The sequence below is a fragment of the Nesoenas mayeri genome (genome assembly GCF_963082525.1).
Source record: "Nesoenas mayeri genome assembly, chromosome: 1".
Taxonomy (NCBI): domain Eukaryota; kingdom Metazoa; phylum Chordata; class Aves; order Columbiformes; family Columbidae; genus Nesoenas; species Nesoenas mayeri.
In genome coordinates, this window is record NC_137541.1 from 130,629,690 (window position 1) to 130,701,778 (window position 72,089).

The window sequence follows — 72,089 nt, forward strand, 5'->3', positions numbered from 1 at the left end:
AGTCTAATCTTAAATCAGGAAGACTAAAAATCAGATAATAGTTCTAAACTTGCCTTGCATTTACACTGATTTAGTCACTTCACTAACATGGAGTTGATTTCCTTGCTTTGGCAGCCATTCAAAATGTCAATTGCAAATGAGTACAAAGCTCATATTTCCTAATGGAAGTGTGCTATGGAAATATTAAAAACATTTATTTAAAAAATTATTTAATACAGTGAATGCATTTGTGTTTTGTTTTTTTTTTTTTATATATTATTTATTTTATATTAGATAATGGTGAATCACAGAATCACTCAAAAGAGCATTTATTAGTGAAAGAGTATTCACTTTACTTGATATAAAAAAACAACTAAAATATACAAAAACATTAGAAATTAATATCAAGTCAATAAAACTTTAAAAAGTGTTTTGAAATTGCAACTCTTTTGCTATTCTTCTACACCAAAGGAAACATTACATGTGATTGGTAAACAAACATATCTGTCTATTTTTTGGAGTTACAAGACCTTACTGCAATATTTAGAGTAAAAAAGAAAAATTAAGTTCTGCGGAAATAATTTACCAATTAGTTCATAATGCTGTATGAACTGAGCATTGAAACAACTTCATTGAACAAATATTCTTTACACCTACAATTGGAGCTACTGCTGCCAAAATCTGAAATACCTCTTCAATAAACTTTCAGTTTGCTTAATGACTTCTCTCTGTTGGTCTTGTAGCTTGGCCTACTTATAACTTCAGCACAAACATGAACTACCTAAGACATTAAATGTTAAGTCTTGAGAAATTTAATAAGTTGTAGCAAATTTAGAGCTTAATGTACATTTTCTTGCTTTAAATTTGATTTTAAATAGTCTTGGTTAATGAGACATATAAAAGATCATACGATTTTTTAAAATGAACTTATACACCTTTTGGAATGCTGATCTATCTGGTTTTGCACTTCATTATATCCACAGATTTCCAATAGTACTGAACTGGGCCATGTGTATTCTCCAAAACAGACTTTTCAGTGAATATTGTATTAATTATATCTATTTAAATACGAATAAAGTAATTGTTAATTGGGGGAAATTATTTCAAGTTTTCAGTTGGACTAATAAAACCACACGATTGCTTTCCAAGTTACATGGAAGAGCTTTTCAGCCAAGGACACAACTCAAAACTAAAGACTTGTGACAAAATTACGTGATTATACTTGGAGTTTGCTTAACTGTTTTGTATATTGCTAAAGGCCATTTACTCTGACAATAAATGTAAAATAAACCAGTAATAAACCGAAACAGGAGGTAGGCTACAGTTCTCTTTCCTTTTTTAACACTTTGGCAAGGTAAGGGGTGGTTTGTAGACTACTGAAATTCAAAGGGCTGGTCACACATGGAAAAGCATTTTTTAGTTAAGAAAATTCTTCACATTTAAGTGTCTCAGTGTGTAATGAAAGTTCTTCTTAATTATGTATTTTATTGTAACTAACTAGTAATATGTGCAGTCTGTGTCATATATTCAGCATTAACTCTTCCTTTTCAAATGAACCTTTTTTTTCCCCCTTTTCTAGTTCTATAATACAGTAAAACATTTGCTGTGAGGATACATATGTCTGTTACATATACCTTTTATAATACAGTCCACTTCGTTGCTAGAGACAGACCTTAACGATTAAATACTGACCAGATAATATGCTTGCTTTTATAATCCCTGAAGTTTATTGCTGTCTGCACTGGACTATGACCACTTTGATCAAGGAGAAATAAATTTTTACTTACTAATTCGGATTTTTTTAAATTTACTGATTACCTTTTTTTTTTTTTTTTTTTTTTTTTGTACTGCTTTCCTTTAGAAAAATAAATTTGTTTATTAAATGACTGGAAAAATTATTTCTAAGTTGACTTCGTTTCAGATGCAATGGACAGAGCTGGGTCAATGTTGGATCATACCTTCCAAACCTCTTCTGAAATAACAAGGTGTCATGGTTTACTCCGAGCTATCAGTATAACCATGATAGCTGCTCACTCACCCCCCTCCCCACCCTCCAAATAGGGGAGGGAATCAAAAGGGAAGGGAGAAACTTGGATTGAGATAAACACAGTTTAATAAAATAACAAAATACTAAGACATTACTAGTAAATATATATATATACATATGTATGCATTTATATATATATATATAATAGAAATAGAAATAGAAATAGAAATGGAAATAGAATATAAAATAAAATATAATACAATTCCTCATGAACTCTGTCCACACCAAGCAGCCAGTCCCAGGAAACAGCATCTAGTCTCAACAATGAGTCCGAGAGAGACAAAAAGGAATAAGGCAGAAAAGGCCAGAGGCCTCTGCAAAATGGCAAGATGGCAAAAAGGCCGACCTAAACATCCCAAACAGGACTCCTCCAGCTCCAACAAAAAGAGCAAAGAAAAGAGAATGTGCGAGAGACCAGAAGATCCGGACTCTCCTTAAATAAGCAGCATGATGCCAATGGGATGGAATGCTCTTATTGATCAGTCTGGATGTCAGTCAAGCTCTGTCCAACCCATGCTCCCCTTCCTTGATGCCTCACACCTGTGGGCCGAGAGCTCAGAATGCCCTTGCCTTTCAGACCAGAGCAATTAAAAATACTAATTCTGTCCTGGGATGTTATCTTCTTATTCTCAAACTGAGTCCAAATTATGACCATGCTAGCTATGAAAAAAGAAAGGTTTTTAACTGCATGAAGAAAATTAACCCATTTTCAGTGAAATGAGCACACAAGGGTTTTGTTACCAATTGACCGTTTGGTGACCACTTCATAGAAGACAAAACAGGGAAGTCCTCTGCTGCTTTGCACTTGATCACACTCTGAGTTTAAAACAGAATATAGTCCATCAGTTGACAAAAAATTGACAGGCTGTGACAATAGTAAATGTTTTTCGGTAGAGCTGAAAACACAGAAGCTTCAGTGAGGTCTTATGCTTTAGATCAGCAGGGAATTTAGCCTATAACTTACAGAAATTCTAATTTTTAAAAGTGTCAGTAATCCCATTCATAAATTTAGTTGTAAAAATAATTTGGTAGTGTGAAATAATGTGAAAAATATTTGTCACTTGCTTTTTTTCTTCCTCAGAATTTTATAAGTAATCTCTCTTTGCCAAGATGGCCATGTGATTGAGTACAGGATAATTTATTGATTTCACAGCATTTTTTTTTTTTCAAAAAGAACAACTTCTATGTCAAATTTTAAAAGAGGGAGGAAAATTTATGCCATAGTTTTCACAACTGCTTAAAAATCATCAGAATTTTTAATCTGCTAATGAGATACTGAAATAGATTAATACTATTAGAAGAGCTCAAACAGACGTAAGTAGTTTTGTAATGTGAAAAGTCATCCTAATCTCTAAGCAGAGCAAAACAGCAACTTTATTTAAAATGCAAGACTAAAGAGAATTATTTAAAATATATTGATGGAGTAAATCTCAATGAGAGATTCGACTCATTTGTGTGTGCATTTTAATGGGGTTTGGTTTTATTTGTGCCAAAAAAAGGACAATAAAAGGAGTAAAATGGTGTCTGAATGTTGGAAGAAATAGAAAAATGAAGTAGTATTTAGCAGAATATAGAATAATAGACTCTACACGTGTTAATTGACAATATCTTGTCAATTTTTATATTGTGGCTTGTTCCATTCTTTTGTCACTTACTCTTCTCTAAGCAGTTCCTGTGTTTTTACCTCAGCTATGTTATCTTTTTTTGTTTGCATTAATTCACTTAGTCATCTAACTAATTTTAAAATTAAATTGGTTTGGTTTAAAATTGCTAATAAATAGTGGAAACAAACAAACACTTTCCCTCCCCAACCCCCAAACCAGTTGACCAAACAACTAACAACAATAACAAAACAAACAAACAAGCAAACCCACCACCACCACCAAACAAGAAAACAAAACAAAAAAACCCCACCGCCCAAAAAAACCCCAAGCCAACAGGAAAACATTTTATTTCTTAACAACCAGTTCTGTTAATACATTGTTTTCACCATATCTTTCCATTTGTTTTTAATTACTAAGTACATTTCCCTGAAAAACACAATCTTATGTGGGTTAAGGGTTCTTCTGCTCCCAATGCTTCTTTCTTTCAAGCAGACATACTTCACTGTTTCTGGCAACCAGATTATCTTTCAAACAGCACATGGTAATGTTGCAAACAGTGAACACTGACTTGAAGTGAGAAACAAGAAAGCTTTTGAGAAACACAAAACCTGGATCAGATCTTAAGGTCATGTAAACTGGGATAGTTCTGTCTTGAGCTAGACTTCCAGTTTTCCACTATTTGAGGATCTCCTTATGTAAATGTCTTCGATAACCATTAAGATAGGTGAAAACTGAAATTACATAGTGGTAAAATCTCTGTAAATAATAAAATTTCAAGCCTGCCATACAGCATTCCTTTGGTTTTTGTGGTTGACTTTGTGCATATAATATAAATATAACGAGTGTATGAGATGGGTTTCAATGAGAGGAATATCTGTATTGCATGAATTAACAGTAGTTGTATCAGGGCTGGATGAAGTCTTGATCTAAATGGGAATGCTGCTCAGCTGCACAGTTGTGACCACATCATATGTGAGGGGAAGGTACATTTTACTCAATGGTGCTAATAAGGCTGGAAGGGAGAATTAAAACATCTTCATTCATCTATGAGTAATATTTTCCACATAACTTTATTCATGGCTTATGTTCTATTTCAGACTTTCAGATGGTAATGTTGCAGACTAAGCTTCCTCCTAAATCTGACCAAAAAAAAAAAAAAAAAGCCAGTAAAATATATACTTCCAAAAATCTTTCTTTTGAATGTGTTCCTTCCTTAGGAATTGTGTTAATTATGTGCTAACATAGCCATAATTTTTCAGTACAAAATGTTAAGCGGCATTAGGCAATGTTAGGCAGCTGGCTTCCCTGGCTTGTTTCCACTTCTGTGGTGCAGACCTTGTCCCTGTCTTCCAAGCTGTGCTGGCACAACTGTTTGTGGGACAATCCTGTGAATGAGATCAGGGGCTGTCTGCATTAAAAAAAAATGCAAAAGATATTATCTGAAATTGTCACCTCACCAAATACTACCAGTGCCATAGCTGGGCCATGCTTCAACAGGTACAGGAACCTCACTTAACAAAATAGTCCTACTAAGGACAATTCAGGACAGACCAGCCACATCAAGCTTTTATTCTTTATTGGCATCTAGTTCATTTATATTAAAAGCTGTCTAGATATCTGGGAATGCTGAGAATCCTGTATGCTAATTGCCTTTAAAAATAAATGCATCAGAGCCACTGGGGCATTTCTGTTATGTTTTTAGATTATTCCTATAAATTATGAGATTATCAAATGTGAATGTGAAATTGTCAGGCATATGCTCAGATATCATCTTCCTAAGCTATGCAATTACTCAGAGTGTCATCTCAGTCTTCAAGCAACCAGAAACTTCTGTTCTACATAAAACATCATCAAGGTGTTAGAAAGCCTTTGGCAATAGAACACAATTAAAATACCTCAAGCAGTGAAATCCATTAATATAAAACAGGCTAAGTTTGAAAGAAATAGTTAGGATGTGTCTGCTTGACAGTGAGAGCAGCACCAAGCCCTCGAGGTTTAAATCACCCTGCTGAGAAGATGGGCTCTCTGCATTGTAATGGCTACAGTACAGTGCCTGAGCTGCTACACTTAAAATTATTTGGACATCTCTGTGCTACACTTCAGTGACTACAGGCAGCAATGGTCCTCCTTTTGGGAGGGCAAATCACATAAAGGGATGAATAGCACAACACAATTCAGACATTTACATCACCAGCTTCAAACTCAGTTGTGCTAGATTCAGTGTCCTTTTCTACTACTGACTCCCTCTGATACCATGGCTGAGACCTTATAACCCACCTGTACAGATGCATACAGTTTGAGCAGCTTGGATGCAAGCCACCTCTGATTGGGAAGTCAGTGAGGCTGCTCTAATGTGTTCTGCAGGACCAATAAACCCAAGGAAACATTCCCACAACCCACAATTAACCTTATCCTTTGAGATCAAGAATTCCCTGTCAACATGCTGTATTACAAAAAAAAAAATTATACAGGCTGCTTCTCAGCATTTATACATTACTTTTACTGTAAACCTTTAGAAACAATGAAGTTTTCATCTTTTCAGCATGAAAAAGATGAGATACACTGCATTGTAGTGAAGCAGTTTTACTCCTAGACACTTTGCTAAGCCATCTTCATAGATGATTTTTAAAGCAATAGTTAAAGGTTCAGAATGGTATCCAGACATTTAAAATTCACATACAAAAATTATGTGATGGAAACTTTCACTTCACTGTTACTGCATTAACACTGCATCAAGTTTACATTATGCACATAAAGAAAACATCTGAATTTTCTAATTATGGTAGCTTTAACAAACACCAGCTTCGAATCATGACTTTCTCTGTATCCTTAGAAGTACAGAATACATAACTGCAAGATGTTTCCACATGCCACTTTTCTGATCTGTATGGGACCTGACCCCAAATAAGTATCTCTATGCGGATAAAGGTAGGGTCTGTATACACTTAATTCTTGAACTCTACTGAAATTGCCAACTGTGAGGATTTCTGAAATGGCAACATCCCATAATTGGGAAGAGAACAATTTATTTCTTGTAAACGTGTAAAGAGCTTACAGATGAAAATCACTTTGTCATTACTTGAATGGTGTGGCCTTGAAAGGATTATCAATTTGGTTTCTTTCTGCATCATAACTGAATTACTCATCTCTCAATTAATGTATTGTGACCTGAGGAAAATGGTGGACCACGCTTCAATGTTGTCCCACCTTATGTATCTGTGCTTTTCAAGAGGGCACCATCTCTTTCTATCACAACAGTTATGAAAGAGTAGAGCTATCAGTGGTGCTGTCCAGATGCACATTTCACAGTCTTGTCCAAGCAAACTAGAGCTATATATCCCTGTCTAGTGAAACTGTATCTTCTAACTTAGCATTTTGCCTTTCATTTTTCTGCCAGAGGGTCTGTCTGCTGAGGGCAATCACTTTAGTGTTGAAAATTATCAATCTAGCAATCATAATTGTACCCATAAAGCTTCCCCATGTCAGCCTCTGTCCTTAACTGAAAAATATGTCTTCATATATAAAAGGTATGAATTTGTGTACCAGGTCCTTTAATGAAATCTACTTATAACATGTGCTGTACTTCCATTTCAGAAGTTTTTATGATTTGATCAAGTACCTCGTCAGAGTCTCTGGCATGATTTATTAGGTGGTTAATATTCATAAGGGTAGTTTCCTTTGAGTACTCACAGGCTTTCTCATTAATACCAGTACAACTATCACAATAGATGTTACACACCAGATGACACTTGCCAAAATCATCTTGCACTCCATAATGTAGCCTGGCATCCTGCAGGTCTGCACACTCTCACAGAGCTCTGAGCGCTGCCTCTTCCATCACAGTTCCTTGTGTCCCCAACTGAGTGCTCATATCACCAGTCATACTCTGTAAACTGCTTTGTACTGGTCACCACACAGGTTTTAGCTCTCTTAGAATTCTCAAGTAATTCTTACCCACCTATTCTCATTTGAAGTAAATAAAAGCCTTTTATTTGTAAAGTATGAAGACTGACTTGCTAAATAAACAGTATTATAAATGAATGCTTGAAATAATGTGACAAAAAATTATCTGAATGGCTCAAAACTTCTTTTGCAATCTGTATGTAATGTGTGTGTGATATAGCATCTTCAGCTTCAGTGAAGAAGGTTTCTGTTTGCTTAGAGGGTCTCACTGTTTGTCTTAAAATAAACTTGGGGAAAAAGTCTCGATTTCCTGCATGTTTCTGGAAATCTGCATTTGTTTCACTCCTGCATCTTCTTTATCCTGTACCACTTTCTCACAGAGCCCTTTCTTGCAGGTTGCCCTTTGAAATATGGAGACCAGGCCACCTGCAGCAATGGAGTTCCCCTCTTCTCAACCTGATTAGGGGCAGGAATAAGGAGGAGGAAAAAATATCCTGCCAGGTAATCTCTGTGAATTATAACTTTATTAATGTACATTACGTCTTTAGATTGACTGAAACCTGTTGCTTTAGTTTTAACTGTATAAACAACAACTTGTATATTCTTGGATTTGTGAAAGTGAATAGGAAACTGATACACATGGTTGAAAATGTGTCATCTCAATTTTATGCTTGGATAATTTCACTTTGGAAATAACTGGTGGGTGCTAAGCAAATGCAGCAGAAGAGAGGATGGTTGGCAGAGTATGAATATTTTGTCATTACATCCTGGAATCTATGGCTGTGAACCCTGAATCACAGTTAACTGGACGGTAACTGGAAACGTGCTGTTGACCAAACAGCTGATGCATGGTGGGGCAGCATTAAAAATGTTATTACTGGAGAGCATTAGACACACAAGTGTACACAGGATCTAGCCTCCAGCAGACCTCAGGCTGGAGGAAAGTTTGGTGGATGTAGCCCCTTCCCAGCTTCTTTTTGGGTGGTCTCCACGCAGGCAGGGAGCAAGCTAGCAGCAGAACTGCTGTGTCTATGAAGCAAATCATTGCTTCAGTCACAAGCCAGACATATCTGAGCAGACCTATGGAAGTATTACAGGTACTGAGTGTATCCACAGTAGATCATGATTTTCCAGGTCCACGTGGCAGACACAAACTTTTTCATGAAAGAAGCCACTTCACACCCTAAGTGGCCCTGTGTTTGCAAAAGCCAGTCCGTAGATGGCTGTATGTGAGGGGTATTGGTTACTGTATACTTCTTCCCAATTAAAAGGCAGCTGTGTTCTGTTCCCAAAGGACGGCTGAGTTCTTATGGATTGGAAAAATCAACTGTGAAATGACTAAGAAAAATTTAGTGTCATTTCCAAAGCGAAAAATACAAGCATGCTTACATAGTAATGAGAGACTGAATTAAGCACTTCTTTCTGCTGTAAACAACTATCAGCAGAGCTGCATTTTGATGGGGAAGTCTGTTGTCTGACTTCAACAACTCATTGTGGGGAACCCTTTCTCTTCTTAAATAATGTTTTCTTACAATTAGGCTAAAATTGATTAGGTTATGATTAGCTGTATCCAAATACAGCTTGCCATTTAGCATGAGTGAGCAAGGTACAGACTCTTGCACTCTCTCACAAACAGATGCAATGTGTCATTGTCATCAGGTAAATAAGGCACACGGACACCACGGTAAGGCAAGATTCCTGAGTTAATTTTGAGTCTGCAATTGGTGTTCTGGTTGACTTTTTGGGAAGCTTCTTCACATTTCTTGGATTCAGTAAATCTGAGAGTGGTAACATGTCATAGACTTTAATCTCAAAGATTTAAATGCTATTTGTTCCCGCAAATCTTTTGACATCTTTGTTTTCATGCAGTAAATGTATTAGCTAATTTCTTTAAAACCACAGCCAGCTGACTGGTTATATTCCTGTCAATGTTAGTTACTTGCTTGACTTTTAACATGACTTGTTACTCTTATAACTGATGTCTTATTATGTGCACTTTGCCTGAATACTTTTCCTGAAATTGCCATTAGTACTTAGGTAATAAAAGCATAGCAACCTGTACATCACATCACTCAAGAATCTAGCTGTCAGGGGTTTTATCCTTAGTAGCTTTTGTACAGGTAAAACCAGCAACATCTTAGAGGCTTTTATCAAAGATTAGCCTATTGTAGAATGTATTTTATATACCAGAAATTGTACTGTATAACATTTGGAATGGTATTGTGGTTTCATAACATTCTATCAGCATGCAGATACTGAAGTAAAAAGCAACTGATTCTGACTTTGCTCTTTGTACTGGTATAACTCCATTGTCTCAAACAGACAAGTGAAATCCAGAGTTGAGTCCAGTGGAGTTGCACAGATGAGCTGGTGGTCTAAGCAGAAGCTTTTGCACTTTGTTGGAAAGTATAAACATTCTTAATTCTGCAGGTAAATTTTAATTTATCTTCCTGGCCCTGTCAATAAATGTGTTGCAGTTTTGATGCTTGTAGCCCCCAAGTCTTTTATCTGGCAGTGTTATTTGCTTCCATGTATGTTTCCAAGTGTCCTACTCTCCAGCACCAGGAGAGTAATGAGCAGAACAGTGTCAAGCATTACTTGCAGTGCGACTCTGCTGCTTTCATGATATTACTGCTGCTCACATACCTTTTCCCAAATTAGCTTTAAACTAGCTGCTTGGATCCCTCTAAGAAAATAGCTGCGGCTTCACAGAATACGGTAGAGCTGCCAGAGAGGTTTGGTACCTATCCAGACCATCAGTTTGTGCTGAGATCCATGTTGCTGTAGCTACACAACTGTCAGCAACTGACCTGCTTAAATTAAAGCCACTTTGAGACGAGTTATTCAAGCTGCAGTCAATACTTTTTGTTAAGGGCAGAGGAACTCTCAGGTCCAAGAGATTTTTGTTGCCATGCAAAGCACATTATCAATCTGTTCATACATTTCTGTGTAATTATTTGCATCATTTCCTGTCTATATTACCACTGGTGTAAGTCTGAGTTAATGAAATGATTATATATTGGCAACTGTTCAAAGTTATTAATTTTTTAGAAATATAAAAGTTTGCTTACCTAAACAAATTTTTATTGTGCAAAGATTTGTGAAGTCTGATGTAATCCATTTTTAGATACTGTTATTCCTCTGTGGTAGCTAAGACCAAATGGATGCCTGTTTAATGCTTTTTGAAATCTTACAGCCAACTGAAATTACAATATACAAGTAATTCTCAGAAAGTTAAATCAAAGAAGATGAATCTGAAAGTATTTCCCTGTAACTACTCTGTACACCCAGCTTTCAATCTTTTTTGTTGTTGTTGTTACAGTTACGAATCTTTGCAGGCCCATATCATGGGACTGTGGTACTGTATTAGTGCTGTGCTGTATTTCAACTGCACTTTCTGCACTGGATGTCCTGATAATGACTTCCTTGATTATCCTTAATTGAAAGCACTGCCAGTTTAATGAGTTTCCTGCTGGCTATTTTGGCCAACAAACCTAGCCTCCTCCTTGCATCTCCAGTGCTCATGGCTCTGTTCTCTACTGAACGAACAAATAATGCAGCTGTAAGGGTTGTGAAGCATTGGAGAATCTCCCTTCTCCTCTGCCCCTGCGAGCACTAACAGCCCTTGTCTGAACCAGCACAGTGGTTCCTGCAGCACAAGGTGTGCGACTGAGATTATTCTGTGTTCCCATGTTCATTTCTTGGTTCAAGTTCGCTTTACTCAGCATTCAAGGCATATTAGCGGAATCAAGAATAGCTTAGTTAGCCAGGTCTCCATCTTGTAATTGATGTGGTGATAAGAATTTAAGAGATTGCCTGCTAGCTCAGACTAGTTGTGCCTTGTATGGGACAATCAGCGTGGCTGTTTGGGGAGAACAAGAGACTGTCCACATCCTGCTGTCCATTCCCTTCCTACTACCCTAGAGTCAAAATTTTTGGATTAGTGATATCAAGAGAACATTCATGTCTATTCCTCTTGGTATCCATTTATAGATATGACATCCACAGCTGTGTGTGGCTGCTTTTTGAACCTATTGATACTCTTTTCTTCCAAAAACCGCCATGGTGAGTCTGGCAGGGAAAAATTCACTTTAAAATACCAGAGTCACACAAAGATAAGCGAGCTTTTGAGTGTTTTAGCAATGGTAATTTCTACCATAGATATAATCTGTCAATATTTTCACATTTTACTGTAGCAGATAGGTGCACAAACCACGAAATCAGCAAAGCAGAGTAATACTTTCACCTGTCATAAGACACTGAAAAACAAGAAAGGCAGTTGTGGGTCAGATCAAAGGTACAACTAATCCTGGGTTTGATCAAGTCTCTCCTTTCCCACACTGGCCTTGGTGGCAAGCTTCCAATGATTTGCAACTCAGAGACATCCTGATCCAAAAGTGGTGGTGTTTGGGTTTAGTAGCAGCTTCTGGATTTTTCTTTAATGAAATTATCCAATTGCTTTCTGAATCCTTACAGTCTGGGCATCTATGACACCTTGTAACAGCATGTTCTCTCCATAGGAATTCTGAAGCTCGAATATTTCCATTGAGTTGTTATGAACTCCTTCCATTTTTTGGGGAATTGTATAGACAAACTCATCATTATTTTGAATAGCAAATTCAAAGCATGTTTATGAGCTGTGAACAGAAAGAGGAAATTTTTCTTTTAATTTATTAATTTGATTTTTTTAGTAATACTGTTGACATGACATGCATGAGCTCAGTGTCTGAATTCTGACTATAATAGTAATAATGAACCACAATCAGAAGAAAGTATGGTGTATGGTTCCAAGCTTATATGCAAGTTATATCAGTCATACAGCTATAGGCATACGTAGCTTTACCTTTACATTTATGTCTAATTAAAGGTCATTTTTATAGGCACAGCAGCTTGTTTGGCTGGATACAAAGGTAGACTAGTGCATTAAACCTCTAAAAACAACAGTCCTAATTCTGACAGACCCTTGAGAATATGCTGCTCTTTAAACGAGGCTTCTTTTCTGCTGCAGCCCGTAGTAGTGTTTATCCCAGAAATCCAGCCTTGAGCCTTTGGCCTCAGTGCTGAACTGGGGCCTGTCAATGAAACCAGGATGGTGGAGGAGTGTGGAGAAGGTTTGTAAACAGCTGAAGTGGAACCTTCTGGGTCTTATGTGTTCCATAACCAGTTCAAACAGGGCAATGACTGAAGACCTCAGATGTCAGAATTACACAACGGCTCCTTCAGAAAACCAGATTTAAGTTTTCAGTGAGCTTTATAATAAATAGCATGGACAGAATGTTCACCCACAGATAGTTAAGTGTTTGCTTTGCTAGCACTACTCACCCACCATCAGCTCTCAGCTCATCCTTTCATAGCGGGAGAGATGGATCTAGAATTCTTCTTCATGCCTAATGCATGTTTTTACATTACCCTTATGTTATTGTGCGTGGGTTGTGCATAGCAGACTTAATGCAGCAATTTTTAGTCCTGCATCAATTTAGTGCCTTTTTTTGCTCTTAAAGAAATTTTATACTGAGTGCAAAGTTTGAGGCTTTTTTCCACCTGGATGAAGGTTGAGGACTTTGAATGAAAAGAGGGTTTATTTTGAACCTAATTGGAGTTTAGTATTTTCTATTAGTAACTGTAGCTTCATATCCAGCAGTGTTCAATTGCATCTGATCTGTTTCAGCCACCTACCATGGTATGTGGAAAGATGCACCCACTTCTCCTCTCCTCAGAAGGGAGTCAAGACTCTGAGTTCAAACATCAGCTCTTTTACTGGAGCTGTTTAAAGAAGCTCATGCCAGGTAATCTGGTTTTACATTTTCAACATTTCTAAAGTTTTCCTATGAAGTTCTGCAAATTTAGTGTTTCTAGTGGACTGTGAGGTCAGGATTCTTCTGCATGGTACTTATACTTGGCAGGGTATTCTTTTCTACCATGTTATGAGGTTATAACAGTACTGCTACTTGGTTTACTGTCTTGCAATGAATGAATTTAAAATCCCCTGTCTTTTTAAAAAGAAAGTTGGTTTGATCTGGAGGAATATTTTAAAAGGAGCAACACTGATCTATTTGTTCTTATTTTGGTTAAGACTACTGCTTTGGTTTGTTTAAAAATCGAAACCACAGTGAACTATTGTTAACATGGATTCACATAGTCTCTGTCACCAGTTTAGTTGACTAGCTTTACTTTTCATACAAGGCAGAAAGAAGGCTGCAGCTCTGCCATCCCTTTAAATTCAAGCTGCCATGTCCTCAGATCTCACAGTGCTGGGCCTACTTAAAAGTAGAGTACTTCTGGTTCTGAATACTGTAGGACAAAAATCTTCACCTGATATTCCTTGCAAGGCTCAATTTGCCTCTGATGCATCATGAATTCTCTCATTATCATGCACAAGACCCTTCAGTTTTGATGCTTCCTGTACGCTTAGACCACCTTCAGACTGCCTGAAAGGTTTTGGCAGTCAGGACTTAGCCAAGTACTGTCTGACCTCTTTTGTTTTGTATTTCTCACTGGCCTTTCCCTCCACCTCTTTGACTCTTTCTGTCATTTATCATCAGTATGCTGATCTGTGCCCATGTGTGCTAATAGCTTAACCCAGTGTTTTCATTTAACTGTAGTGAAAAGATGAAAGTTAGTCAGGGTGTGAAAGCTCTCCTCACACCTCAGTTTTTTCCTTTCCTTACCGCTGCCACCCTAAGATAGATAATAATGCCAACCTTCAAAAAGCTATCTACCAGTAAAAAAACTTCTGCTGACAAGGTCTGTAACTGTCAATTGGTCTCCACTGGAGTATTCTAAGAGGATTTAAATGTGGTTGTTTTTTTTTTCCTCTCGAGGCTTGGTTAGTAAGGCTTGACACAATACTTTTGTTAATGAAGCATCTGATTGTTCCATGGACTGTTTGTTTTTCAGATTGTACTCACTGAATAGTGTAAAATCCTAAAAAATGAGAGGACACATCAGATGCTGATTTGAATTTATTATAAATTGCAATTAGTAGTCATATTGTCTTACCTTATTTTAACAGAGAACATGAGAATATAGCAGGAATACAAGTTTTGTTTCTGCAAGTGTGAGGAAACAATTAAATGACAATTTTCTGGGTGACTTTTTCACCTTCTGTGTTTGTTCAGCTGTACAACACACTGCTGTCCCTTTAACATGCTGGGCTTGGAAAAGTAAGAGCAGAAGAATCATACAGCTGTCTTTAGCTAGCAACAAACGTTGACGTGACAGAACACGAGAAAACCAGCTAGCTAGGGTCAGATTCTGCAGTATTCAAGCAAAAAAGATGCTTGTAGTAATTCCTTCAGAGACTTTCTGCATTCAGGGTCTTTAACCACTTTGCTGATGTGTGTCGGTGTGAGACAACATTTGTGGTTCTTCAGGGATTACCGAGTCCTACTCCATGCCCATGCATCAGAAGAATCAATGTGCCAGGGTGAAATCTGCTCCATAGATTTCACAGGGCAAAGTCAGAAATGAGCCTCTGTGGCCCATTGAAGTTCACATTTTTAGTACATGGAAGAGCTTCCATGTATTACAACATCAACATCTTCTACTGCATCTTTAAAGTAGCATCTACACAGTCATATCAATTGAATTGAATTTTTCACTCATTTGGGGACTGAGTTTGGGATTGAATTGAATCTGTCAGTCATTTAGGGATGATGCAGAAGATGGGAACAGTGAATTGCAGGGCCGGTGATGCACTTCCATGTCTCTATTGTCTCAATATGTTTTGTGCTTCAAACAAAATCAATGTTTGTATTAATGGAGGTGAAAATTGTTAATCAGTATTTAGCACGGCTCAATATTTGAGCCTGTGTGAGAGGTACCTAAGCTATCCTGGCTGCTAACAGGCAAACCACAAACTCTGTTTTCAACAAACTTTTAGGCATTCTATCATCTCTGTTTCCTACTTCAAATTGGAGCTAATAATTTTAAAGCAAAATATATATATATATTATATTATAATATATATATTATTTATATTATTTTATATATATATATATTTATTTTTTTTTTCCCTGCTTCCCCCCCTTCCCCATTCCTCTGTATGGAGTTCTCTTCAGCGTCCCTGATGCAGGAGCATGAAATGTTTATTTATAAACAGATGGGTTCACCTTAGCACTATTGTGTACTGATGGCCGCTGCTTTAGTCAGGTAGCCAGGACCTTCTTCTCTGGAGGAGACTGATGACAGCAGATGATGCTGATGAAAGCCTGAAAGGATTGAGAAATATGATTAATTGCCCATTCTGCTCTCTCCCATATTATACCTTTTTTTCTCAGACTCTTTTGGTAGGGGCAAGGCTGTAGTATAGAAGGAATAAGCTAATTTATCACACTTTTTTCAACAGCATCTGTTGGCAAGGTCCAGAGGGTCCCTACACAAAAACTAAAGAGATATTCTTGCTCTAACTGAAGTGGCAGAATTTCTTTGCTGGAGTAGATATGCCTGTAGGGTCTAGTTCACTTTTATTTTGGACAGAAATTGCCTCTTCATGCTGGGTTAATTCAAATGTTCCCAATTGTTGTCCTTATACTGAGTGTATCCCCTTCCATCTTCCTTTCAAATGGGAGGACCCTACACTGGGACAGGTAAACTCAGTTTGTCACTATTACTTAGCTTTCTGGTGATCAAGTAATTTATCATGACCTTTGTCTCATAGTTTTTCTCTTGTGGAGAAAGCAGCTTAATATAACTGCAAGAATGACTGAATTGTGGTAAGGAGAATGTAGAGTTTGCACCAAAGAGTATTTTGAAAGTGTTGACTTTTCCAAGAGCTCCTAAAGGTAGTGGGGACTTACTTGATGATTTAAAAGTTGGGCTGGGAGTCTGGTCTAAGTTATCACAGAAACTGGTCTTACATATATCTGCCTACTCTCTAGCTGATAAGGTTGTCTTCAGTTGTACCTGAACATACAGCTTAAAACCATCTGGTAGTGTGACAGCACAGAAGTCCACATAATCTACTGTCTGAATATTTACACAGGGTGAAGGTGTTGGGAGAGAAATGGGGATGGAAAAGCAAGTTTAGTGGCTCCCAATGAACATGACCTTGTTGCAGTGATGCTGATGGTGTAGCCTGGTGTAACTAATAAAAAAGCAATTTGAGTTTGTTCACACAATCTGTCATTAACATCTTTGGATTGCAGTTGCATGTCTTAAGTGTGGTAGCTAGTGTGATTTATTCTAACTGTTTTCAGACTTGGAGACTTCATAAGACAATGTCACAAATACCAGCAACAGCATCAGTTTAATTTCAGTGTTTAAACTCATCCCCCAGGCCAATTAAAGCTGACACTTCAATGGGAAGAAAGGTCTATAAGGTATGGCTATTTTTCCAAAGTAGCTGACCATCCAAGAAAATAACATGAAATATTATTACCACTAACTACCCCTCCAATCTGGGGTTTATTCAGTGATCTTTGAATTCAAAATATAGTCTCATTTTGACTCCAAATAATGTAATTCCTGTCATCTGCAATAGTTTTCTAGGACGATACAGTCTCATTCAGTTAGCATGGTAAGCAGTCCTATTTTGTGAACTGTTTTTTATTTTGAAGGCTGAACTTTCATCTAAATTATAAGACATACATGAAAATGACATTCTCTACTTATCAGCATGTAGAAGGTTTTTCTTCCATAATACGCGTGAAATAAAAATAGAAGTAAGGTAAGAGATGTGACAGAATTAATGTAGCACATAACTCTGGAGGCATCGCTATCTGGCAGAACAAATTCTAATGAAATCATCATTCAAAGGAAACCTTGCTTCAAGTTACAGAATGAATATGGAAATGATAGATTAATATGCTTAAAAGAAAAGTAGATTAATAGGCAGAAGGCATGATGGAATAAAATTCAGCTCATTTGGGTAGTTTGCAATTAATTTTCTACTTATAAATCCATATTATAGATGCCTAGCAGAGACTTGGTATTTTCCCCTGGCTTTCCATCAGTAAGATATCACTGTGGATTTCTCTGCTCTGATTGATAAGATATCACTGATTATCCTGTAGCAACTACTCCCCGGCAATCTGGCATATCCATATTACTCACTTTTAATCAGATAAAATATATTCTTCAGCACCTGCTCTCATCCTCAGTAGGCTATCTTCAAACTTAGATGAATGTTACTAAGAACTGATTTAAGCCCAGTGTGGTAATAAAGATATCCCTGTTAAAAAATAGATACATAAATAATTTTTTTTTTTCCAATGTATTTACAGTTTTGGTACTTTAAGGGACTGTTTTATGATCACATTTGAGGGGTTTTATCAGGAAGTTAAACCTATTTCACTTGAAGTGACTTTGTCTACCTACATCCAAGAAGCCACAACCTCATTCTTGAAGTTTGTCTCCTCCTGCAATTCAGACTATCTTGTCAAGACTGAAATCAGACAATTTTCCTGTGTTTTCTGTAGCTGTTCAGAGAGGGATATTTTACTAGCTTTCCTTTCTGTGATGCTTGTAGTTCCTGCGCTCCCAGAAAATGCAGGTTTGACTTTGGAGGCTGCTGTTGTGGTGCCTGAGGAGTCAGTATCAATTATTCCACAACTCTACTGAACTCCATGGGTTAGGGTCACCATCTGAATTTCTTCTCCCATGATAAGTAACTGTCTCTCACTAAGTATGGAAAGGCATTATTCCATATGACTCTGGACTACACTTAGGAGCAGTATTTTTATTTCCCTTGAGGAATAGTGGTCACATTACCCAGTTAAAATAGTCCAGGTTTTGATTTTTCATTTGAGAAACAAAATTATTCATGGCTAGCCTGAGTTATGAAAGATTTCCTTTGAAGAACAATACAAAACTGCTGATGCAATTAAAATGAAAATATTATTCAGAGCTAAGGCTATAACAAGAACAAGGATATATAAAAGCAATTTAATTTCACGGGTTTTGGAAGCATTGCCCCTCATCTATTTAAGATCTATTTTTATTAAAATTTGGCAGCCTGGAGGTTAATTCATTTTTTTAATGTATGTTTGTCTTTCAGAAGCTTATTGATTTAAGCATTTTTTTGTATGACAGTGGTCTAGAAATATTAATTTACATGCACTATATCTATACTTCGTCTGCAAGCTACACAAATGGCTTTTTATCAAACCTTCTTTCATTTGGTTACTTTATTTTTGGAAAAGTATGCTAAATGCAGATTGGCCCACTAATGAATTGTTCCATATCCTTAGGATAATGGAGTTTGTTTATACAGGTCTGTGCCCTGTGCCCTTTACTTTTCCTAACAGGAGCTTTCCCATTCCTTCCCATGTAACACACTCAGATCGCTCACCCCCCTGTGCTCTTGCTTCTCTCTCATCCCCCAAAACCAACAGGTCTCTGGATGGGCCTTACCATCTTTCTCTGGCTTGCTGGCTGAACCAGAGGCAGAAATACCCACAGGTTGCCCAGCTGGCTAGCACCAGACTGACTTGCTAGAAACCGTACCTTCTCAAGTAATTAGCCTTCTATAGCGTTAACTAACAGGGTATTCATCTAATTCATACACACTAATGGCTCATACTGTGAGAGAAATCTTTGACTGACAAAATCTTGTGTGACTCTGGCTAAACCAAGCACTTTGTTGATATAAACCCAAAACTAGTTCTTAAAGTGGAAGTAGTAAGTAGTAGTCATGTAAGAAACTGATGGGTGATCTTACAAACTGAATTTATCATGTCTCTGATCCTGCAGTTTTCTACAGGTTACTGTGCTGATTTATTCTTGCTTCAAGCCTACCCTACATTTCTATGCTGTTGCAAAATGCCTCTTTCAGATGCTCAGTATGTTCCAGGATTTCTTTGAGAAATCCATTGATGAGGTTAGTTCTGTTTCTGAAACCAGGTGGCATTCAGATCCAGAAGAGGTAGGCTTATTTTGCAGGTTATTTAAAAGGGGCAGAGCCGTGTGTTTACTAGAGTGCCTGAATGTATAATACCAAATACGAGCCTTAAACAGTAAGAAAAGGAAATTTGTTTCTTCCAGTTTTGCCAAAATTTGTTGTTCTTGTTGTAAACTATGGAATATTTTCTGTGTTTACATATATATTATTTGAGCCATGTGATTATTATTTTTTACATTCCTTATCTTTGATTCAAAGTGCAAAAAAAATAATTTCTCACAATTACTGAGAAAACAAGAAAACATCAAAATGATGATTTCCACATAATTCAAACTAAATAAAACCAAAGGCAGGGTAATACGAGAATGAACCCAAAAGAAATGAACCCAAAGTCTAACAAGAAATCTAAACGGGCTCATTCTTAAATCTCAATGTCAATTTTTTTTTTTAAGTTATGACTTTAGGGGCACACCGACTTGTGAGTTTTGATTGCAATAAACCAAAAATTGTGCCTTATTATAATTGGGTTGCTAAAAATTGAGAAAATAACTAACAGTACTTACCTTGTGGGGAATCTTCCAGAACCAGTGACAGAGTCACAGTCAATGCTTCTGTTTGCCAAGACAACAGTAATGCGGGAAAGGACATATCAGATCATCATTGGCGGTTATTATATTCAGCTATCACTACTCAAGTCTCTGTTAAGTGTTAAACAGACAAGCAAGAGCACTGTATGGGGTTGTTAAACCGAGCCCAGGCGCCTGGTGCAGACCCAAGCCTTTTGACTTCTTGAAAATGACATCCATCTAGTGGACACAAATCAGTATGACAGCTGGAAAAAACACCAGATTCTAAAATGATACGTCAACATTTTTCTATGTATAAAATCTGTATGTTTTGGTTTGGTTTGGTTTGTTTTTTGTTTGTTTTTTTTTTAGGAGATAGGTTTATTTGCAAATTTGCAAGAGAGTTTCTTTGATGGACTGCTTTTCTCAATAAGACGATTGTTCTTGGTGGAGGTCTGTCCTTACCTTTTCTTCAGATTCTTACCTACATCCTGATGAGGCTGCTGGCATTTTCTTCAGGTTCAAAATCTGGGCTTTGACGGGTCCCCTGCTGACAAATTTACCACCAAAGAACAAGTGGAAATTTTGGAGAAGAATGATTGATCACTGTATGAGAGATCTAAACAGTATAAACGAATTAAAGGTGTAATTCTGCAATCTATCTCCATTTGCTTCAGCAGACATTACACCAGAAAGACTCCTGAGAGACATAAATGAATCCTCTTACTTGTGTGCACTAGATCTTGCTTCCTAGGAGATGTACAACTGTCATATGTATTATAATGGCACAGGGTACCTGAACTGTGTTTAAGAATAGGAACCCTGTGAAACAGAAAGGTGAAATATTGAATTAGCATGATTAACAAACAGGTTTTACTATCAATTTTATTTACAAAGAATAATTGAAAGTATCCCAACTCCCTCATCTTTTTGACTACTGCAACCCATAGAAGTAATCGTAGGTCAGAGAACAAGAAAAAAATCACAAAAGCTTTTTGAAAGTGTCATGTGATTTTGAGACCATCTAATCAAAATTATTCCAAGTAAAGCATTTTGCAGCACCAAAACAAAGTGTTGGACTGCCAGAAATGGAAACTCTGCTGCATTTCACATGCTCCCCTCATGTCAACATGTAAGGGTATCATTGTTGCTGCCCATATGCTACAGTCATCTACTCTCCCTGGAGCCTCTCTTTACCCATGATGCCTGAGTGAAGTGCATAACTGGTAGACCCATGTCTCTGAATCCCAGCCAACATAGTTATCATTAACTTCAGTTGTTTGACAGAAGGGCTGTGACCACAGTGTGACTGGAAAGCAGTTGCAAGTCTTGATTTGGTGGCCTCTGAGCACCTCCGGTCCTGCTGTGCATGCTCTTTTTCTCCTTCATGTACCTGTGTCAGGCTAATTAATTAATCAGTGGGCTGTGTTGCCCCTGATGCTTTGCAGAATGAATAGAGCAGCATTCCCAACCACTTCTGTTAAAAATTAATGTTTGCAATTTGACAAGAGATTTTCTTCTTGTGATGTGTTTTGTACACTTGCTACAGCAAACAAGTTCTACTGAAATGGAATACCTCTAGCAAGAAGCCTCAGGGTTACCAACTCAGTAATTCTATATGAAAAACACACGTTCCGAAAAAAGTTTTAATTCTAACTGCCTTTTAAGGCTTCTCTAAACAGAGAAAATAAATGAAACCCTACTCAAGCTGTTGTTTGGACAATACAAAACCATAATAAATAGTGAGACAATTGGTAAATGACGTGTTGGTGTGTGTAGGTGCTTAACTGTATTCAACAACTTAACTTTCTGGTTTGACTAACTTAAAATTCACTCAGCTTTTTTTTTTTTCCTTTGAGAGGGAAACCCGTGAATGGATATAACAACTTTATTCTTTTTTGCACATCAAAAATGTTAATTATTGCTGTTAACAGTAATATTCATAGAACACAGATTGTATTACTTGCATATAGAAATAGAAAAAACTGCTATAATATCTGAGCACCTCTCAGCTGTGCACAGTAATGTTTACATTCTCTTCAGAGAGGTGCAGGTGTGAAAATAGCTGTATGTGTAATCATGTATGTTTTAGAGAAAGCAATTCCTTATATCTGATGGAAGCAATACTGAAGTTTGAAAGGACTATGGGGGAGGTTGTTCCCTTTTCATCTGCAGAAAGTTCTGTCTTCTGTAGAGATTTGGGTCACCTTTGGTCTAGAGCTCTGAGAGCTCTACCCTTACTCCGGAGAGGCAGAAACCTCATGCCAAACAGGTTTTGTTTCCAACTAGTCTTCAGTATAGAGCATTAAGCAGTTTTTCCAACGTCCTGGAGTGATCTCCAGGTATTGACTGTTACAGCAAGTGATACATAGATCAGAACTACTCCTGGCCCTTAAGTCCTGTTTTTATATTGGTTTGCTATATAGATGCTATTCAGAACAAGGGGAATATCGCTGCCAAGGTTAAATATTCTGAAAAAAGAACAATTGCCTAAGGGACATTTTTTTCTTATACAGCATAAATTTTAGAAGTAATCAAATCTCCCAGAGTACAATGTCACATGAAGTGACTGAAAGTGTCAGAAGACGAACAGAAAAGTTAACACTACCATTCCATCTTTGCCAATTTTCTCCATTGTGCCTGAACATTACAAAATGCAATAATGCATGTAAGAGATCTGACAGCCTGTTGTCTGTCCATCCTGAGGCACAATAGAGGGAATCAAGAATAGAGCAGTTGCCTGATTGCTGAACCATCTTGTTTGTATAATCTCTTACATAAGCCTTTTTTCTTCTGATTCCATTATTTACCAAGTCAAGAGTCTATCTCGTTCCATTAGTGCACTACCCAAATTCACAGCAAACTAATGAAATATAGCAGTAAATCTTATTAGATTTTGTATGTGGAACATAGCTCAGTCCCAAATACTCTCCTGAGAGAGCCCCATTCCTCTCAAATAGATATCAATAAGACAATATGCAGCAGAAGAAAACTAAGTTTTTCAAAATTGTGATATTTTAATTGCATGGCGCAAATGCCATTCTTTGAGAGAGCAAGATTTTTTAAATGATCTATGTATAAAACCACTGATGGAATGTGCAAGCAGAATGGATAAAGTGCTCCCATTCTTACTCTTGTTTCTCTTTTCCTTGCAGGACTAAGTGGAGCATGGCTACTGGGGCTGCTTCCCTGCTTTGAGATGCTGCAGCTGATGAGCTTCAAACACCAGCCTGACCTGGGTCCAACTCATTCAAAAGGTTAATTTTCACACTTTGATCTGAAGGTAGAAGATGCAGGGATTTAAAATGTGTATTTCTTGCTTTGCTATAGGTGAAGTACCTGGCTCATTCGTCCTTCAGAATTTGCAGCTCTGAGTGTTTGTGAGGGCAGTAGGCCTGCCTCTCTGCTGTATTACTTTCCCATGCTGTAATTGCTGTGACATGTCTTTGAGCAGGCCTGTTTGCTTGCCACATGATAATTTATGATTAAGCTGCCTTTATTTATAACCCATTCAAGAGATATAGGTAGGCTTTCAAATGCTTCTGTCCACCAGGCAAATGTTCATCACAGCTGAAAACTCTCAGGTTTCTCCTGGCTCTTGAGTGGCTTAGCACTGGGCTGGCGTGAGCTTCCTCGGCACTGTCAGGAATGAAGTGTTTCTTGGCACGTGCAGAAGCTGAATGCTAGGCACCTGGAGAACTTTAAAATTGAAATAGGTGCCTACTTAGCTTTAAGAGCCTTCAGAGTTGGGCAGCAGCTGAGCAGAGGTTTTTAGTATAACTGTTTGTAATTGCTGCTAAATTCTGCCTAGCTGCCTGCTTACATACCCTAAATACCTTTTTAGGATCTGGCTCTGAGGATTTTTTTTTTACTTTCTTATGCATTAAATAACAAAGAGCAGGCAATTAAGAAGTCTTACTTAACTGGGTTAGTCTCTTGAAAAGAGCTACAAATCAGCCCCATTTCCTTCTCCTGAGAATTGTTAGATCATTTGTTACAAGGGCGAAGGGAGCCTCTGCAGCATTTCATTGTGGAAGTGTGTGGGACTGCTCTATAGAGCACTCTGTTTCCTTGTTTACAAACCATGTGCACTTAGATTGAGCATCCCAGTTGGATGTTTAGTTTGAAAAGCGATATGTCAGTTGTTGTTTAATTAGGACTCTGCAGCCCACCTTTCTCAGATGCTGCTGCTTATTAAAGCATTCCCTGACTGGGAATATGCAGATGCTGTTGGTGGAAGAAATAGTTGCCTTTAGTCAGAGTGAAAGGCCTTTGCCACCTCTAACTTGGAGTTATAGCAGCAGACACAGACCTCAGGGGTTAGGTGTAAGGACAGGGAGACAAACAGACTTCTATTCTCCCTGCAAGGAAAATGCTGTCAGTGAGGGGTGTTGCTGTGCTCTCTGCCCCAGGAGAGGAAATGTTTCTCCATCACTGCCCATGTATCCTGCTCAATGTTGCTTCTTGGGATTTCAAGGATTTCAAGAACAGGTGAACAACTTCTCTTTGCTGCTTGCTTGTTTAGGCTGGGATGTGAGGGCAATAGCAATCAAAATTGCTGGTGTTTAATACCTCTGAGAGAGGCCTGGAAAGAATAAGCTGCTTACAGTAAAAGAGTGTGGCTCATTCTCCAGTGGTACAGCCTTCTCTTATTTGGAAGTCAATTAGTACTTTTTCACAAAATTAAAGGCTTTAATACTGCATTTCTCCAAAGAGACTCCGCAGTATGCTCTACTGAAATTGTAAAGGTATCTCTGAATTCAACTGTAGTGTGCCATTCAAGTGCCCTGGCTTAGTATTAGTGTTGTTAACTATTTCCTGTTTCTCTGATTTATTGCTGCAAGCTTAAAAAAAAAAACAACAAACCCAAAACCTCAAGCTGATGGTGCTCATGGGAACTGTGGTATTGATACACTTGGAGAATTAAGTTGTTTATTCATACTGAGCTATAGTGCCTTGCCAGAGGTGACAATTTTCTCTCTCACTTTGAAATATAAAAGATGAATTTTTTTTTTTAGAAAAGCTAACATTAATGAAATAAAATGCTGAGTACTGTTGTGTTGGACCCACCTCTTCCAAAAAAATGAAAGGGATTATCTGTTGTGTGTTTTTAGGACAGTAGCACAGTATTTCTTCTAGACGCTAAGGATAATGCATGTGTGTATATGGGTAAGCACTGTTTAACAGATGATAAAATTCCATTGATGGAGGAAAAATGGAGCTTAACCTTCAGCTCTCTTACCCCCGACTTTGACAACATGATCTTTTTTCAGTAGTTTGTTTTAGCTTTGGTGCAAGCAAAAGCCATTCTACTGTATTTCCCCCATCCTCTGGCTTTCTGGGAAGTGAAGAATCATTACTATGAGCAATATACTTCCTCTTTAAGTTGCTTTTTCCAAACAGTTTCAGCATGCTTGTTTTACCCACCTAAAGGACTACTTTTTCATTAAGGCAATCCCATCCTATAGCATAAAGATGCCCATGGAGCAGGGAATAATTATGTCAGTGAATCTTGCTTCCTATAGGAGACTAAACAAGCTGTGTGACTTCAGCCCATGCCTGGATGGCAAAAATTCTGACCATGATCTTGAACTCATTAATCCCACAGCTTCTGTATCTCCAGTTGTAAAAAGAATAGTGGTGTTAGCTCACACAATCTTTGTGGAAATCAGTGCATTTATATATAAATATTTTACACATTTTACTATACAACGTATTAATTCACAAAGAATTAAATACTTGCTTTCCCACTCATACAGAGTATTCTGTTCTTGTGATGGGTAAGGAATGATACCATAGACAACTGAGAAGAGATGATTGAGTATTATTGATAGCTGCAATTTATTTATCAAGAGACTGGTAATATTCTAGAAGCATTTTTCTAGCCCTTTCCTTCACCATACACACAGGTTCTCTGGACAAGTAAAGAAAAGCTAATGAAAAGCCTATGATAATGAGATCACGAGCAATATGAAAAGAAACTGGGCAATGCTGGCAGTCTTGATTATTACAATAATCTAGTTTAGGAGCAAATTACGTTATTATTCTAATATAGGCTCTTGGCAAAAGGAGTAAAAAAAAAAAAAAAAAAGACCCAAGCAATTGTTAAAGGCATTTATGGCATTGTGTGTTGCAGCAGCAAAACAATGTTTCACTTGCATTTAACATATATATCTAGAATTTGGAAATGCTGTGTGGTATTAAACACATGGTGGCATTTCTTGTAGTAAATACTTTCTGTCATTTAAGCCAAAGAAAGGATTTGCATTGTCCCATTTTTGCAAGCAATAGTGTCCATCAAACACTCCTAGAGTCAGCAGTCACACCCAATAAAACATAAGGAGTGTTAGTAGCTGAATTATTGTAGAAACCACTTATTTCAAGCACAGGGAAAGGAGAAGGAAGTAAAATGAGTGCAGCTCAGCTGGATGTAGTACTGCCATTACTTTGTTTCATGAGGAGTTATCTGAAGTAGGCTACCTGGGAAAGATGGATTTGCCATGTTTGGTGACAAAACTGTACAGCTGCAATAGAGGTTTGAGGGTGAAGCAGAGTTGTAAAATTAATCCTGTTCTCCTGCAGATTGCAATATCTGGAAGGTGGACTGGAGGGTGAAAAATGCTAGCTTCAGCAGGGATGATTGTAGAAAATCTAGGCATCATTTCAGTGTGATGAGGTCAGATTGTAAGACTGTTTTCAAACTAAGAATTAATCCCAGGCAAAACTGATCATAATTTTACTGAGTTAGTCCTTGGACTGGTGTCTCTGTCCTATTAACCTTATAGACACACGTGTCTGTGCTGACATGAGGGGAAGCAGAGGTAAGGAGATGGCGTTATTTTTTTAATAGCAATTATGGCTTAAGTGTAATCAAAAGGCTTAGCCCTACTTTAGAGCTTGTTGGACTGGATCAAATCCTTTGCAGTTAGCTGGTGCAAACATGCTCCACTCTAAACTCCTTTGCTGGTTCAGCTTTGTTCTAAATGTGCTGCTGCGCTAATATTTTGCTGTGGGCTTCGTGCCAGACCAGGCATTGTCAGCTTGCCCCCAGCTGCATAGAACTGGCAGACACTCTATATCATACTCTGGCTAATTCATAAAAAAAATGTCTGTATGTCTGCCATTTGGCAGTTACAGGTGGCGTATCAGGCTGGAGGACCAATATTCTGTGAGCAGCTATGCTAACGTCAACAGGAGTAATTTCAGAGCAAAATGTCAGTCAGTGGTCATGAACCAGTCACTGGTCCTCAGTCTGCAGAAAAATAAAACCATATTCTGCCAGGAGCTGCTAGGCTTCATCTTCAATTGCTCTGTTTTCACCTTTTTTGCTATAGCCTCAGAGTCTGGCCAGCAGGGAAAGCTGTCTATGCTCAACCCATAGCCAGTTTAGGACCAAAGCAGCTTTAAGGATAACTAGGAACAACATCAAAACTACCCTGAGTTAGGCCAGCTACTGCACCAGCTGCAAGCTTGAAGGAGCACCCCAATGTGTTTTTTTTCCAATGGGGAGGAGGATGGAAAAGAAAGGCATCATCCAGCATCTGAAGGTTTTGATCAGTTTTCTACTTATCCTTTACAGTTACTCCCCAGCTGCTTTGCGCTTCCCTCCTAGATGTGACAGGGCCCCAAAATTCAGCTGCTGAGCTGGAAACATGTTTACTAGTGTATTATGAAAAAGACATGGTAAAAAATTCCAGTATAGATGGAAGATCCTAATGCCAGATTGTGCCTTGGGATTCCAATGCATATCTTCCATTAAAGCCTTTAAAAATGTTTGCATTTCAAGGAAGAATTTGGATCTTCATCACATTTCCCTCTTTTTCTTTGAGAGCCAAATATTTTCTGTGGTAACAGAAAATGTTATAACAAGAATAAATATAATGCATTGAGGCAGTAAAATGAGTAACAGTCCTTGATCTATTTGCTGAAGATTACAGGCATAAGATGTAAAAGCTGTTAGTGGCTTGAAGGAAGATATTTGCTATGATTGGCACTGCAGCTTTGCTTATATTACAAAATATGAAGGAGATGACTAGAGAGGTGTCCAGATTCTCACACTGTATGGAGAGGTTGCTATCCATCTTGTGATCAAAGCTTGGGCCAATGATTTACTGTATTTCATTGCCTTTTGAATCAAACAATCCTAAAATTTCAGGGTAACATACTTGCCACACATGAACTGCTGTCTCCCATTCCAGAGGGGTCAAAACCTTGGTGGTGAGTGTGTATTTACTATATTTATGAAGGACATGTTAAACCTGTTTTCTGTACTCCCAAGGTGCTGTATGAATGAAAATGGTATTGAATGAATAGAACACTTTTTTTTTTTTCCCCCAAACACAGAATGACAGAATGTCAGGGATTGGAAGGGACCTTGAAAGATCATCTAGTCTGATCCCTCTGCCAGAGCAAGAACACCTAGATGAAGTTACACAGGAATGTGTCCAGGTGGGTTTTGAATGTCTCCAGAGAAGAAGACTCCACAACCTCCCTGGACAACCTGTTCCAGTGCTCTGTCACCCTCACTGTGCAGAAGTTTCCTCTCATATTTAAGTGGAACCTCTTGTGTTCCAGTTTGTGCCCATTACCCCTTGTCCTACCACTGGTTGTCACCGAGAAGAGCCTGGTTCCATCCTCATGACACTCACCCTTTATATATTTATAAACATTAATGAGGTCACCCCTCAGTCTCCTCTTCTCCAAGCTAAAGAGACCCAGCTCCCTCAGCCTTTTCTCGTAAGGGAGATGCTCCACTTGCTTAATCATTTTCGTTGCCCTGCACTGGGCTTTCTCCAGCAGTTCCCTGTCCTTCTCGAACTGAGGGGCCCAGAACTGGACACAGTATTCCAGGTGTGGTCTCACCAGGGCAGAGTAGAGGGGAAGGAGAACCTCTCTCTCGACCTACTAACCACACCCCTTCTAATACACCGCAGGATGCCATTGGCCTTCTTGGCCATCCTGCTGTCCACCAGGACCCCCAGGTCCCTTTCCCTTACATTGCTCTCTAACAGGTCATTCCCCAACTTATACTGGAACCTGAGGTTGTTCCCGCCCAACCTTTCAATTTCCATATTGTTTCAAACTGGAGCAGTGTGACTATGTATAGAGAGAAACTTTATCCTCGGGAAAGCAAATAACTCTCACCCTTCTCTCCCTCCCCAAATGTTTGTGACAGTGAGCTTTCACACCATTTCTTCAGGAATGAGGAGTGCCTGCCTGCCTGCCCCTATCTTGTGCCTCTTCCCTGGGGAATGGAGAGAACTTGAGCCTGACCCAGGGGTTTTGGAGCTCTCTGTTGCCTCCTGCACTTTGGGACTTACACTGTATCAGCTGGAAGTGTAGATCACAGCTGTGATGGCACCTCAGCTTTACAGGAACATATCTAACAGCCCTTGAGTGCCTAGGTCAAGCTAAACTCCCTAGCTGGACATCATGTAAGTTGGTGTGAAACATTAAGAAAACTTTGTGGTAAATTCCACTAGAAACTTAACTTGCTTTAGAGGGTATTTGTCAAAATTGAGTCATCCCCATGAAAATGCTTTTTCATCAAAACTGACTGGTTTTGTTTGTTCTTTTTTTTTTTTTTTTTTTTTTTTTTTTTTGTCTGTCTTATCAGAGGATTCCCAGACAGTTGCAAACAAACATTATTACATTATTTTTACCCTTCTTTTTCCTTCATATGTAAGGCTTAGATAATGCCTAGTGTTTATTTCCTTAGGATGCAGTGTGTCTCTTCAGACTTGGTTCTTCTTGTTTAGGAAAAACTAACGTGTTACATTTTTGGCTGTTGAGCGGAGCATAACAACAAAGCCAAGGGGCTTTGCCTGTAAATACTAGGCACAGCTAGCTAGGGTGTGGTTTCCAATGATTTAAATACTTATAGAATGCCAGCAGAGGGTGAAACAAGGGGGAGAGAGGAGAATAAAGGAAAAGACTTGTTTGTTTTCATCTCTGTGGAACTGCTAACTGTACAGAGTTGTCTCTTCAAAGAAATATTTGGGAAAATTGCATAGTGTGGAGGAGGGAGGGGGGGACCCTGACTTCTTGTTATTGCTCAGAAGGCTGTACCAAGTCACGTTCAGCTGTCGTTCTTACCTGGTGCTCTGTGAGGATTTTCTGGTCTTTATTTCCTCTGGTTGCCTTTAGCATCACTGAAGTTCAGCTAGTCCAAGAATCAACATAGTCTGATCGATTTAAGAAGCTAGAATAGACAGCAGAGATGAATGAACTTTAAATAAAGTACAACCAGTTGATTCTTTTCCTCATTAGAGAGACTGTGTCAGAAAGCTGGGATGTTTCTCTTCTGTAAAGATCTGGAACCAGTCATACCTTAGCCTGTTCTTCTCCTTTTGTTTGTGTGATGCATCTGTATTAGCAAGCTGTGCTTTTCATTCCAGAGTGATGAAAGGGGACAATAATAAATTACAATACCTTTTAAGAAATCTCCAAGTCTTATCAGATCTCATATTTCATCCCAATGTTCTTCCATGCCATTCTTTTACTATTAATATTACTCTAATTGCCACTGAGAATTTACAGTTTGCTGCCCTTCTAGTGCTTGAAACTACTGCTGTAAAATAGTGTGGAGGCAGAAAGCGGAGATCGTCTCTCCTCTTTTTTGTAAATTCCTATTTCTTGTGAAATCTCCAAATTCATAACTTCCTGTGCTTCTGAAGAGAAGCCCTCGATATACTTCATGGTATTGTTACACTGCTAAAAATGGAAATTTGATGCTGCTTCTTGTGGAGTAGAAGCGAAAGAGCTGAGAAAGGTGGTGTTTTTATCCCAACTGTCTCATGATATTTGAATGCTAGGAGTAGAAAGCAATATAATATCTGAAAATGCAGCCACTTACCACTTTTAAATAAATTCCAGATTATGGGCCAAACTCACTGTTGACATAAGCAGATGCAAATCTAATGAAGTCACTGCAGTTACTTCTACTTATGCCAGAGGTGAATTTGTCCCTATTTTTGGAACATGTTAGTTCTGTGCTACAGTGTTGGCACACTGTATCATGTCAAAATCCTTTTCAGCAATGGCTGAGTACGACTGGCCGACTGACATGATGCATCATGTCAGACATATGCCTGATAATGGTTCCGTTCTGCTTTTTGACATGATGTATCATGCCACTGTATTGTGCCTGAAGGCATTCAATAGGATTTGCAGCAGGATCTGATAGTAAGGAATGTGTGCTAATTGAGTATCCAAGTACTTTGACATCCTGTGGAAAACAGTGATATCTATGTTAGCACATCTATAAACTTCTCGCAAGTGCTGCATGTACTTGGGTGTAAAATGATCACTAATGTACTCCCACCTCAATGTATTGCACTGGCATAGTAATTTCCTATTTTGATCTGGTTCTGCTTTAAGGACTCGCAGTGGATTTTCTCCCCAAAACCATCAATTGGTATTGAAAGAACTGGTTCCTGATTGTGATTTTATATCTTGTTTTGTTACTGTTATTTAGCATAGGAGGGACTGGTCTTTGTTGTTGTTGTTGTTTGTTTTGGTTTGGGTTTTCTTTTTATAAACTATTGTTGGGTCTTATTGCCATTGCATCTGAAAGCATTTTACCTCAGAATGGTGCTAAACAACATCTTCCCTAAAACAGGAAACGTTTCACAATCCTCTGCAGCAAGCAGCACAGCTTCCCTGAGAGGATCTGTGAGGGTGGATAGCAGCCAGTTGTCCAAATGTGAGGAGGCCGGGTGCCAGGAGTCGGAGCGGCCGGAGGAATGCCTGAAGGCAGCCTGGCCGTACACGCATGGTGAAAACCTCCAGGTCAGGATCAGGCACAGGTCCAGGAACAGAGAATTTCCGAAGGTGGTACCTGTTATTGCTGATCGACAGCTCCTGCAAACATTGCTGTCGGGATAATGTTCTGCCTTAGGCTTATTGTTGCAGTAGGAAACAAGGCGAAAGAGATTTCTAAAATTAATAGGGCCCAGATTGACCAGAGATGTGTAGATAGCAATCAGAATGTGGACTTTCTTTTTCCCTGAAGAAATCATTCAGAAGCCTGTATATTTGGTATAGCAAAGTGTATGGTGTATGTGTATTGTACCAGTGCAAAATCTTCCAAGTGTCTGCAAAGATTAATACTTAAGATATAATCCGTTTAGTTACATATATAAAATGCAACAGGAACAAATTACCACAGTGACATTAAAAAAGTATATAGCTACTTTTAAATCTGTACACCCGAAACTAAAAAAAAAACACAAAACAAAACCTGCCTGCAGGAAATTGGATCTTTTTTCAAAGTATTGCCATTGAAGGTTTCAGAGAAATTCTTTCTATAAACAGGGAATCCTACTGGGGGCAGACAGAGCTATTTTAACCTTGTGTATTCATCTAACTGTTCTGGCCAAGGAGATATGTGTGTCTGTGTGTGTTTGTGTGTGTATATATATACAGAGAGAAGGAAGAGTATAAATTTAGAACTTTTGATTGAAGGCTTACATTTTTGGCCACTATTAAATGTAGGTAAACTTCAAAACAATTTTTTTTGTTGTTTTTTAAAACTTTAAACTTGATACAATTCATCTTAGGCCAAAATGAGAAGAAAACAAGAGCAAACAAGTGCAGTCATTCCCAGGCTCATAAACTGGAATAATGCTGACAAGCCATCTGCATAGTCTTTTCCATGTGAGGAATGGCATTGAAAGCCTTCAAGTGCGGGACTGCAGTAGGGCAGCTTGCAGGCAAAAATGTGCATACAGAGGTAGACCGTTAATATATTTGAGTAAGACTGGAGCCATTACAACCATATCCTGGTTTTCTGCGTATTTTTGAACTAGACCAGTACACTTCATTGATTTTTATTTTTTTTTTTTGCCTCCAGACATTGCGGACCAAATGTAGGGAGAGAGGACAAACTTTGCAAGCTATTTAAAAATGTATCCAATCTCCCACCTCCCATGGGACAAGTGGGTTCCTTCTATCTCCCAGATGAACTTCCAGGATGAACCGCTCAGGAGGTCAAGTGTGGCTGGTGCGAGTGACACTTGACTAGGGAGAGTCCCCGCTGCTTAAGCTTGGCCGAGCTTCTCATAGACTGAAACCCGGCACCGAGGCGCTTCCCTCTCCCGTCCAGAAGAGACAGGAGATTCGAACCAAGAGCGAATAAATAAATATTACTGAGGGCTAAACCTGCCTCAAAGCAAAGGGCAGCTGCGGGACCCTCCGCGGGACGGACGGGGGGGAGTCGCAGGTGCTGCGCGTCCGCGGAACCTCTGCGAGGGGGGCGGGCGGGGCGCGGTCTCCGCCCCCGCGGCCGCGCTGCTGCTGCTGCTGCTGTCGCCGCCGGGGCGCCCCGCGCTGCTGCCGCCGCGCTATAAGTGCGGGAGCGGGGCGCGGCGGCCGCCGAAGATGCGCTGGCAGCCGGGGCTGCGCGGCGCCCCGCCGCGGCCGCCCTGCGCGGAGGAGGAGGAAGAGAAGAAGAAGGAAGAAGAAGAAGCGGGAGGCGGCGGTGGCGCGGGGCGGCCGCGGCCATGAGCTGCTCGGACGTGGCCATGCAGCAGCCCGCCCCGGCGGCGTGCGGGGCGCCCCGCTATCTGGCCGGCGCCGCGGCCGCACCCGCGGCGGGCTGTCCGCAGGTGAGCAGCGGGGAGGGAAGGGTTGCCCGGACTAGCGCGCAAGTCGTGGCGGTGGGGCGGACTGGGAGGTGGGAGGACTTTTTCGGGTGTCCCCCCCTTAGCGGACTGCATGGCGCATCGCTGGCTGGCCGGGGCGGAGACCTCCACCCCGGCCAGGCAGCGATGCGCCGTGCAGCCCCCGGCCTGATTTGGAGATGCGGGAAGCTGATGAGGGTGCCCCAGAGCAGCGGAGACTGGTAAGACCATTTTTTTTATTTAAAAAAATATTTTTTCCCAAATTCTTATATTTAGAGGGTAGGTGTTGACTTGCTATGCCGGAGCGGGAAAAGGGGAGAAAGTTATTCCTTGCCTTCTACCCCCGCCTCCTCTCTGCCGTCGCTCCTTACTCGACGAGCCTCACGGCTCGTCCGCTTTGCCGGCGCAGAGCTGCGCCTTTGCTGTCCGCTGCTGCCGAGCGGTCCACGGGCGCGCACACGGGCGTAACCTCCGCCCGCCGGCGGGAGGGGACCCGCACTGCTCCCCGTGGACGGAACGCACTGCACCACTCACCCCGGCTCTCTTGGACGACTTGCTCGGGCAAGTTTCCAGCTGAATAGGGTGATCAGATGTATTGAAAAAAAAAAAAAAAGTCAGGAAATTCTTATCAGGCTGACAGCATTTTTAGACTATGCAGTGCGTGGGTGAAGTGGGACTAATATTGACTTGGCCCTAATGTAGTCATCTGAGAATACATTTTTTGGTTGTTGCTGCATTCCATAAGGTTTTATCATTATTATCCATGAAGATTGTTTTCTCCGTACATGGGAAGTGACCCCTAATATCAACTTGCCTGGGAGACACGAATATGGGCTAAACCATTAAAATTCCTATTGCGTGTTATTGGTTTTTTTTCCTTCATCGTTGGGACAGAGAGCCCATTCGCAGAAGTGATACCTCAGTGAACTTTTCCAGGTTGCTCACATTGTTCACTGTAAACATGGGCTCTGGAAAACTTGTGAGTTTTGTCTGTCATAGTGTACCTTCGTTATTATTTCTTCTCTAATTTAGGTCACAGCTTGCAGAACCTTCCATCTATACAGTAATTTTACTTACAAACTCTCTATCTAAAGAGCTGGAGCTCCAGTTGTTAGCCTGCATAATTTGGGGGAAAAATAAATAAAGAATCTCAAACAGATTGACTCTTTGACTAAGAGACCTGGAAGTAGAAAACTGCAATTGAAACTTTGGTGGATGTTTTGGCATTTAACTCTGTAGGTGATTGGCTGTATATCTTTTCAGGATCTGGAATGTAGAACGCATAGTACATGAAAATATATTAAATGATCATTAGCAGCTGTTTCACACTCAAGTACAATTATTTTTAAACAGAATCATGAAGTTTCTCTATCAGCTGTAAGCAGCACCATATATGAAATATCCTGGAGGCACCTTAATGAACACCAAAGATTCTTGAAATTTCATTTTAAATAAACTGAGTTCTTGTGGGTTATGCTATTCATGCTATTTAATGATGGTGGAGGTAGATATGCAAAGCAAGAAACATAGATAGTTTTGTTGAGCCAATACAATTCAAGAGTTGTGGACAGCACAATATATCCTATTACCACCAAAAAACATTCTAAACCTTGCTATCAAGCATATTATTGACAATTGGTTTTAGTTAATCCTGCTTGCACCAATTATTCCTGAAATATTTGGATCTGAAGGGTCTTCACAAACTCATAAAATGTCAGACTGGAAAACCAAGCTGTTGTCGCTGAACTAAGAATGTTGCACTAATTCTATCAGCTGTGCACTTTAGAGGATTTCATATATTCTCTCTGAATATAATACGCTTAAAAAAAAAAAAAAACAACAAACACATAGAATGAACTCCTCATGCATCTGTAGTTGTGGTGGAAAGATTGACTATTTGGGTAATGTATGACATTTTGCAAGTCTATTTTTCTTCAGAATTGTCCTGTCAGGGACATTTAATCAAACGATAAAGAGCATAAGAAAGGATGAGGAATCTCTTGCCAGGTTTTTGTTTCTTCTTACACATGTGTTCAACATGTAAAACACTTCTGTGGTCTTTGTGAGGATGATGGCCGTTTTAAAGAATGTTCTTCTTTGCTGGAATTAAAACTGTGGTTTAAAAATAACAGTGAGGGAAGATGAACTAGTGGGATATCTTAAAAATAAAGCTGTGCATTGAAGCTGATAAAGTGGATCTCACCCTTAAAATATCTGAGGACTCCATTGAAGCATTTTTCAGTGTCGTTGTACTACTCTGTTGGTTTTCGGTAGACAGTAAAATGTTTTGTTTTCTGAAAGAGAAAACTCTTCCATGCTGTGCTCCTGTTGGCTTTCCTTTCTTTCTCAGTGCAAGGAGACATAGGTGTGTTATTCTAACTAAAGTTTGTGCATCTTCATAGGTATTAAATCTGTCACAAGCTTGTAACTGGTTATACCAATTTTCAGTATCAGTTTTGTATCCTTTTAAGAGCAAAGCAAGCTCCTTAGCTGTGGAGCTGCTGTTGCAGATGTATAGGTTCAAGTTCTGGGCTATAGTGTCTCTCCAGAAAGGTAACTTCATTGTGTTTCTATAGGTTGCATGCTGCATATGCTGGTCAGGAGAAGTGTCTCCAGCAAGCAGCCGGTATTGTGTCACTGTTCTGCAGTGAGAGTTGAATGGCCATTTCTCTCTCTCTTTATTATTATTATTATTATTTTTCTTTAAATGACTGATATTGGATTGTTTTTAAATGATGGACTGATGTGCGCCTGAGTTGTGCAGAAGTGACATTTTTTTTTAGGGGATGGTCTATAGTGCCTTTTCAAAGTTACTTCACTTTAAATTTATTTCTGTATTTCTGTGTTTTTAGTTTTCACTCCCTTGAAATCAGTGCAGAACTGATTTTTTCCTTGAGCAGAAATGCAGAATTTCTGGAAGCTTAGCTTTCACCAATCTGTAGCCAAGAAAGGACTAGCTGGCAAATGAATTTAGAAGGGATGTTTATTTTTTTTTAAGCACTCAGTGGACTGAAACTTGAATTCCTACTGAATGTTAATGGGAGTGGAGGCTTAGCACCTTAGGTCTTTGAGATTGTTGAAGTCTAGGGTGTTTTCTGGAGAGAAGTAAGTGGAATACGAATATATACATGCTCAAACTATGCCAGGAGCTGATGAAAATGGGGTGTGGCCCTAATTCTATAGATAAATTGGGGTTTCCACATTCCTTTGCCAAAAGGCAGGGCAAGCATCTGCTGGTGTAACAACACAGATGTGTTCCTCTGTGTGGCAAGAAGCTGTGCCTGCATGAGGGTCAACCCTGCAGAATGGTGAACTCTTCATCGTACGCTTTCCGGAGGGGCTGTGCAGCTGTAGTCGTGAGTTTTGGCTTTTCTATGGGTTGGGTGAGGAATGGGTGTAACAGAGCTACTCATTCGAAGAGACTCTGGAAACACATAATCAGTGAAGAATCCTGTTGTATTCTTGGCTCATGAGAAATGCTGTGATGGCTCACCATGCTCTGTCAATCTAGGTATAGCAAGCTGCAGAGCTGAGCCTAAGGTAGGATTTACCCTGGCTCGCTAACAGCTGAGTTTTAGACCTTTGAAATGGGAAGTTGCAGTAAATGGTAGTTTTGGAATTTCTCCATGGTATGTAGATGTAGAGAGCTAAGCCAACACCATCCTTGCTAAATCAAGTCTTGCATAAAGAGTTGTGATATGCTCAAGTCAGACTTACTGCTGGCAGTGCTGCAGACAGACTTTTTCCAGAAAAGGGCTTGTCTCCATTAGCAAATTAGGTCACTAACTCAACTCTTCCTTCCAAACTAACAGCATTGCAGACAAGGACGAGTTACATTTAATGTTCTGTCAGCTGACTGTAGCTAAAACCTAATTGATATACTGTAACTTAGTTTTTCAGTAGATTTCTTTGTATCATACATTCTCAGCTTTGAGGGTGGGCTTACATTACTACTGATGTGTGTGTGTGGCAGTCTGCAGTATCTAACGCAGCAGAAGGTAGCCTCACATTCAGTTTTTCTAGTTAGGATATTTTCTCAAAGCTTGTTCTGAAGCCTGGTGATCACTCTGCTACTGACTTGACTGAAAACTGAATCAGACCTATATAACTCACTTTTACAGGCTACTCTCAGAATTACAGGACTTAAAACCTGAGTTAAGACTTACCCTCTGTGTGAGTTTTTGTTATGTTGTTTTGTTTAATCCCATGAGACACTTCTGATTATAAATAAATAAATAAATCGCCTGCTTTATTTTGTTGTCCTGATTAGGACCAAATTCTGTTTGACCTTCCTATAACGACATAAAAATATGACTTTAGACTTTAACGATACATCTCTGTTTAGATGTACAGCAAAAAATGTATAAAGTCATTTTTTCACCATTCCATTCTTTAGCAGAGCACAGCGGGAGCTCCAGACTCTACTGCTGCAAATTCAGTGGCTCACCTGAAAGCGTGTGGCTATGCTGTTGGCTTGCTCCTTGTGAGGGCAGAAGTTAGCATTTCATGTTTTCATGGCATGCAGTAAATACTGCTTTCAGGCCCAGCATTCCATGCCGTGATTGCTCGAAATTGTCTTCTTCCTTGAATACTTTCTGTGTTATCAATAGGAGCCTGCTTGGCAGACAGCTCCACAAATGGAGGACTGTCCGTGATTTGCCTGGAGTTTGTTGCTGAAATTCCTTCTCAGAAGCTTATGTCAAATGACAGCCTTTTTCTCAGGACAGGGTCATATAGTGTTTCTTCAGTGTTGTTATTCTTTATTTTTGGTGCCTGTTCTTTCCCTCATAATGGAAAATCTGTAACAGGTGGCCCCAGGCACACCAGACTTTCCTGCTTGGGAGCATAAAGGGCCATATGCTGTATGATGGCATGTATGGAGACAATAAGTTGTAGCAATATACAACTAGCTTATATGTAAAATAAGAGCTGGGCTGAATTTTTGATTCAAACCTGACTAAAGGAAAACTTTCTCTGTTCTCAGATGCACTTGGTTCATTTTTTGTTTTGGTGCCTAGTAGCTGGTTTCAGCTGGAAGGGAATATTTTTCAATTTGTTAGGAGGAATGTTCTGACATTTTTACCAGACCCCCCAGGTGAGATCTGGGACCCTTGCAGTCAATTGGACTTTTGCCATTGGCTTTAATGTGATCAAAATTTCACTGCAGGAGAACCATTTTGCTTGGTTCTGGGTAGAGTATGTCAGAAAATAACAGGACTCTTCAAGACAAGGGTTTTGTGTGAGATTTTAGACCACGTGCTTTCTTGATCTAAAAGTGGTCAGTTTTACTCCAGAAGACAGGATGATGCTTATTCAGTATAAATGTTCTCTTTACTATTGCTGTATACGTGGTGATTTGCTGTTGACCTTTAGTTTCCTTTTGTTAGATTACTTGAATAGTTGAAATTATACTTAAAAGACACTGTGATTATATGAAATAACAAAAAAAAAAAAGAAAAAAAAAAGAAAAAAAAAAAGAAAAAAAAAAGAAAAAAAAGCTTTAAGCTGAATTCAGCCTATGCTGTATGGCATTATTTACCCAGAAGTTGTACCTTCATCGTTCAGCCATGAACTTGAGTCTATTATGTAAGCCAGCATCAGGTACTATAGACACTGAATTTCCGTATTTCCTAGTATGGTAAATTGACTTTTAGTTCTGTATTCTGGGTCTTGGCCAAGATGAGATTTTGTGTGTTTGTTTTGTTTTGTTTTTCAAAGGTTGCTTAATCTCAGCCTCTAGTTGGTAAGGAAGAGAGGTGGAATTCATGAATATATGAAAGTATTAGAGATCTGAACTTAGGCAAGAAATATGTTGCATTTGCTCAGAAAATACTCTTTGTAAAGATATTACAGATTCTGTTGGCAGCTTAAATATATGTGAGAACTGTTTTCATGAAAAAGTACAAGTGAAACTGGACAAGTCTAGATTAGTTATCAGAAACCTAACCTGTTTTTTGGTTTGTATCATCCTGCACTGGCCTCCCCAAACTGCCATGATGATGGGACAAATTCATCTGGCAGTTGATGATCTTGCATAATTTTCTACTCACACAACTGCAGTTAGAAATGTTATAAGAAGTTTACTGTTAAGGTCCGAACAAGTAACGCAGAATTTGTGTACAAGAAGGACATTTAAGGGGGTTAGGGAAAGAAAAAACTTTAATAAAGGATATATACAATGGAAGGGGTGTATATATACTTCATAAAAGGAAAACTTGAATCGCTTTATCTCACCGTAGTCTCTTATTTAAAGAGTGTTGTAATTACAGGCTGTTAATTTCTTCCTGGAGTTCAATTTCAGTAGATCAGTATCTGATCATAGGCTCGAAACAGTTTTGAAAAATCTTTTTTGAACTCTCATCCTTCACAAAAAACTCACCACGAAACACTTTTCACTGTAAATAACTTCAGTCTGTATACAAAGCCTTGTACTTGTCTATCAGTACTAGTATCTTTTTCGATGTAAAAACAAACAAACAAACAAATAAACCACAAACAGATTTGCTGTTTTCAAAAACAGCAAGTGGTCAGAATATCTTGTAATGACTGCCCATGGACTAGAGGGGAGGGAAGAGAGTTGAAATGGAAAATGAATTAGATTCTTAAGCTGTGGAAGGGGAAACATTCCTGCACAGAGAAGCGACTCTGGAGATAAGTTTTAATTTCCTGAGCTCCAGTCTCTATATAGGAACATTGAAAGACTTCCTTCCTGATAACCAAGTCAAGCCAGGGGCTATATTAAATTATGTGTTTCTCTATATAATTGCATTCTTGTAAATGTATTTGCATACCTAGAGTATAAATACAAATGATGCACCTATAATGATGGAAGTCGACTTTTAAACTGTGTTGCATGTATTCAAGGTCTGGCATATACACTCTGTCTGAGATGTTGTAATACATCGATAACTGTTTAAACTTCCATAAAGGATCTCTTTTTTACTTTGTCTCTATACAAAAGCCAAAACCCAACCAAAAACAAAAATGAAAGAAGCACTCTCCCCAACCACTTGTCTTGCATTTTTAAGAGGATCTGAGTTATGGCACGCCTTTAAGAATGGTCAAGTCACTGGCATAGATCTGTTACAGATTTCTAATACATAGACCTCCTGTACATGCAATATTGTTATAACCGTTTCTGTCTTACTAAGGTCTCATCGCTCCATGATTACTCACACAAAGCCATAAAGCTTACTGTGAGTGATATCTTAGTAAGTCTTTCAGAAACAAATATTAAGAGATATTCTTTATTTGTTTGCACAAGGAACAAAGGATTAACAAAAAGGTACAAATTCTGCATTTAGAAAAATTTGTTGCAGAGCCTCAGATTGTGTTTTCTTTTTGCATTTATTAATAGTTTCTAGTAAAACTGTTTTGATTTGCTCTTTCCATCTTCTTTTTTTTTTTTTTTTTTTTTTTTTTTTCCCCAGGGGGATAAACCTGTATGTAAGTAATAATGTGCTAACCAGAGCCATGGTATAACTTGCTTTGTGAAGCACAGAATTACTTGAATTCCAGACCATTGTCTAGATATCCCAAACTGTAAAATAAAATTGCTTACATCCCTCATTGCAGTTTACATAACAGCATTGGAATTAAAAGTATTACTGAGCTGGTTTATGTTTATCTGTTAACCTTCTGTAATGACAGATGCATCACTTAATTGCTATGAGAATTTAACATTGTAGGTTTTAATTTCTTGTTCTTACAGTTAATTTTTAATAACCATTCATAACCAAGAATTAGCCTCAGAGTATCTATTTTGTATTACAATGTGAGAATTTGTATTGACTTGACTTAGACTATTTTGAAAAGTATCAATTGTAAATATATTGACTGTATACAAGGCTGGAAAATGACTTTTGATTACTTCTAAATCAGACCAGTGTATTTATTGTATAAATGGAACTTTACAGACTGTGTAGTTTCTTACCTTTTCCTATAGAACAACTTTGGGAAAAGGGAAGAAAGCTGTAAACTTGAAAGAGATTCTGGTGGTGCTAAGGTGTTGCCAAGCAAACCATAAAAGTCAAACTGTAATGCTAGAGAAGAGCTATGAAATACTTCTACATGTGTGCTGTAGTTGTTTTTGGGTTCCTGAAGCTGCATGTGTGTAAAGTCAGCTGTGGAAATGGCTAGCTAGCTAAAAGCTATGATTCCTGTAGCTTGACTGTTGGGGGAGATTTTTTTTTTGCCTGTGAAAACAGTTGTAAAGTGGAACATCTGAAAAATATGTTCCATGCAAAATGGATCTTCACACACATTTATTTTGACATTTAGGTTTGGTTTGAGAGAGAGAGAAGATTCTGAAATAGGCATTCACAGATGGCATGTGTGGGGTTTTATTTTTTTATATGCTTCTGTGTTTTTGGTTTAGGGTAGATTTTTTTGCATGTGTTTGCAGACTTGTCAATCCCCCTTTTCCCCCAGATGACATGTTTAGATTTTCTATGACTTGAATTTTTGTCCTTTTTTTTCCAGAAGAAGATACTTAAAAAATAAAAAGAAAAAAGGAATAGGCACAAAAACCTCCCACCCCAAAACAAGAAAAAACCACTTCCAACCAACAAAACACAAAACTTCCCTCAAGCCCCACCCCCATCCAAACCCTATGCATCACCCTAAGGTATAGCTTCCTATGATACACATCTTCTTGGCAGTGAGTGACAGTGTATGTGCTTTGTGGACTCTGATAACACGGTGGAAAATCTTCTAGGAAGCACCAAATTCTCCCATCTTTACATCTTCAACAAGGAGTAGATGAGAGGAGTCCAGGGCCATGTGCTTTCAACTAGGACAGTGTGGCTGGCAAAACCTGGTGCATTTTCAGCTAGATGGGTGAAATACAGACGCTGTGTATCTGGCCACCTCTCTGCAGAGCTGGATCGACCTCTGTAGCCTTTACTGGTGGGAATATCCTTTCCAGGTGGGAGTCAGGATTGCGTTGTTGGAATCTGTTTTTTAAGGTACTGAGTGAAAGCTGTTGCTGATAAATTGTGGTTGTGAAATGTGCCTGAGAAGCAGGTCCATCTGTGTGCGAATAATAAAAACTCTAAGTGGCGCTGGTAATCTCTTCTTTGTGCAATGTCGGTGCAAAATATTCCTGTATTCCAACCGTAATTATGGAATGGATATTCAATGTATTCAGTTATTTTTCTTTAAGAAAACCAGATGTTGAGCTTGCACTGAATGCCATCAGTGATACGTTTCTTGTTTGTTTTGTTTTTAATCCCAGAAGAAGTTAGCTGTATACAACAAGATGCAGGAGTCTCTGGAAGTGACCCTTCCCAGCAAGCAAGAGGAGGATGAGAAAGACCAGCCTGCCGAGATGGAGTACCTTAACTCTCGCTGCGTCCTTTTCACTTACTTCCAGGGAGACATTGGTTCAGTAGTGGATGAACACTTCTCAAGAGCTTTGAGCCAAGTCAGTAGCTTCAGTCCAGAAACTGCCCTTACGAAGAGCAAGGCAGGGCTAAATCCTCTGTGGAGAGGTAAGAGGAGCATTCGGTGGTGTGGCCGGGTCTCTGTCATGGTAATACATACTGCATTGCAGCTGAAATTTTGCTCCTCTGTGGAGGTGGAAAAATCCCCACAGATTTGAAAGAACCAAGGTGCTTCTCAGGGTTGAGTGATCTGAAGTGTTAAAGTGGGAAAGAGGTGTCAAAGGCGTGAAAGAAGCAGACATGTTCCCCTCTTGCCATAGCCCACAGCTCCACCAGGGCCTGGAAGGAATGCAGCAGAGCTCACATGGCTTCATAGACGTCTGCTGCAAGGTTAGAGGCTTATTTTTAAGCTCCAAGTGTGAAACTTGGCCTGTGAGGCAAAAGCCAAAGCTGTTTGGGATGCTGGCCTTAGACGTGAGGAGACCCATGCAGCCTTCTCGGGTGAATTTGCCAGGTGATTACAATTTGTCTGTGGCTGCTTTCCAGGTAGGGAGGAGTCAGCACGGGCTGGAACAAGCTCGGGTGCAAGCCCTGGTCCATGTGGCTGCAGCCGTGTGGTGTGGTGCATTGCAGTCTGCCCACAGACAGGGCTCACAGGCCATCGCTATTGACTTCCTGTGCATAACTGGGGATGATGTTCCTTGGCTTTCGAGCAGGATGTAGAAACATGGTAGGGACTGTGAGGCATTTGCATACTGCACTTATGCATATGTACCGTTATGCATATAAGCATGATCAACGTAACAAAGAGCATATATTGCCAGATAAACTAGGTAGGCTTTACAGAGAAGATTTCAAAATTGGTGACTGGAGAAAGCATGCTGGTAAGACACTTTTTCCACTTTGTTGGATGTGGCAGTCTGAGTAGTTTTTCAGATCCACAGCTGCATTATTTCTGATCATGTCCTTATGTGGACTGGCAAAGGGACATGAACTGAGTGAGTAATGGCCTTGCGTTGGGTTGAGTGAGAGTGGTACTGTCAGGATCCTTGTAGGAGTGGTGGAGTTCATAATCAGCAATCTTGAGGTGAGAGTGTGTTGATGAAAGTCATAGATAATAAAGAGAGACAGGATTTTTTGAAACCACTGTGACTAGAAAAATAGCACAGAAGGACTTGCTTTCCAGAAAGATGATGACAAATCCGAGGAAGTTTAAGCAAAGGTCAGCAGAAGTGGCTAGGGAGCTAGAGGAATTTATGGCTTGAGCTGGGACCATTAATGTTAATGGGAAATTTTCCGTCGACTCAACTGAGAGCAGGATTGAACCTATTCTTACTAAAAAGGAGACTGAAGCATTTGTACATGGCCCAGACAGGCTATAAATGTTTTAGAGATGGGATCAAGGCAGTCCCCAGAGACCTCAGGCCTACAGCAAGTCCTCTTCACAAGCTTGGAGACATACTATGGGTGGGGTTGTGTGTCTTCTCTTTGGCCTCAGACATACCCTGCTGCTATTCCCTGGCTCCCCCTGAGATTGCACAACCCCTCCCCACAAAGCTCTGAAGGGGGAGGGTGGCCTGGCATAAGAGTTCTTCAGCCTCCTGACCCGGTGTGACCTGTGCCATCGGCGGGGAATGGAGGTCTTCGTGTCCTGAAAGTCTTCCAGGAATAAAGTAAGAGGATATGCCCTCTGCTGTTGCTGCACCTGCTGAAGCGGTATGAAAATCCCCAGGGAGGCTGCTGGGCAGGGCTGCTTGCTTCTCTACTGTGGACACAGAGAAAGCTGAGGGTATCTGTTTCTCCAAAAAAGAGACGCTGACAAGAGCTTTGCAGGCCCAAGTGAGTTTTCTGGAACATGCTGGCTTGAAAAAAGTGGGGAAGGATTGATGCTGACACCTTGGTCTTCTGGTTCATGTACAGTTGTCAAAGATGTTCAGTTGCAGCAAATGGATGTGAATTTGTATCCCATTACTTAAAGAAGTTTAAATATCATTAGCTTGAAGATCTTTTATAAATAACCTTCATGGGTAATCAGAATTTTTGTCAATAAATTACTCACAGATAATTGGGGAAAAAAAAAAAAAAAGCTTTTACAATAGCTGTTTTGGAAGGTACAGATTTAAATGGAAAGTGTGTGGGCACAAACTGACTACTTGGGACTACTTGGCTCACTGCATTATTTCTCCTTTGGCTGAAAAGAGGGATTAATAACATTTTCTGCCTTCCTTTTTTTTTTTTTTTTTAAAGTCTTATGGAAGTGGGGTTTTTTTAGTGTCCTGATGGAAGAGCAAACTGTAATTTCATCATGAAGGTGATACTGTGAGTTTTTTATTTTGAGGAAGGGTTTTGCTTATGTATAAAAAATAGAACCTGCTGTCCTGAAAAGAGCAAGTTTTCATCTTTTGTATGTTGAAAATACTGATCAGTTTAGGCTAAAATTAACTTCAAAATCTTTTATAAACTGTAGTTTCCTACAACAAACTCCAGTAGCACAGACTTTAAATGTTCAGTTGTAGGCATAGCTACCTGAAGCCTTTTTCAGAGGTAATAAAACTAATGATACCTTGAAACTAATGTTACCATAATGGAATTTGTATCAACAGATTTTTCCCAGCTGAAAGTGTTAGGTTTTTTCTTTCTTGGATTTTTTTTTTCCTCCTGCATAACTAAGAAGTTATGTTGTATTACAGAAAATTCCATATATTGTCTTCTTTATAGCATGTGTGCTTTGTCATGTTTTCAGCGCATGTTGGCCAGCCACCATGAACTTTAGCATTAGTCACCACTTTGTGGTATCTGAGATGTTGCCATGTCCCTGCCTCCTTGTACTTAGAATAGGAAACTGTGGTAACTAGTATCTTTCTTGGCAGACAATTTTTGTTAAGTGCCTCCTCCAACCTTCTGAAAGCTCATGGAAGCTACTGAGATTTCCACCCCACCACCCCCACGCCCCCAGGACAGTGCTGAGATGGCTATTTCTCCATTGCCATGTCCCATAGAGGCAAGGTATCAGACATGATGGTATCTGTAAAGATAATTGGTTGTGCTTGCCATTTTAAAGGTGAGAAGGAAAGGAGACTCTTCAAATACTGTGGAAATGTGTGGTAGCTGGGGTTTGTGGTTCAACACAGAGATGGTTCTTGTTGATGGGGTTGCTGCACACTTAATATTCAGTAGCATCCTCTGTGAGGCCTCAGGATGGATTAAGTTTTCTTGCATGACCTTATAACCTGGATGGACCCAGTATTTCCAGTGACATGACCTGACTTTGGCCAGTGGGGTTGGTCTCTGCTGTTACACTCAATGGTATCTTGGTGTAGCTGGTCCATGACAGTTTCTGACAGTGGTAATGGCTTTGTGCAATGTGCATCAGTTTGAAAAATGAAGATGACCAAACACGTTTTCTGTGGTCTAGAACTTCTGCGTGATTGGTAAAGCCAAGCTGGTATGCAATCTGGGTTGAATTCATATTGGCATATCCAGTGGTTTAAAGTGCTCTCTCCTGTTGTTAAAGTTGTCCTTCAGATACTTTGTGGTTTTCTGTGCTTTTTTGAAGTGAGATGGTTTGGATTTAGGGCTTTTCTGTGCAGATAACAGCCAAATAGCTTCCAAAAACTCTTGATTACAGAGATTAAATTTCCAGAATACTGGCAAGGCATTGTCAGGCTGTGTTTCTCTGTTAAGCAGTGAGGAAAATGAGAGACTGGACATGAAGAAGCGTGTTTTTGCTTTTTTTGTCAGCCCTGATGCCAACACTTTTAACAATGTGCACTCTCTATCTTAGCCTAATCCCTTGTGAGAAGGAACAATTTACAAACAAGAAACAACACCAGTTTTGGAGGGGTGCTGAGGCTTCTGTTATATACTTGAAGCTCTCTCCAGTCTTCTACAATGAATTACAATAGGAATATGTACCTAAAAAAAGAAGCAACCTTTTGAAGAAAGTCATGTTGGAGTGTAGTTTGATAGATAAGCTTGCAGCCTCTGAAGCAGTTCGGTACTGTAAGAAGTTCTCTATGTTTGTCCAGAGTGGGTTTGCAAAGTTTATTTCCCATATCGGAAGTTAATCAGGCTCAATAAACTGCATAAATCAAAGCCAACTGATGTGTGGAAAAACTTTCTATGATTTTAATGGATTTTAAACCAGATACATGAGTATCCTAGTGATGCAGCCAGAAAACACTTTTACAGGTTTTGTTTCCAAAACATTCTTGTGTAAGCAAAGTTCAGAGGCAGGAGTGTCTGAAGAATCTGTTCATTCTCAATGGTGTCTTCACCCAAGTCTCATGCCAGTTGTTTGTTAAACAAAGCAAAACAAAAGGTCATTTAAAAAAATAATATAAATATTTTTGTAAATGCTATATGAAGAACAGAGGATTCCTTGCCTCGTCAAATATAAAATTTCCCTGGCTTTATTTCTCTGTAGGCTATTTTTATGAGTTATTCTTTCATCAGAGGTAAAGTCTTGTATTTTTGTTTCCATCTTTGACCAAAAAAAAGCCTATTTGAGCTGAGACATATTGCATGAAGCAGTACTTTCGAACATGAGCTGGCCAGAGGATTGTGAGAATGGAGATGCCAATACTTTCCTACACATCAAAAACACTAACCGCTCCTTTAAAAGAGGAATTTTTAGAATGTGATTTCATAATGTAGAGGTATTGAAATCCATTTAAATATAAGTTGAACCCTAGCTGTAAGAAACAGTGAGCCGTTTATTTCTGACAAAAACTTATTTCAGTTATACAGTTGATTCTGTTTCTCTGAACCTATTGTGTACAGGGCAACATGATCTCTTCTATAAGTCACTATCATAATGTGTGTTGGATACAATATTTATCCCATTAAAACATGCAATTAGTTTGAGAAGATCTGGTATTCTTCTTTTAGCCAAATGTCTCATATTCTGCAGTGTGACCTGGTTCTCTGTCCTCAGCAGCATTTACAGCCGCAACAGCTGCCTTTCTAAATGATGTGTTCTGGTTCAGTCAGGAGTTAACCTCTCCTCATAATTCCTGTGCCAAGATCCTGAGAGACTTGTGACTCTTCAGCTTGGAGAAGTCTTCTCAAGGGTTATCTTATGTGCAAATACCTAATGGGAGGGAATGAGATGAGGGAGCCAGACTCTCCCCAGCTATACTTGCTTGCAGGATGAGAGGCAATAGACATGAATTAAAAACAGGAAACTTCATCTGAACACAATACTATTTTTTCTTTTTTTTTTTAATTAATTTTGTTTATGTTGAGAGTGTTCAAACATTGGAACAGGTTGCCCAGAGGTGGTGTGGGGTTTGGATCTCAGTTAAAATCTCACTGGAGACCATACTGCACAGCCTTCTCTAGGTGACCCTACTTGAGCAAAACAGTTGGACCAGATAATCACAAGAGGATGCCCTCCTATTTCACCTGTCCTGTGATTCTGTAGTTGCTGGGGAAGCTTGAGTTCAGTGTTACAAATCTGAAAGAGCAGAAAATCATTGTGGGGTTTTGTCATTAAATTTGTTGTTCAGCTTTGGTCATACTTTGTTTCTCTCCTTTCTGCCAGAAAGCTCATCAATTTCAAGCCAAAGGAGCAGTTTTCCAACTTCATTTTGGACCAGCTCTTATCAGCCTCCCCCTCCACCATGCTTAAGCGGAGTACACCCTGATTTCCCTGTTACTGCACCAGGCACCTTCCCAACACCAGATCCCAGCAGCTGGCCAGGACACGGCCTTCATCAGACTGCCCAGCCTCCTCCCCCTGCCACATCTGAATCCTGGCATTATCCTTTAGCATCTCAGGTGAGCCCTTCGTATGCACACATGCATGATGTGTACATGCATCGTCATCACCCTCATCCACACATGCACCATCACCATCCCAGCTCACACCGTGACCCCCGATATGGGTCCCTGCTGATGCCTTCAGTTCGCGCAGCCAGGATTCCTGCTCCCCAGTGCGATGTGACAAAGACAGATCCCACTGCTGTCACCAGCGCTACCTCAGCATGGGCTGGAGCCTTTCATGGAACAGTGGACATTGTGCCAAGTTTTGGGTTTGACACAGGTAAGATGGTTCAATTGTGTCTGTGACTTGTTTTAGCAGGAAGAATTTGAGCAAAGTAGTGGACTCCCTGCAGCTGAAGCAAGGCTTGTTCTCAGAGCCTTCTCCAAATATGTTTCCAGGTGGGAATCCCTCCTGAAATTGCAACCAGGGCAGACGAGCTGTGAAACATCCAGCTCTCACTACCTTGTGCTTAGAGGCCTTTGTCTGCTTTGGTCCCATTCAAGCTGAATGAGTTGTGATATGATACACATTTTTTGCTTTAAATCTTGTGGGAAATGATTAATTAAACTTTCACGTGGAAGCCTCCAGCTTGTTCAGCTAGTTCATGTGTGCATTCACCAAAATATAGCTCCAATGAGGAATGACCTAATAACTTGTCAGTACGTTGGGACTGCATCTTGCTCATCTAATTTGGAACAGATCAGTATTTCCTTCCTGTGTAGTATCCAGGTGTCATGAAGAGTAGAGATGCTGGTTGAGCTGTGCTCACCATCAAACTAAACTTCTTTCTGTAGGTTCTAGGCAGAAGTCTGTAAAATAGATTCATTTCACAGCACAGTCTATAGCCATAGGACAGTTTCCTCTAATAAACCAGGTGCTTTTTTCTGTAAGAGTACAGTACCTTTGGATGGTGCTGCCTGCTCCTTGTGAAAATTGCTATGGAGGGGTACACTTGGATGCTAATTTTATCATATCAGGATTCTGTTTTGACAGTGCTTAACAGTGGCTTGCATGTTTTGTTGTTGTCTACTCCTCACGGGAGGCAGTGGAGAAGGCCTGAACTGTTAATTTCTGCCCCATGCCTGATATATAGGTTTTAGTCCATGAGTTCCTGTGGGGGAAAAGAAAGAGGAGAAATGTGTGACTGTTTTGCAGGAACAGAGGAACTCGACAAAGAAATGTCTCACTTGTTTGTGACTATTCAAAATGGCCATGCATCAAAACACCACAGCAAAACCTTATCAGGCAGAACCAGTTTGGCACATAAGGCCTTGGAAACAAGGGAGAAAGCAACAAAATGCAGCATGTAGTGGTAACCTGTGACATTATGATTACTTGCTCTTTTACCCTGTACAGTCGTCTCTCCTGTGCTCTCCAAGCAGAGGCTTGCTGGGAAGGGCAGGAAAGCTCTAAGCTGCCTTTCCAGCCTTGCCTACAGCTGGTAGATTTGAGACAAATGCTTTGGTGACAGGCATCCAAGTCCTAATCACAGTGAAAAGAGGGAGCTTAGTTGCCCCAGGGTTTTACGTGCATCTCAAATGGTGTCACCCCATGGAAGGCGAGTTGCTCTGCCAGGGAGAGGAGGGGGCTGCTGAAGCACCACTCTTAGTCACACCCAGCACTCACCAGCACAGGTGAAGTTTTTCTTGCTTCTTGTCCACTCCAGGGGAGGATTATACTGGATAAGTCTCTACATCATGCAGAATTTCATTATGTTTGACTCTGATATCAGAGAGCAATCTCAGCAGACAGGATAAAAACTGAAGAGCCTGAAGAATGTACTGGCTTTCTGTGGCATAGAAGTTCTTGCTCCTGAACAGGGTAAGGTCATAGAGGCAAGAAAATTTCTGTTCTGGAAGTCTTCACTCATATCTCCCTGCAGAATAAAAGACATCAACCTGTGGAGCTGTCAATATATCAGATTCCATGAGCTTCAGATGATTTATATCGTAAAGTTCATTGGTACATACCTAGGCATTTCTTTTCAGAGCCTTTCTTGTGCTACTGTCACATGCAATTATAGAAACATTTGCAAAATTCCTCACGCTGAATTATATGAAATGACAGTGTTGGGTTCAGGGCAGGCTGGATGAAATGTTACCCTCTTCCAGCTACATTGTTGCATCTCTGCCATACTAAGCCAAATATTCGATCTCATGAATGGATGATGCTGAATCACTTCAAAGAATAAGAGGGCTTTCCCCTTGCACGCACGGTATAGTTTGGGAATTTATGTTTCAGAACACACTGTGTGGGACATAAGTGTATCACTGTTCGTAGAGCTAACAAAGTACTAATCTGTCTTGCACATCTGTTTGAATTTACATGGTCCTGTTTTAGAGGATGAACAGGGATTTAGCTACCTGATTCCCATTAAATGTGGCTTAATCCTCACATTGTCTGCTGCAAATTAACCCTTTTAGAAGCTTCTTTATTGTTACAAGTGGGATTAAAAAAAATGCTAGTCTACATGAGAATATATTAAAAATTGTTATCTTTCTGGCTGCTGATACACAGTGTCTTTCCAAAGCTGAAGTGCCCAAGCTATAGTGCTCAATATAAAAGTATGATTTCTATCAAGCATTGACATACACCTATAGATATGAGCACAGCATGTTTGTGCTTTAGGCCTCAATTCCCTGCCCCACCGATGTCAAGCAAAGCAAGGTCAGCCTCTAATAGCATAGACTGCAGTTCATGGCATACGTACAGAGAGCATTGCTGCAGCTGCAATCCCATAGTGTCGAGGCTAAATCCTTGTGTTTACAGTAAGGGTGTGCAAGCTGAGTTGAACACTTAAAATCAGGGTGGGGTGGAGGGGGGGAGTTGCTCTGGTTACAGCCACCAGTGTTTCCCTCAGGGGCAGGGTGGGAGGCTGCCCTGCACACTGGGCATTTCAGGTGGTCCATCAGATCTGACTGTGCTGGAAGCTGCCAGGTCTGCTGGCAGCCCTGTGGGAGGACAGCAGAGCAACTTGCCCTGCTACTATGGAGCCTAGGAGGATATCCTGTCTTGCTGGTGGACAGATGTGCTGGAGGAGGTTTCCTGTAGCCCCAGCACACCAAAAGCAAAGTAGGATTTTGGCATATCTGAGAGCCGTAAGTCTATCTTAAAATTGAAGTGAACATCCTTTATTGTGCAAAGTTATATGTGATGTGTAACTTTACATTTAGGTCAATTAATCTAACATCTTCTAGTCCCGACTAACTATAGGGAATTGACTTTAGGAAATGACTGGAAGTCAGTGTGTCCTGTTGAATATGGAATTTGAGTGGCCCTGCCTTTTGTAGTTATCTCTATTCACACATACCCCATGAGTTTGTCACAAGTCATTAAGTTTGTGTAGATATTCCCACAAGAACATGCATTCTACTTGTGTGGCAATTATTTATATTGTTGGTATCCCAGAGATGGGGAGTTGTACTGCTCTGGCAATACTGCCTCATGCAATGCAAGGGAGGATGTCTTTACTAAGAGGAAAATGTTCTTTCAGCAGGCTGCAAGTGAAAGCTCTTGCTTAGTAGCAGAGCTGCACTTGGATGACATGTTAGGACTGCAGATAGCCTTGCCATGAAGGAGATGGGAACATAATGAGGGAAAGGCATGGAAAGGGTTTTACATTCAATTCTGTAACTAAGGCAACTTTGTTGTTGTTGTTTTGTTTGTTTGTTTTCCATGACTGTTTAGACTTAATAGCTATTACCTTAAACTGCCTTGTAATGGTTATTTGTGTTTGTTCTGAAGACAACCAACTAGGAAGGTGTCTGTTCAACTGGTTATTCCCCTTCTACCAGTTGCTACTATCAGGTGGACAGCCTTTTAAACATGGGTGTAATTTTTTTTTAAGCTCCTAGGAGCTGTATAAGCAGTTTCTCATCAGCTTTCATTGCCTTTAGTGGCCTTTAGTGCTCTACTGGTGAACTTAAATGTCTTCCTTCCACTCTGAAAGGTTTCTGCTGTCAGATTATTTTTTTTTTTTCTTGTAAACAGCAGGGGAAAAATAACAGAAAATTATCATTGCTAACTTTGAGGGAGCTGTGAAGGAAACTAACAGCATTTTATTATGACTCTGCCTGTGAATAGTGCTGCCAGGAAATCGAGAAACTCTGAAGCAACAAGGAGACATCCTTATTGCGTAAAGAGCCTCTAAACATGTTTTTATAGGTGTGCTTTAGTCAACAGACATCCCATTTTTTCCAATCTAAAGAAATACATGCAAATGCATGTGAGATGGAGCAGAAAGATAGTTAACCAGGTTTGGCATGCTATACCTGTGTATTCTGCTTTCCCTGTCTGTCACTGCTTGGACACACAAGTGTTCGGGTGCTGCTTGGGTATCCTTACACAGAGAAATATGCTATCATCTTTTATGTGACTGTTAATAGTTTTGTAACTCAACTCTGGAGTGTTGTTGATCATCATTAGAAATTTAACTGTGCTCCTAAAACAAGGAGATGGTGGTCAGATCTGAATCTATCATATCTCTTAGGCTTTCTGAAAACATATGGGTCTTCCTTTGTATCTCGCTATGTGATCAGACATGGAAATGAGAGATTTCCACAGGTCAATTGCCGATTTTCACAGGTTAATGAATAAACGAACATGGAGCTTCAACGGTTGCAAAATCATCAAGGTCTGGAGTTGCACATACTTCACATTAGTGGTGAAATTTGCCCTAAATTCTTAGCAGATCAGGTAGCTGTTGCATTGGTCTTGGTACACTATGTAGCAGGGCAATATGTAATATTAGAATGACACAGAGCAGAGCTTTTCTGTCTATATAGCAATGATGATTTATAGTGGGAAGTGCATCTTTATTTTACAAAATGTGATCCCATTCGCTCAAAATGTCAAGAGGTAGGTTTTAAATCAGTGAGTCCTAAACGCATTACTATGTCTCAAAATATGTGCCTGCACCTCTCTCCTTTCTACTTTCCCTATAAATCAGCAAGAATGTATCTTTCTTGGGAAGTTTCATGTGCACCTCCCCCTCTATTGTCTGGACCTTAGGTATATGCCCTGTTGGGTGTAAATCTAGCAAAAATTGAATCCCTCTGGAGCCGAGAAATCTCAGATTATAACACAGGTTCCAAGCCTATAATGCTGAAGCCACAACATCGCACCACATTTATTAGATAGTCCTCACTTTTTATAGAGGAAAATGTTAGAGTAACTCAGAACAAAGACAAGCTGAAAATCATTAATTTTTCCCATGTGCAAGCACTAGCCATTCTTGGCTAAAAATCTGACACACTGTAGGTGAAATTATTCGGGTTTTTTCATGCTGTGGGAACATTTTCCTTCTCTCCTTTGTAAGGTGAAATACCACAGAAACTGTGAGATCCTGAAGCGTCACAGGTGTTTTCTAAAAGAAAGAGAGTCTGTGGCTGGCCTCTATCAGGAAAAATTATTCTGTTGCTTACTGAATTATATATACAGACCTTGCTGGAGGTCATACCACACTATGCCATACTCCAAATTAGGCCAAAACAAGGAGGCACACAAAGGATTTTATCAGCATTACTGAACCACTTGAGCCAGTCTAAAACTTAAGTGTGGTTTGAGCTTATCCTACACTAATAAAATTGGGAGCAATAGCAATGTCACTAACAAGTCCACTAGGCTGGTAAGGTGTGGGTGTTTTTGTTTTGTTTTGTCTTGTTTAGCCTTACTTAACTTGCTTGTGTAGGGGGTGGAAAAAGCTGTATCAAATTTTATTATATTTTTTTTTTCCTTTTCTGAAATGTAGGTCTACAGCATCAGGACAAGAGCAAGGAAGCTTCTTGGTTCTGAAGTTCGGATAAATTAAGACCAGCTAGAGCTGGAGTTGGTGCAGCTGGTCGCACGATATAACAGTCATTGACTCCTTCTGCATGGGGCAAAGGACACACGTGAAGATGAAGAGCCAAGCATTCTGGTTTTGCTATTGAGCCTTTTGTTTGTAAGGCTGTTTATGGGTCCCATAGTGTTGGAAAAAAACAAAAACCTAGCTTTTCTTTCTTTCCTCATCTGAGCCTGCTGCAGCTGGGCAACCTAACTCCTTTCTGCTCCTTTAACAGTGTTTTGTTTTGTTCTGTTCAGCTTGATATTTTTATGAACAGTCTCAATTGTCAGGAGAAAGACTCTCCCTTGACTACAGTGCGCCTCCTTTCAGGAATACAGTATTTTGTAGCTCTTTGTGCATCTATTTTTGTAGAAATACAGAAAGTTTGGGTAAGAATTGATGGGCTATTTTAGGATGACATATTTTTTTAAAAAAAGTTGTAAAATTGTTAAGTTCTGTTTAAAGAACTTGCTCTCAGAGAAGCACTGGCAAAAAAAATGTATAAAATGTTATTTTTAGATGTCTGTGATGTGTTTGTGCATTGTTTTTTTTTGTTTGTTTGTTACCTCAAATGCCTATCTTTCTTTTTTAAAGAGCTAAACCTTTCTTGTCTCCACATTACTAGATTTTGATGGTTTTGTCCTTTTGTTCTAGCTTAAGCAAGTGTAATTCACACCTCAATTTTCAGCCAAATATTTTTCCTACTGGTGTTAGATTGTAATAAGGGTGTTTTTATTTTCTTACTTCTAAAGGTGGCTTTGTGCTGTGCTTGTTGTCAGAAGCCTGCAAACACCTTTAGCATGGAGCAAAGCCTGGGGCTGCAGAAACTGAATTTTCAACCCACTCATTCTTTCAAAATGGACCAAATACTCTTATGGATTTAAATCAGACATGAGTTTAGGCCTCATTCACCTCAAGGAAAGTGCTGAAATGTTCAGCTCCTGTTGGCTTCAAAATCTGTTTCTCTAACCTAAGATTTGCTCTGGGCCATATGAGACCCCAGCTACAGTTCTTGAATTTTGTGAGAAGTTGCACGTACTCTGCTTGCACAAATTCAGGCCTGGCTGCTGTCTTGGTAATGATCTGAACTTGGAAATGATGTGGCCGTGTCTAGACATAGTGCTCTGCAAGGTGTTTGGGAAACCCCATTTCTGGCCTAAGTCTGATGTGTGTAATAAGGACTTTAGTTAAGGCCAAGGTGAACATGATACAATTCTGAGTAAGGGCTGCAAAATTATCCTTGACAGCCCCAGTCCTGGGATGGGCTGGATCTGGGTTAGCCCCCATGCCCAACCCTAGGACTCCAGTGTGAGTGTCAGCATGTGCTTAGGTGAGGCTGAGTGCAGGATCAGAGCCTGGGTTGCCAGCTCCTAGCTATTGCTTGGAGATGTTGCCTTTCTTCTCTGTGCACCCAGAGTCCCCCCGTAATATTTCCCAAGGCTCTTATAACCTATTATATTTCTCTTACCACTGTTTTCAGACATCCCTGTCTGAAAGACAAATCAGCTAAATGGAAACCAAGACATAAACACGTGGCTGAAATAAGAAGAGTTTAATTTTAAGGCTATGAGCATTGTAAATGTAAGTTTGTCAGGTGGAGACCACATGCATCAATGTGTGAAAGGGAAGGGGGAGTGTTGGGATGTGCATGCCATTCTGAGGTTCATGTCTCCTTCCCTGTGCTGCTGCTTCTCTCCAGGCTTTTTGAACTTGATCCTACGAGGTGTTGAGCGTTCTTCCTTGCCACGTGAGAGGGCTTGACATGCTGGCACTGGAAACATCAGAATTTTGTCACAATTTGGCAAGGCTGTTAAGTGGTCTTGCTGATTTGAAGTTCGAGACAGTGTAAAAGTGCTGAATGGACTATGCTTAAACATTACTTTAAAACATCAGGGTTGCAGTTTCTGTGTTGGGATGCTGAATTAAATGTGGTGGGTTTTTTCTGCTCATCTTTATAGTCCATCAACATTTCTTAACAGAATTAACTCTCATGACAGCTCTATGTGTTAGTGCTGCTCTGCTGGAGCTAGCTCCTCAATTTAGCAATGAATTCATAATGCAATTGGAAAACTGTACAGAGGCAACACAGTAAGAGCTGCCATGGTTCACTTTCTTACCAGGACAGTACAGTTCAGGAAATATCTCAAGAATAATAGTTCTGACAGTGTGAGAAATATTGGGAAGGAAAAAAAGTCCAAGCTTTTAAAGTCTTTATCTTTTTTTTTTTCTGGACTTGGCAAAGCTGGAAGGCAAGAGGCAATGTATCCTCTTTGAACTTCAGGGCTGGAGAGCTTGGGGGGAGCAAAAGAAAAGCTGACATTTCTTTTTGAGGTGTAGTGTGTCTGGCTTCCTGAAATAGTTTAAAATCTAGCAAGAGTGGTTAGTTCATTGCCTTCTTCTTTGCAAGTTCAGATGATGAGGGACCTCCCTCTGTTCCCTGTAGATGACAAAGCAGAATGGAACAGGAAAAATCAGGCCCATAGTTTGCACTGGAATCCCTTTCTGGATTGTTTTGTTAAGTTAACGGTTAGTGGGGATGAATATGTGGTGAAGCTGTTGCCTCTTCCACCTCAAGGACTACTGTTATATGCCCAGTTTCCACTGCTGAACCTTTGAGTGTGTTGAAGGAACTTCTGTTGCTCTGCAGGCTCTGGAACACAAGTACCAACAAAAACCTGCTATCTTCTGTAGCCATTCATGTACTAGTCAATTGACTTTGAAAGTCAAATAATTTTATTTTATTTTTTCCTTCCCTCAGTCACTAACCATGCCCTGTACTAACAACTGAGTTGGAAGTAAAAGCGTAAGTGGTGCGTGGCAGCATCCCTACTTCTATGTTCTACAATTTGAAGGATAGGAAAGAAAAAGTCCTTCCCCTGACAATTTTTTAAGTTAAATTCAATAGATTTATTTCTCTCTCTCTCTCATACACGCACATTCATACACACGCACAAATGTGCTTATGAGAAGCAGATGCTGTGATGGTTTTGTTCTTGAAAAAGGAGGAGAGTGCTTGCTCACAGCATTGCATGGAGAACTGATGGCAGCGAGAAAGAAACAGAAATGTTAAGACTCCTCATGTTTCCACAAATAGGAAAAAAGGCCCTTAAAATCAGGTCACAGTCAAATTATGTGTCTTAATGCATTACTAAAGGAGTTGTTTCATTCTTTTTGTGTGTGGTGAATTCTGATGCTGTCCCAAGAAAGTGGATGATTCATTTTGCGAGGACTTATAAAACATGATGTACTCTGTCACTATTTCTGGGAGAACATAGGGAAATTATTGTCTTTTTTCAAGAAAAATCTACATACTAAACTCCTTAAAGTTGTCAAAGATTTTATTTTATTCTTATTAATGTTGAGAAATCTGCTTTCAATTTTTGTGTCTTCATCTGAAGACTGAGAGGGTTCAAGCTGTCCACCAATTTTTGAAATGCAGATGCCAGTTTGTTTCAACTTGGTATTTCTACCCCAACAATATAATGGAATAGTGCAGCTACTGACCACCAAGTAGATTTGATTTTTGGAGAGTTGAATAAGCTACACTTGACAACAGTATAATGAACTTTGTTCTAATTCCTCTCCTCACCAGACACACAAATTCAGTGATCAATTTATCTGATACCTCTTTCATAGTGTGAAGACATTCTGTGAATGGCAGTTTTCTCTCAACTGTCTGCTTCTGCCTTAAAACATGCTTTTGAGGATGAAGCTCTCATCATAGCTTTCAGAGAGAGCAGGTGTTGCAGGAGGGGAGTGTCAAGTTTACCCCCACCTCCACTTAGGATCAGCTGGCCTGTACTCAGCCTTTCTGCTTCCAATCTAGTGTGTATATCTTGCTCTCCTCCCACAATTCTTGAGGTTTATGTGTATATTTATACACACATATATATACAAACACACATGTAGCTATACTGGGTTCCCTTCATTCCACTCTTATGCTTCAAATGCATGTCCTTTGGAAATGGAGTGAATGACATCAGTAATCTCATCTAAGAGTGAGAAAATGTAGGCATTTTATTGCATTCTCTGTAACCTCAGGAGTGAACAGATTTTTTTTTCCATATCTGTAAAAAACAAAAGCAAACAACAGAAACCCAACAAAAACCAATATTTTCAAAATGCCTGATTTGTTGTATCTATAAAGATGACCATGGAGTTAGCAGAGTTATATAGAGTGGTGCAATATATTGCCTTTCAGCAGACAAGCATATCTTTTTGAAAATGATTATTTTAATTAATTTCAGGTACAAGCTTTCTCTCCATATCAATGGACCAGCAGCATATATTTCTTATACATGATTTAGAAATGTGTATATTTTTAAAGTTGAATTTTGACTTTAATATGTCAGCCTTTGAGCTTTTAAAGGGTATTTGGATGACAAATATTGTTTGTGTGTGAATTTTTTAAAAAAGTTGATGCATGTTATTTGGAATTGAAATCTCATGTAAAGCAGGAAGGTATTTAAAAATAAATACTGCTTTTACATGTTAGCCCTATGGGCACAATATGACAGTTTTGATGCAGGATGTTGTCCCTCTAAAGGCTAAGAATCTCTTGCCTGAGCAAGATCACAATCCAGTCCCTGTGACAGAAGAGACAGGAGCGGTTATCTTGCAAAGGCTGAGCTTGTAGATCTGTGAGCAGAGATGGTCATCTCCAGCATTGTATGTAGATGGCTGGGCAACCGCTGCTCAACATATTAAAAATAGGCTGCGTTGGCAGGTTTATACTTGCCCTGTCTTATGGAGTGAACTGATTGCCAAGGGGAATTAGAAATGTGTCTGGAAACCTGTGTTTTAGCTGCCCTCGGTCTGTACAGTGCTCTCCTTGTTCTTGCTCTGTGACACCATGATGAGACCTGTGAAAGCTGGGCTGGAGTTCCCTGCAAAATGCAGCATGGTTTTAGCTCACAATAAAGATAGTTTAGGGATGGGGGTAATTAAAACATCACAGCTATGTCGTGCAGCTGCTCAAAGGCTCAAGTCTTCAAGATGGATCAACTTTGCATCATTAATGATGGCAGTTTGCATACAGGAGGCCAAATACTGCTTCCTTCCCTCATTGTCTTTGGCAGACTTCAATGGCATTGACATCATTTGGATCAGCCTCAAATGCCCAAATTGCAGTCCAGTGTTGGCTGGCATAGCATGGTGACCTGGGATCTGGTCCAGCATTGGTGGACATCAGTTGGAATCAGCATTGATTCTGGTGAGCTTGGCTTCAGGTAACTAGTACCTATAGTCAACTGATATTTATAACAGTTGAGGTTTACAGTAATCTACTAAAGTATCTGCAGAGCTATGCTGCACTTTTCCTGCTAGCTGTTTGTAGCTGTTGTTTAAAACTATCAGTCAAATCAGGGTCCCCCTCCTCCCCTCTATTGTTTTCCAACCCTGCTTCCCTCAAAACTCCATTAAACTTTTTTGCTCCTCTTATCAAAACTGACGGGGAAGCTTTGTATAAAGAAAAGTGTCACTGTTTTAATTACTGAATAAATAATTTAATGTGAATTTTATTGTTATATTTTTATGTAGCATTTTCAGTTTGGTCTGTATTTCTCAACAATTAGCTAATGCTTTCTTTTTATTCTTATGCGACTGAAGAACTCATAAATCTTTGTAAATTACAGCATCCCGAGTTTCTATTTTTTTTCATGAGATTAATTTTTAGAGCCAAGGGTTTGTCTTCTGTTGAAAATGCGGTAAAACAAGTGCTCTAAACTGCTTCTCTACTAAAATTGGATGGAGTGAAAGCCTAACATCAAAGAGATTTCGAACAGGGCTCTCATGAAGGCACTAGCTTTCTGTTTCAGATACTGTCAATTGCTTCTGCTACCATGTTGTCTTTTTATATATACATATATATTTTAGTTGCATTAACACTAGAGGTTATTTTACAATGAGACTTAGTAGAATCACTACCTGACATTTCTTAGTGTAAGACCCTTTTTAATGCTTTTGTTTTCTGACAGTTTTGAGAGTCATCAAGTAGAGATTTGCCATACAAGTAATGTATCTCAAAATTTTTTGGCAAAGTTCAGTGATTCTGGCTAAGGAGGTAACTTTGCCCTTGCTAAAATTATTTTACAACTGTTTTATTAAGAAAGATTTGCATGTCTGTGTTCTGGCTTGAGGGCTTAAGGTTTGGTGTTTTGGTCACAGATACATCATTTATTGTTCCAGCAGAGGGGAAAAAGAAAACCAAAGTTTGGCCAAGCACTGAGCTTTGGAAAAATTGCCACTTGCACGCAATCAGCAGGGAGCTGTTACGAGTTTAGCTGCAAAATCCTGTGAAGATCCTGACCATATGGGATGTACTCTGTTTCAGAGCATCAGGAGATGAGCAGGATTTTCCCCATACGTCTTGCTCCAGGCTTTGTTTCCAGGACAAGAGAGCAAGCAGGGTGCTTTTTCTCTGTGCAAAATCACCGTGTCCTTCCTTCTTAGGCCACGAGGAAGAGATGGAAAGAGCTGCCAGGTAGAAACTCAAGGAGAGGAAGGCCAGGAAAGGAGAAGACTGGGTTCAAAAGCTTCCTGTAGGAGAGAATGGAGTTTCGGAGCTACCAGGAGAGAAGCAGTCTGTGTGGATAGTGGGGATGAAGATGGGATGTGAACCGCTAAAAAGAAAAAAAAAGAAAATAATGCCTAACGATCACTTGGCTAATACATGAAAGATGTAGAGGGGCATGTCACAGCCATCAAAAAATACCAGAATAATGTGAGGACTTAGAAATTTAGTATAAACTAAGTGCCAAGGAAAACGTAGGGTAATCATTGCAGGATATTTCTTTCTTTGAAGTGAGCTGTGTACACTGCCGTTTAGTCTGTGAGAAAGGACATGAAAGCCCTTTTGCTTTAAGATGATCACAATAATCCCCAGCAAAGCAAATGCATTTTAGGAAGGAAGAGCATGTTAAGCAAGGGGATAAACTAGCTGAAATGCTTTTTCTTCTTCCTGTAACTTCTACTGCTCTCACCAGAGTGGGGCTCCAGCTGTATTGCCCTACACTTGGGCTTCCAGGTGGTTATGGGGGTTATTTCCACATGCTCACATCACATCAAGAAATGAAAGCAGGGGAAGTGACACTGAAGAGTAAGCATTACTTTATGACTGATTTTGTTTGTGACAATCCATGTCCTCTGTTAATGTAAATCAGTGTCACCCACTTGGCTTTAGTAACCTTAATGCCCACTGAGAATCTCATCAGTTATGTCTGGATAAATCTTTTTTTGGGTGTTATCAGCTGGAAACTGGGTCTCAGATTGGTGCCTGGGGGAAGTGCTTCCCTTAGAGCCAGGATCCAGACGGGTGACATCAGTGGTGCTCAGCTCGCCTAGCACAGGGAAAATGCCACGGAAATAGTGAGGAGTGGGGTTGGCATCCTCCGTGCTGGTGGGGGAGGTAAGCATGGCCCATGGCCAGCTGCTGAGGCTGGCTGGCCCTGGTGGGACAGGGGTGCTACTAACTCTTCATGGAGACCCCAGCCATGGTGGGGCCGGTCATCCCAGCAGGATCTCAGACTCTGAGGGGTTATGCTCCTTGCATGACGTGGGAGGCCGGGTGGGGACTGAGACATCTGGTGAGAATTCCTCACAGCTGAGCTGTGTGTTGGGCTGGGATGCCGATTAATTTAGCTGATTTCTTTTCTGGGGTTGTTGGGAGGAGGAGGGGAGGCTGGATGCCACAGCCTTCCAGTAATTGTCACTCCTTCGGAGTATCACTTTTTCTTTCTTTGGAGACAAGTGAGAAATTATATTAGAAAAACAAACAAACAAAACCAAAATGCAACACCAAAACAACAAACCAACACCAGGAACTAGAGCAATGTCTTTGCCTTGGCAATAAATGTACATCTCCAATGGGAAAATGTGTGGGTAATAAAGTTTTGATGTTGGCTGTTGTACGTACAGATGCATCACAGTCTTTGAAGATTATTTGTTATATCAATGCCCATAGTAGCATCAAGGTTCAAAGGGAGGTGGTTTGTTTATCATGCCCATTTAGTTATGAATAACACCAGCTCTAATTTCCTCCTCCCACCAGCAAGCAGAGTGTCCTACATGGGAAGCCAAATATAGCAACAAAGATTTCTATATCTGGCCAAGACCAAAAAATCTGTTCCTTTTTAAGAATAACACTCTATTCTTTTCTGATGGAGATGGATAAAGCAAAAATTCAACTTTAAGGAAGCTAGTTTCTCTGCGGGAAACTCCCTTGTCTCTCTTGAATGCCCAATGTAAAAAAGGTATGACCTTATTTTTTGGTGTCTGGGTAGAAGCCAGTGGGGAGACTTCTCTAGAGCCCCATCAGTAAAGCACTTTTGAGGTATCAGTCTGGATAAATCTTCTTTACTCACTGGTATGCTTTTTCTGCCCTGCTTTTTCTGTATTCCAAGCAACAGAGCCAATGCTGAATGGGAGCTCCACGAGTTGCACAACTACCCCTGCTTTTTCTTCACCCTTTGCCTTCTGGTTTGCATTTGTGGAGAAGTTAATTCTTTGGCTCTGAGGGACATACCCCTGCTCTGCCCGGCAAGTAAACTTGACAAGGCAGTGTGGAGCAGCAGCCTCACCCCACAGTCCCTTCCTCCTTGTTTTTTGCATCAGGGGAGTATGTGAGAAGCCAGCCGTATGTGCTTTCCCATGGCCAGACTTTCAAGATACATGGTGTCCAGAGAGGGTGACCACAGATAATGGGGCTGTCCAGTTCCCTGCCTGGCTGGTTGGGCTGGAATAGAAGGGATGTCTTACAAATAAAAAACAGAAATGTTCACGGCCAAATGGTTCCTCAGGTAATCATTTGAGTTTTTCTGAATCAGAGCTAATGCCACTTGAAGATAAGCATGTACATGGGTGCCACTCTCCTGATTTTAAGCTGGAATATCCTTTTTGGAGGAGGCAACACCTCCCACCCCTCCACTTCTTCCTGATCTTGAGCAGTTTCTTTGCCTTCTCTACACTGAGGAAAGCTATTCAGTCTTTCCTTTGAAGGATTTATTTCCATTCCAACCCACCCCCACCACCCACCCATAAGCAACTGGCATCTGTGACATCTGAGCAAAAAAATCCCGACTGTCCTTGTTTCAGGAGTGTTGCCTCATTCATTTTCAGACTATCTGGCTGAAGGCCTTTGCTGTAAGGCAAAACTTCACGATTATAGAGTTAGCTCTTCCTCATTTGGAAACCTGGGGTTTTTTTTTGTTGACTTCAATAGGAGCATCCTTGGACCCCTGATGCATTTTAAAGCAATGCAGAGAAGTGTCATCCAGTGAATATGTTTGCACTGGATCTGTTCTCCCAGACATGTTACAGAAGAAGTTTTAAATAAACACAGGGATGTTTGGAAATATTTTGTGTATGTAAAATATGCAAAACAAAGCTAACAGCTGTGGGGTGTACTCATTGCTCACGTGAGAAGGCTTTGTGTAATGGGTTTTTTCCATAAACCACTCTTGTTTTTAAGCATCTATGTCTGTTCCAAGATAATGACTTCTCTGTGATTCCCACTGGACAAAGAGGGAGGAGGCAGAATGGGCCTATGCGTTGCCCTAGAGTCTGCCTGAACTTCTGTGAAGAACCTTCTACTGTATGGTGAAACTTGCTTTCCACAGAGCACAGGAGCACATGGCCAGAGCGCAACACAGAACAATTCTTTTAATTAGAGGTGGGATGGCACCTGGGTCCTATTGAACTTGGCCTGTCAAGAACAGCAATGCACAACACCACATGTAGCACACAGCATTCGCAGCCGTCCTCAGATGCTTCATAACTAGCCTGACAAAAGCATTAGTCACTGGTGTATGAGTTTTAATTTCCTGAATTGAATCTGTTGCTTAGGAAAGAATAACAGTTTTGCAGCCTCAAACCCTTCATTTAGCCAGGGAGAGCCGAAGCCTATGTATGCATGTGATCCTACTGAAGACTTTGGGATACCTGCAGTCAGAAGAAAAGAAAGTCACCCAGAACAAGCTCAGTTCGTAGCACTATTAGGCTCTTCACATTATGTTTGTTGTTTGTTTTTTGTTTTTTGTTTTTTTTTTAATTAAACAATATGCTGCTTTTTAGATATCCCTTCACAGAGGGTAGTTCATGCTCTATACACAGTAAGTCTCTACACATACTTCTGAATTCTACAGGATATTTTGTGTGACTTAGCCACTTGTTGTATTTAATGATTTTTTTTCAACCCTTATCCTTGTTCTTGTTTTCCAATTCCACTGCTTTAAGAGCAACATTCCAAACTCCTGGCTGTCTGGCAATGTGGATGTCCAGGGACATGGCACAGTGACTCTGTCACACAAGTAACATCTATGTGCACAGCGAGTTTGACCTCTCCACCAGCCATGATGCTTGCACTCATCGATGTCAGAAGGTGCAATACAAATAGAAGTTCCATTTGTTTGTTTGGTGGTTTCAGTCACAGCAAATGGAAGTGCTTGGCAGGAAGAACAACCCTGGGTAAAGGGCAAAGAGGAAGTGGAGCATCATTCAGCAGGATCCCAGAAGACATTCTGACTCCCTCAGAAAAAGTCACATTTACTATGGCAAGAGAAATAGCTTGAATACATCCTACAGAGACCTGCTGCTGCTGCTTATTCTCCTTGGTCTCAGCCTAGCTGGCCTTTTAACTGTGCTGTCAGTGACACTTCTATGTGAATAGACTTATGGGGATCTTTATGAGATCTACTATAGGAACCTCATGCCCCCCTTACCTGTGTCCTAATGCAAAATAACCCCAACACCATGTGGACTGAACACTCTGACAGTCCATAGAATTTTACAATGCCTTAATGCTATATTATCCTAGTTTAAAAAGTGACCGGTTCCCTAAGTCTTGTTTCCTCAGCTCTTATCCCACATGACATCTTCCAGTCATAGCATGTATCCTACCACCAGTTACCACTTGCAGTGACTGGAAATTTCTACCAGCCTGGATGACGCAGTGTAGTCTTTGAGGCCACTGTTAAAGCCCATGGCTTGAAAAAATTAGCTGTTTCGCATGTCATATGTAGCCCAGTTAGTTTTCTGGCTGTTTTTTTTTTTGTATGAAAGGAGATACCAAAAGACCAGAACACCATAATTGTGCAGAGAGTTCTAGACATGAGTGAGCCAAGTGGAGGCTCAGTGGCAGAGAGATCTTAAGAACAGGGGACCAAACTTCTCACTTTCACCCTCACTGCAATGTTGTGTATTGTCCTGAAGAGACCAGCACAATAAGAGTTGCCATCTCATTTTTCACTCCTATATCCTGAGGCAGAAAGTAATATATTTTTATTGTTTTGTATTTATGATATTTTGCTACTCTCATCGTATGATACTATGTGCTAGTCTCATCAAACATATGGACAGCAAGGACTAAAACCGGTTGGCTAGTGACTTACCTGCAAGAGCTGATGTTCTTTATGAACAAACTCATCATTCACAATGTGCACATGCAAAGCAGCACTTGCAATGTGGGCAGTTGGTAACAAGCAGGGAATTAGAACTTTTTTTTATTGGGATTTGAGACACAGAGTAGTTTAGAGAACACTGAAACTAAGTAGGATCTTCAAGCTTCAAATCTGCCCCTTCAGAAATTATTCCTTTCTAGTATTTTGGACTGTATTTCAGTGATTCTTAACAAAGGTTCTCCTTAGTAAAGAAGAAAAAGTAGCTGTCATCCTTGACAGACGTTGCTGATTATCATTCATGTGGCTGTTTGCTGATTTGAAGAGGTCTGAGAGGAAGTATGGATAAACCACACTAATTGGTAAAACCTCTAGTTCTCCCACACACAGTTTAATTTGTCATCGCAAGGACTCTTCTGCAAATCTCAAACCTGTTATTTTCTGTATATGAAATCAGCAATCATTATAATTTCATCTCAGTTGGAATATTATTTTTCCTTTTTCTTTTTTTTTTTTTTTCCTTCTCCTTTTGATGGGTCAGATTTAAACCATCTGCAGGCAGATGGAAAGGAAAAGTGGAATTATTGTTTTCACCAAAAAATTTTGCAGCTGTCAGGGTGTGTTTGACACAAGCCTGATGGCTGAAAACAAAGACAGGACACATTGTCCCGGCTGAATATCAGAGTGCATAAGAACTCTTCATGGCCAGCTTTTACTTGGACAACTTGGGGCTAAATGAGGTAAACAAGATTATTACTTTGCCATACTCAAGTGCTTATCAGAGAGAATTCTTCACTGAATTGTGTACTGCTTTTCCTGTGCCTCACTGAGACCCTGTTGGTTTCGGGATGAGTGGGTGACTCTCTAAGTGATAGTCTTAACATGTCGTATAGATCTCTGCTTTGTGACTGACCTACCACATGGCAGAGGCTGCAGCCATAGCTTCCAGTACCTGTCATGACATATTGCTTTTATAATTCAATTTAATTTATAGCCCCATCATTAACAACTGCAGCCAATGAAAAAGGGCTTAAAGCAGAGCTTCTGAGAAGGGACATCAGGAGCCATGACTCAGACCCTAGAAGATTGCTTCAACACTTTGTGTCTGAATGCTAGTGTCTCCTTGGTGATACCAACACTACTTCTTTTCAAAGTGGGGTTTTCTGCAGGAGCTTAGTCTGTGCGAAAACCAGATCCAGGACTGGGAGTTTGTATATTTTACTGCTGATGTTCTTGTTGTTAGGGTTCCTAAAAGTAACTGTCCTTTCTGCTTGCACCAAGCTAGGCAACTTTAAGAAACATGAACAAATTTCCAAAATGGACTAAAATTCAAATCTTCTTATGCCCTTGTAGGTGGTTTTGCCTATAGAATGTGTTCTTTCATTGTCAATGTGAGGTTTATAACTGCAAGGCGATCCTGATATACTTTTTTCCATTTAATGGCAGACTTCTGTTGTGGTTTTCTGTGTCTTGGTGTTTATTTAATTATTATTTTTTTTAAACTACTTCATGTAGTATTAACATCAGCAATATGGACTAAGACCGTTAATAATTTTTTTGTCCTTTTCATCACGAGTTTTGAGAGTGATAATCCTATGAATCATTGGGAGGTGTATTTTTCTCCTCTGAAGTGACAACCATGTATCATTTCCATCTCCCAGAGCTGACACTGTCATGTTGGTATTTATTCATGTTGTTGTTTTTCCCCAAAAATGTTTTGGTTTTTTTTTTCTGTATACATCTGTAGACAGAGTGTCCTTGAGCTAAGCTAAAATTAAGAGAACTGAGAGCTGTTATCTATTATTAAGTCATCTGAACCTTTGCAGTACACTAGTTCTCAGTTGCACTCATTATTCTCTGGTTACTGAATGTGTTGTACAACAGCTCAGACTGAAAGCAATTTTAGAAATAGTTCATCAGGTAGCTGGTCTTCTGAAATATGTCAGAAGACTCAGCTTCACACTGATCTTGGATCAAGGTAAGACAGGACCATGCTGCTGCAGGTGTTTTAATTTGGCTGGTCTGTAAGTAATGGAAAGCCATGAAGGTGTTTCAGTTCTTTTATTTCACCTCTTCAGGGAGCTAGAATCCTAACTTCACCAAGAAGACTGAGAAATCAGAGATCTATTGGCAGTATCATCACAGAGAGAACAGAAAAGGTATATCACATAGTCTAAAGGCCAAATCCATGTCACTCTCACTAGTTCCACGAGTATAAACCTATTGGAAAGAGTAATGAAATGTAGCATTAAGAGCATCAAAACTGACCTTCACAAAGGAAATATTTTCTCCTACATCTGTGCTTGATACACAGTGCTTGAACATGTACTATTTACACCCTAAGTGCAAGGATGTGAGGGACCATGTTCCCAACCATGTACTTTGCATGTTATTTACACCTGCACAAAGTGGGTGTGAAATGTTCCCCTTCAGCACTGGTTGTTGTGTACCTAGACTTCAGTAAAGCCTCTGATACCATATCCCACAGCATTCTCCTGGAGAAGGTGGCAGCTCATGTCCTGGATGGATGTACCCTTCGAGGGATAAAGAGATGCCTGGATGGCTGGGCCCAAAGAGTTGCGGTGAATGGAGCCAAATTCAGCTGGCAGCTGGTCATGAGTGGTCTTCCTCAGGGCTCAGTGTTGGGTCCAGTTCTGTTTAATCTCTTTATCAATGATCTGGATGAGGGGATTGAGTGCACCCTTAGTAAGTTTGCAGATGTCACCAAATTGGATGGAAGTGTTGAACTGCTGGAGGATAAAAAGGCCATACAGAGGGATCTGGACTGGCTGGATCATTGTGCTGAGGCCAATTGTATGAGGTTCAACAAGGCCAAGAGGTGGGTCCTGCTCTTGGGTCACAACAACCCCAGGCAGTGCTACAGGCTTTGGGAAGAGTGGCTGGAAAGCTGCCTGGTGGAAAAGGACCTGGGGGTGTTTATTGAGAGCCATTTGAACATGAGACAGCAGTGTGCCCAGGTGGCCAAAAAGGCCAACAGCATCCTGGCTTGTATCAGGAACAGTGTGGCCAGCAGGACTAGAGAAGTGATAATTGTATTTGGCACTGGTGAGGCCGCACCTTGAATCCTGTGTTCCATTTTGGGCCCCTCATCATAAGAAAGACACTGAGGTGCTCAAGAGAGATCAGAAGAGGTGAGAAAGCTGGTGAGGGATCTGGAGCACAAGTCTGATGAGGAGCAGCTGAGGGAGCTGGGGCTGTTTAGCCTGGAGAAAAGGAGGCTGAGGGGAGACCTTATCACTGTCTACAACTACCTGAAAGGAGGTTGTAGCATGGAAAGTGTTGGTCTCTTCTCCGAAGTAGCAAGAGTTAGGACAAGAGGAAATGGCCTCAAGTTGCATCAGGGAAGGTTTAGATTGCATATTAAGAAAAAATTCTTCATGGGAAGGGATGTCAGGCATTGGAACAGGCTGCCCAGGGAATTGGTGGAGTCATCATCCCTGGAGGTGTTTAGAAGGTGTATAGACGAGGGACGTGGTTAGTGCTATAGTTAGGCTATGGTTGGACTCAACGATCCTGATGGTTTCTTTCATCCAAAATGATTCTGTGATTCTCTGTTTATCTCCACACTACTGCCCTAGACATGGTCTTCAAAAGTTCAAATGGGAATAACAAAATAGTTTTCAGATTATGTTTTTTCTCCTCTGCCTATAAGCTGACTTAGAAAGCCAAAGCAGTCTATGATAATTTCCCAAATGTTCAGCAAAAAAAGTCCTCCATTGTTCTTTCTGTCCTATTATGGAAGTGTTTTGATACCAAGAGGTTATTCAAAAGTAGTATTGCCATTGATTCTGGCTGTTTTGTGCACATGTTAGAGTCCTCTAATGGGTGTTGCCTCAATCAGTACACAGCTGAGTGTAGTCTGACTTCTTAACACTAGTGGTATAGTGTCTGGAGGGGGGCAACTATCATTAGAAAACACAGTATGATGGATGCTGCTCCTTTTTCATAGGTGTTTGTTTGCTGAATGGACATCATTAAAGGAGAGTTCCCTTCCAGATTGGTGATGAACATTATACTTTGTGATTAGTATATTCCAATATAAAGTGAAGCATCTTGATTAACTAATTAAAGGTCAGGATAATAGCATAGAAATTCACAGCTCAGCTAAGGACACTACTGACCAAGCTGAAGGAAAAGGTAAGAGGTTGTGGTATACTCCATCAAACAATTGCTGACAAAGATGAAACCTCAGCTGGGCTATCATCTATATTTCACCAGTAAAAATCATCTTCTCTGTTCTTTGTAGGGACTGATCTAGAGCACTGAAATCAGCTAAGCAAGTATTATTGATCTGAGTGAATCTTATATTACTTGTGATTCTGTTCCTGAAGTCAAGGAAGTAACTTGGTTTCTCAATAAGTATCCTACAACTGTTCATTTAGTAAAACTTCAAAGAGCTGTCTGAGATTCTGAAGTAGAAGGGAGCTTAGAGGCTTAATATGATGCTACTACTGGTGCATGTTCTGAGCTATAGTTATTACTTATGCATTTATTTTTCCTAGTAGTTCTCTCTCTGCCTGACTTTTTTTTTTTTTTTTTTTATTTCCCTGGGGAAGTTTTAGAGAAGTTTGCATGTGAATTGAACTCTTTCAGGGGTGCATTCTTTTATTGTGCTGGATGCAGAATAATAGGTGTGCTTTCTGGGAATGGGTATGACAGCACAAAATCTCCTGCTGTCAAAGACTTTGAGTCAAATTGTAGACCAGCTGAAAGTAGATGGTGTTTTGATGCTGACTTTGATATAGTCCCTTTTTTTGATTTATCTATTTTCCCAAACTGCTCATATCTAATTGAGAGAAGCATGGACATTCTCTTCACCACTTCAGAAATAAAAAGAACCAAAGCAAACAAACAAACAAACAAAAAAACCCACAAAAAAACCCCAAACAAACCCAAACATAACTTAACATAACTTAAAGCTTTAATCTTGTTACAAATATAAATATCTATTTTCTGAGGACAGAATGTATCGGTTGCTTAGTTGTGTATTTAGACAAGGGGTCTCAAACTCATTTTCACCAGGGGCCACATCACCCTCGCAGTTGTCTTCAAATGGCCGAATGTAATTTTAGGAGTGTATAAATGTAGGCGTAGATTTAGACTATTAATATGAAGATTGTGCAGGCAAAAGGAGGTTTAAATATGTCAGTGGGCAATATTATTAATATTAGTTCTCACATCGTAGTTTTACATTAAGGGCTCTAGTACAACCAGAGGCCCATTCTTTGTTAACTGCTGCATGTAAATATAGCTCTTTATATTGGAAAAATTGTCTTCTGCCTATAAGTGTAGCTGAGAGGACCTCAGAGAACAGGAGGTTCCCCTGATGTCAGGAGGCAGGTCAATGCAGACAAAGATGGTATTGAGGAATAACATATTATAGTACCCTGTAAAACAAATGTCTTGTAGAAAGACAATGATGGATAACATTCATTAGGAAGGCAGGAGATTTAAACAAAACAAGCAGATTGAAATTCTGAGAAAGGATTATTCAGATTTTAACTCTGTCAGTTTTTGTGTGGACGCTTACAACTGTAACCACTAGGCATGGCCTGTGCAACAGCTTGGCTGTTACCATTCACAAGTAATTATTAATAACACTGTTTAATTGCAAGCTAATTTCCTCTAAGGCTTCTTATGCTTGAAGCTTCTGTGATTTTAAGTGTGAAATTACCCCATTATTCTTTTATTTAATTGATATTAACTGAGACTAATTAACATACAAAAGTTAAATCAGCTTTAATTAGAAAATCATTACTGGAAGTAGCAATTTCAGTGGCACTGAACAGTTAACATAAAAAGTAGCTGTATGAACCACATTGAAAGCAAACGGTCTTGCATTAATATATATGCCTATATATAATACATATACCTATAGAGGTATTATAAGTTGTTTATATACCTATAGAGGCTTTGTGTTCATTTTTTTAAGAGAAAGAGATTCAAACATAAATCTACCTTTAAAGATTATGTCCAGGCTCTCATATTTATTCACTACTTTGAAGACACCTGTTTATGTATTTAGCTTTCATGGTGTGCTATTACAGCAGGCTGCCTTTCTGTCCTTAACAGCGAAGTTAAGATTGAGCTAATTTTCCCCACTATACAAACGAAGCCTCATTCACATCAGGATAAGTTTCTCCA

The 72,089-nt window shown here is 39.9% G+C and overlaps 1 protein-coding gene across 1 annotated transcript; it reads left to right on the forward strand.

Moving 5' to 3' along the window:
* Positions 1–33,440: 33,440 nt before the first annotated feature.
* Positions 33,441–54,503, forward strand: VGLL3 (vestigial like family member 3; the record flags this gene model as incomplete). The annotated part of the gene is made up of 4 exons (XM_080349451.1): positions 33,441–33,545; positions 42,796–43,051; positions 48,489–48,989; positions 54,460–54,503. 4 exons carry the CDS (start codon positions 33,441–33,443, stop codon positions 54,501–54,503), a joined length of 906 nt encoding a protein of 301 aa, XP_080205577.1.
* Between the last annotated feature and the right edge of the window lie 17,586 nt (positions 54,504–72,089).